The 72,089-nt window shown below is 36.5% G+C and overlaps 2 protein-coding genes across 3 annotated transcripts; one reads left to right on the forward strand and one right to left on the reverse strand.

Annotated features, from left to right (window-relative positions):
• Positions 1-2,891: 2,891 nt before the first annotated feature.
• Positions 2,892-22,613, reverse strand: LOC134848147 (suppressor of tumorigenicity 7 protein homolog). Its single transcript, XM_063865507.1, has 10 exons — positions 22,558-22,613; positions 22,410-22,489; positions 21,980-22,181; positions 20,806-21,064; positions 7,866-8,017; positions 7,293-7,499; positions 6,960-7,032; positions 5,456-5,709; positions 4,598-4,830; positions 2,892-3,520 (listed from the first exon to the last, which is right to left on the reverse strand). The coding sequence occupies exons 1-10, from the start codon at positions 22,595-22,597 to the stop codon at positions 3,428-3,430; spliced, it is 1,593 nt and encodes a 530-aa protein (XP_063721577.1). The 5' UTR covers positions 22,598-22,613; the 3' UTR covers positions 2,892-3,427.
• An 11,521-nt stretch (positions 22,614-34,134) lies between these two features.
• Positions 34,135-41,348, forward strand: LOC134848081 (zinc finger CCHC domain-containing protein 8-like). 2 transcript variants are annotated; one of them, XM_063865422.1, is made up of 8 exons: positions 34,135-34,574; positions 36,636-37,349; positions 37,616-37,744; positions 38,227-38,409; positions 38,820-39,035; positions 39,623-40,123; positions 40,508-40,723; positions 41,124-41,348. In XM_063865422.1, exons 1-8 carry the CDS (start codon positions 34,157-34,159, stop codon positions 41,282-41,284), a joined length of 2,538 nt encoding a protein of 845 aa, XP_063721492.1. In that variant the 5' UTR covers positions 34,135-34,156; the 3' UTR covers positions 41,285-41,348. The 2 variants fall into 2 exon arrangements, with proteins under 2 accessions (XP_063721492.1, XP_063721493.1); XM_063865423.1 differs by having other exon boundaries at positions 40,550-40,723.
• Positions 41,349-72,089: the final 30,741 nt, after the last annotated feature.

Raw genomic sequence — 72,089 nt, forward strand, 5'->3', positions numbered from 1 at the left:
AAGTTTCAAAATAAAGCAAGTGCTTTCAGTCTTCAGTTGTGCATTAACAATTATATGGTTACTTCGAAGGCGTATTGCAAATATCTAGGTATTTTTGTGGATTCAAAACTGTCATTTTGTACGCACGTTGAAAAAGTAAAAGCGAAACTAGGAAGGCATAGTGGAGTTATTGCTCAAATGAGAAAATTTGTACCGATAGATGTGCTAATAAAATATTATTGTTACAACATCAAGCCCATTATACAATATGGATTACTTGTTTATGGGGGAACGAGCTTCTCGAATCTCAATCCAATTTTCCTTTTGCAGAAAAAAATAATTCGAATGATTTACAAGGTAAGGAAATTTGATAGTATTAGGGAAAGGTTTAGAGAACACAATATCTTAACAGTTCATAAGCTGTATGTGTACGATCTTCTCAAATTTTGCTTAAGATCAATAAACAAGTTGAATTCAACCGCATTTCTTAACGATTTTTTCACTCTGAAAACAAAATCGGCTTATTTTACCAGAAAATCTATAGGTATTCAATTTGAAGCTCCTTGCTGTAAGGCAAAAACGAAAAGACAATCGATATGGTTAAGAGGATGCAAACTGTTGAAGATATTTAGTGATAATAACTTGCTCCCGGAAAATGTTTTAAACTTAAAATAAGGGGAACTAAATAATTTGGCACATATGCTAAGAGATACGTTTATACATGAAAATTACGAACTTGTTAGATATATTTTTGCTTTATGATTATAAATATGACTGTGTTCAAGTGCGGGGTGAGGCGGCTCGAACTGTTTTCTTTCAGAAGACCAGGCGTTGTCTCCGGGCAACATAGTTTAATACTATTCAAGTCTGAGTATGGGTATACAGTTTCGGGTTGTTTTGCTTTGCACCTAAAGGACATAGTCATATTTCAAGAAATTGTGAAAAATGGTCAAAAAGAGGGCGTTACTCTGCCCAAATTTCAAGAGAATTTAAGGGCTTTTTTTCGCGAGGTGGATGAGGCGTTAAATAGCTTCTAAAAAACTTATAATTTTTTCTTTTTGCTAATTGGTTTCATAAATATTATATTTATCACTTTTTCATAACTAATTGATGTGCTTTGTTGTGTAATCTATGAGGTACGCTCCTAGTGGGTTTGAAGAAAACTCTTTGCGTATCCTCACTTAACAATCTTGGGTAAACTGTTGATTCATTTATTATGTGATAAAAAATATACTTTTTGTTTAATGTAATAGTGTATCTGATTGTTAAGTGAAATAAATTCTTCTTCTTCTTCTTCTTCAGTTTTTTTGTAATTTTTTCTGCTTAAAGAGTTTCTATTAAGGTATTTTTGGCTTTGAAGCCGCTTGGTTAATTTTCTTTCGAGGCTAGTTTTACATTATCTTGTTTTGACATGTTTTAGTCAAAACTAGTCTTATTAATTTTGATTGAATTTTTCATAATTTTCGAATTTTTGACGATTTTTTTGTTCTGTATCGCAGGTTGTACGAAGCTCAGCTTGGCATCTGTGTCTCAGTTTAAGTTAATAGCGTCAAAAAAGTTGCAACAACAAAGTGTGCAAAATTCCATGATTTTTCAAAACATGACAACACATACATCCAAAAATGTTTGTAAACTCCTACGTTCGAGATGAAAAAAGAAATTCAGCTTGAAGCTTTGGAATTTTGTTCACGGTTTATGTTTTCAACGCTTTAGATGCAACTAACTTAATTTGAGAAAGTAAGGTAAGCCAATTTTTGGATATTTGTCATTTTCTAACTCTTGTCATGTTTTGGCATATTGTATTCTCAGTTATCAGGCTTTTGAATATGCATTTAACACAGAGTCGAATGAGAAAAGTTCACAAAATACCTCGAAACATAAAACTTGGTACTTTGAAGTCTCACTTTCCTCTATCTGCACGATGCCGATCTGAAAATGAACTAACACCAGTCACCAACTGAGCAGCTACAGATGGTAATAAATTATCATTATTATGCAGCAAAAGAGCCACCAAATTCAAGTAAAACTATAACTAAGTGCGAATTGAACAGCAGAACTGTTGATAACGAGTCTAAAGTCTTTTTATCTATGCCACCGTCGCATGAAAAAAGGCTAACATAAGCCAACAATAAAGATGAGAACAGATGCTATTAAAATGCCAATGCTATAGATCGTGATAAAGACAGAAATTCCATTAAAGGAACATTTCTATTTACAAGTCAGGTTGAGAAAAAAGTAGATTAATTCTATCACAATAGCGCTTGTGTAAACAAACATAGCCAACATACAGCTAAGGAACGCAAGTAAACAGAGAAATGACACCAAATGCAACCAACTTTTTTTAAAATCAAACTACGAATTTCAAAAAAAATGGATGCCCTTGAAGCCATTTGAATTTCTGGAACAATTTATAATGGGCTTTTCAAATAAATTTAACCCAATTTGAGAAAACTGGATCCATGGGTAAAGTTTTATTTCGCTGGGAAATCTGATAATTTAATTTCGTTTTCGAAAGTAAAATTCGCTCACGTTTTTTGTGACCTTAACATTTTTCCTGTCCTTTTAACGAAGGAAATGAAAAAAAAAACTTTCAAAAATCTCAAGTCAAACAGAAAAAAAATTGAGCGTAAAATTTTAAGACTTTTTCCTGAAAAAAAATCACCAAGACCTATATAATAGTACTCACTACCATCATTTCTTTTAAAATGGATCTCTAAAAGCTAATTAACTCTTAGCATTTCTTCTAAAATGTGCGTCTTTGGTTGAAATTAAAAGTGTTGATCTTGTTACACAATCCAATCCAATCCACCTCGTGTAAAATTCGATTTAAGCATAAAAATTGTTGTGCGTTTCAACGTTGACGTCGCCCAGATGATATTCCAATTCTTATGTTGAAAACTACTGAAAAGACGGCAAACTAAACGGCTCAAATTCAGTTACAATAACATCACACCAGCTAACTTATCATCCACAATATCAGCAACAACTTTTCACTAACGACAAAATTGAAACTAGCACAGCTCAGCAGAGTAATAAAGGGAGGAGCAGGCCAGCACAACAGTCACATTGCATCTATTTTCACTATTATTATTAGTTATATCATTACCAAATATTATAACAAATTCAACTATTTGTATATTAAATCTGCAGTGGATTTTGATGGAATTTTGAGATAGAACAGTTTTATCAGCAGTTTTCAAATTGAATATTAGAGACAAAGAACTGAGTCTTTGCAGTTTCAAACTTTTTAAACCCTCTTCAATGAACAGTTGGGATTGCAAAATATAGATTCCATTCCGTTGCCACTTTGGTTTCCCATTTTAGGTGTCTGACATTGAGAGTAAATTGTGTTGTAGTTTTGAATTGTGTCTTGTGGTCTGTCGGTGTTGTGTAATAAGGAGAGAGAGAGATGGGGAAAGGGGGAGATTGAGATAATGAAATGATGAAGTCAGACCATTTTGAATTGCAGAAGAGAGGTGGGGAAGAATGGCTCCAACTTCATTGCCATGTAAGAGAAAGGAGAAGCGATTGCTGAGAAGAACTAAAACACAGCAGCTTCTTTCAACACAATGCAAACCATATTAGTTAATCGTCTTGTCAAAAAAAGTCCGATCTATTCCAAAACAGAAAAACTGGAATATAGAAGCAACGCTGAACTTCAAAGTTTTCACCTTCAAAACAAACAACCTAATACTACGGGAGTCGAAACTAGGCAAAATTTATTAAGTAAAATTTATAATTTATCGACAAAAAAATCGGATGTCGTAAATAGCATGCACGCGAGTCTAGTGGCGTTCAGGGGCAGTGATGTCACCTTATTATCTATTCAACCACCAGCGGATTTAGGGGTGCGGTCCCCCTCCCCTCAAGGAGTCGACTCCCTGCGACACCATGGGTCCCCCCATAGCACTATTTTGAGATATTCATTTTTGGCTGACTGACCCTAAAATTTTCTAAAGGCGCCTAATTTTAAGGGAGGGGGGGGGGTCAAAGCGCGCACCAAAAAACGCGATTTTGTGGTCAAAATTTCCCAAAAACTGCCTGCAAACGCCTTTTATCAAAATTTGCCTGTGACGCAGAAATTTTGGTCAAAATGGGGTCTTTATAGTGATTTGGGAGAGCTCAGAAAATCAATTTTGTCGATCTAAAAAAAAAGGTCGACAAAACTTTTTGAAAAGATTTTTGAAAATCCCCTCTCCTCGAAAAAATCCTAGATCCGCCCCTGTTTTAACGTTTCACAAGTTCCAAAAACACTTCTATATCATTGTCTGTCCTATAATTTAGAAACGAAAATATTTGGATAATTTTTCAGGGTAGGATCTAGGAGTTTCTCGAACATTAGAGTCGGCTTCGTAAATCAACAGAAATACGGTGCCAATTCGGTTGTACTTGATCAGTTAACTTGCAAGCGCTAGAATCTAAATTTTCTGATACAAAAGACTGAGTTTCTGCAGAGTGCAAAATAAAGGCTTGAGATGAATAGCACTGGATTAATATATATGACTCCTCAAAGTAGCATCGGCTACGGAGAAATGGCTGACATCCCCCTCCCCCTCCCCCACAAGGAGTCCTGCATTGCGTAGGACCGGGGTTAAAAAGTATACGATGTATGACTCACTACTGATGCTGCGGCGCCCATGTTCTGTGGGTACTGGTGGGTTAGGAATGCGAGTGCAGCTGTAATGGTGCACAGAGCAGCCGTGAACACGATGAAGAAGGGCAGCTCCTTCTTCGGGTACACTGACAGAGGGTGAAAGTGGGGCAACAGCTCCCTGTCTGCCGTCTCTGTGCACGAGGGGTACGGGTAGAACAGATGGCCCTTCTCCAGTGGGTAGGGGATCATACGAAACGCTAACCAAACAAGCATGTCATATTCTACTGTCATCGTTACGTAATTGTTTTTTCTTGATAATCGTTACGGAATTATTTTTGCATTTGTAGCAAAAAAAATTGTTAGGTTCTGAAGAAAGGGGCCATCAAACTCACTTGCCCAGTTCTCTCTGTGCTTCGTATTCAACTATTTAAAGAAGATCTACCTTCTACTGCAAGCTGATGGATACTACTCAATGTTTTTATCCTCAAATTTTGGGGTCCATGATTCAGATCTGAATAGTGAGCATATCTAGTTTTGGGGTGTTCCATGTCAATTTTAACTATCCTATTGCTTACACAACTATCCTTTAAACGTGATTTTTCTGAAAATTCAACTACCATAATTACATCAACAGTAGTGACTCTAACTTGTCTACCACGTGATGTATAATGAGTTACGAAAAGATACATAGTCCCATTGCACAAAAAAAATCATGGACAGAATACATGCACGTTTAATTGCAAAGGCACTAACTTCCCTCTCCCCTTGTCCCTCCCACAAGCAGTAAAAAGATTAGATGTGATTTCATAAGTGACTTTAGCGCAAAAAACAAGGATAGCTCAGATGTATAGAAGTTATATTAAACAAAGTAGTGTTACTCACTTCCCTCCCACGTGCAGTGCAGTAGATTGAGTGCGCCCTCCACTCTCTTCCAGTGTCTGAGGTGGAAGAAGGCGTAAGCTATGGCCTCGGAGTCCCCCCTCTTCAGAATGTGTTCGGGGGGCAGGATGAGGGGCTTCGTCTCCAGAAGATACTTGGGCACGTGGGGGTTGAACTCCACTGCTCTGTGAATGGCGTCTACTGCCTGCAGCTCGCTCTGGTTCAGACCACGCTTCGAAGCTACTTCAGGAGAAAACCTGCAAAACACATCGCAATCTACTCAATATAACATAAAACATGAATAAGTACTAACAAACAGTAGATACTAGTTCTATTCAAGACTGGGCGACAATTCGTAACCGGCGACTATTCATAAAAACTCATTGTTAAGTAGCGAACATTGGCAAGCTCTACGTAGCGTACAACCGGCACGAGTGGTATTGAGTGCATTAGCCGTGTTTGCCGCTTAACCTACTGCTGCCAAATGTCGTCTGTTAAGAATTGCCGCCTCACGACTCATTAAAGTAATAGAATCTTTTGTTCGCAAATACAAACACTGACAGTTGGAAAAGAGTAATGAACGCAACGAAACTGAAAAAAAACTGACTCGTTTTTTGAAAAACCTTCAAATTTTGAATTTCGAAGAAAAAAATAGATGGCGTTAAAGCTCTTTGAATTTGTAGAACAATTTATGATGGACACTTTTTTGTTATAACAAACCCAATTTGAGAAAACTGGACCAATAAGCAAAACGTATATTTCGCTGGGAAATCTGATAATTAATTTCCAATTTCGAAATTAAAAGTCGATCACGTTTTTCGTGACCTTAAAACTTATGCTGTTCGATAGTGGAGTTTGCTTTCCTTTTAACAAAGAAAATGAACGGAACTTTTAAAAAACCACAAGTCGAACTGCGAAAAATCAAAATTGAACAAATTTTAAGACTTTTTCCTAAAAGAAAACAAATCAGCAAGACCTATACAAGAGTAGTTACTACGTTCATTACTCTAAAAAGATACTTTGGAATTTAATCACATTCAATTGTTCTTCCAAAACTTGTTGAGCTGCGGCAATAAAGACAGAAGTTCCGCATAACTTGAAAATTTTGTTGCAATAAATAAATCTACACACAAAAAGCTTTTAAAAACAAACAATTTCCCTGTTCTTCAATTAGAAATAACCAAAAACAAATAATTGCATATAGTTCTTAAACAGGGGCACAACAGCGGTTCGCCGTGATGAGCTGTACAGCTCTTGTTTTGGTCCTTTCCCCCGTGGATAAATGATCTTAATTATAGAAATAGCTAGCTTGTTCTAGTTTTGAAATTAACCATAAAGAAACTACCAAGAATCCACCCCAATATATAAAACCGTTCATCACGAGCCAATTAAGTACCTATTAACAAATTTCCCTCCCCTCGATAGGGGAGTATATGATAAATGAGATGTAAAATATTTCTGGGATCAGATCACATAAAATAGACACAGAATGTTCTTTTCTACTCACTTGTCTGCGACCTGTCTAGATTTAAGTAATGCTGACGTATAACAGATTGTGGCTGACTTCGGCAACGAGATGTCTAAAACAACCAAATTTTTCTTAACTTTGCAGCTTAGTCATAATTCCTTATCCAGAAAAATTGAGTGAAAATTTCGTGAGTCAAACCGCACAGCGAGTCAGACTTGTTTGTAAAGGAATATTCATGTTCACGGCAGTTTCAAAAACTTTTGAGCTGCTTGAAAAATTGTTAATTTTATCAGTCCGACAAAATAAAATGCTCCAAATATTCTGAATAAAAACATCAACTCCTGATAATTAAACAAACGCATTTAAATTTACCGTCGTATTTTGTGAGTATACTAAGACAGTCGCCGTAGTTATTGAGCTCTAGTAGACAGTCTATGTAGTTCTCGTGTATGTTCAGGATACTCGTGTGTTCCTTCATCAGATCCTTGAACACTTTGGCCGCTTCCTTCGTCTTGCCTAGTTTTCTAGCACACATGCCCAGCCGTCTCTTAATGTACACCAACACATTCAAGTCTCTTCCTAAAAATTACACAAAAACTTAACTCGGATCTTATTGTCATTTCCTCCCCTGTGGTACCTTGTAAAGAATTACCCCCCCCCCCCCTATCAAGAAAGAATTAAACTGTTCAGCCTTTACGATTTTTGTACCATGTAACGAATTGGCCCCCTATTGAATTGGTCCAACTCTATCAAAAAAATTATATTGTTCATCAATCATCATAATAACCAAACCAATTTTTCAAAGGAATGTGACGTTGATCTGAAAACACGAATCAGACTAAGATTCTACTAGGTCCAATTAATAACAAAAAACTATTTCAGCACCAGTTCCATTGTGAATTCATATTCTTCATACTTCTGTTTAAAATTGAAATCTGCACTAACTGTTGATTGCTTCGTACTCGGGTGTGTGCGCGTATATACTAGATTTCTTGAAGTTCTGTTCTGCATTGATGTGTGCTTCTTTGAATAACTTCTCCGCATCCAGAATAGTACACGCTTCCTCTTCCGCTAGTAAAATCTGTGCTGTAACGCAGCTGAAATACAAATGATCAAAATAAACAAGGCTGAGTGTATATCAAAATTGTTCATATCAAATGTGTGTACAAAGATCAAACTAACCAATTTGATCTAATTTTCCTTCAAGCGGATTTTTGTCTATTTTTTCTCATTTCTCTACGTAAATTTCACAAATTGGCTAAATAAATGCTTTTTAAGTGTCAATGAAGGTAATGAAAGCATTTTTATATGTCGCGTTCTTTTTTTTGCTCGAAAAAATGTTCAGAAGTTTTTTTTTCACGCAAAAAATGATCTTTTGCGGTTTGACTACAGGATTGGCTATCACAATGGGCTTTGAATTCAATACAATTGACATAGGAAGACAAATTACGCCCACTTACAAAAAGCCGAAATAGTACGAGGAAAATCTGAACGAGTTTTAACTTAGAAAGTGGAGCTCTCAGTGCAATAAAAAGATTACTTATTGATCCAGTTTTCTTAGATGATATTTGTTCTTGAAATTCAAAAAAATTTTTGACTGAAATTGTTTCTTGTTGAACCTCGAAAGTTAACGTTTGTTTTTTCAAAAAATAATTCAGTATTTTTCTTTTTTTTTGCGTTCATTTTCATTTTTCCTACTGTTAGTTGGCTATGTTTTAAATGTCGTTTAATATATTTTCATGCAACAATTCACATTGATACGACACTCAATCAGGCAGTAAAATTGATCCAATTTTGTAATTGCACTGTTGAGATCAAGTGTTTTTAATCGAGAACGATACTTTTTCCCGTAAACAATTTTTCATACAAATCTGTGAGACATTGATTTTGCTTCATTATTGAACTTAAGTTCTTCCAGGCTCCTTACTATTTTGCTCTTCGGTTGCTTTTTCACCATATGGTTTGAAAGTTATGGTTCATTAAAAACGCAAAATCAATTTTTTAAAAGATTTTTTTTTCGCTTAAATAAGCTCTATCATACTTATTCGAAAGGTTGCCTTTGTACCCTGAGTTCGAATCTCGACGGGATTTTTTTTTTCAATTGCATTAAATTGAAAAAAAAAATTCGGGAAAACTGAATTGTCAGGCTTTCGTTTCTTTGCTCATATTTTTTTGGCTTATTTCTTCCATTACGAATTTTTCCAGCATAAATTAGTTACGGGTTGATGATTTACTTTGGTAATTTGTAAATTTGCTTGCACTAACTAAGTAAATTTTCGTTTTTTCGCTTAAAAGCTTTATTCGGCATAAATAGTTTCGGCTTATGTTTCTCGGATCTTAAAAACGATTTTGTGTCGTTTAAAAGCAAAAATTTGATTATTATTTTAGGCAAAAAAATACAAGAGGGTTGTGGTGTAAAAGTTTCAAGTTTGCAATTTTGATAAAATGACAATTATTTCTGATGTCACTCTGGTACGCAACTCAGCCTTGCTGTATAATTGATTCACTTTTGTAAATACACTCATAAGAACAAGTGTCGTGTAATCGGGAACGGGACTTATTTTTATATAAAGTAAACAGCTTTTCTTAAAAACCTCCAAGAAAATGAACTTGCCTTTTTATTGAACCCTTGTTGAAACAAGCGTTAGCTTTCAAGATTCAACAAAAAATAAATTCAGTCTAAAAACTTTTTGAATTTCAAGAATAAATATCATCTGAGAAAACTGGATCAATAAGTAATTTTTTATTGCACTGAGAGCTCCACTTTCGAAGTCAAAACTCGTTCAGATTTTTCCGTGCTATTTCCGCTTTTGTAATGGGGCGTAATTTGTCTTCCTATATCAATTGTATTGAACTCAAAACGAAATCATATCGCTGAAAGCCCATTGTGAGTAAGAAACCGCAAAAGATCAATTTTGGTAGTCAAACCGCAAAAGATCAATTTTGGCGTGAAAAAAAATTCTGAAGATTTCTCATTAAAAATGCCTTCACTACGTTCATTGACACTTAAAAAGCAATTATTTATCCAATTTGAGAAATTTCCGCGGAGAAATGACAAAAAATAGACAAAAACCCGCTTGAAGGAAAATCAGATCAAATTGATTAGTTTGATCTGTCTTATATAATATCCTTCTTTCTCAGTAATTTCGACCTCAATCTGTGATAAAAACTTTAAGTTTTCCTTTTTCATTATTTTTTCTCCATTTACAATGAGCAGATCTAAAGATCTACAGTGCTGATTTAAATTAACCGGACAAAACTCGTTAAACTTGAAATTTAAAACGCATTTTTCTCAAATTGGGTTGAATTTAAGAGAAAACGTATGAAGACAAAATTTGCTTAAAATTTTAGCAGAATTAATATGATGTAATTTGTTTTGCAAATTTGGGGTCCAAAGTTTTACCCCAAAACTGGTTGATTTTGGCTTTTCTAAGTTTACCATATGGTTTGGAAGTTATGGTTCATTAAAAACGCAAAATCAATTTTTTAAAAGATTTTTTTTTCGCTTAAATAAGCTCTATCATACTTATTAGAAAGGTTGCCTTTGTACCCTGAGTTCGAATCTCGACGGGATTTTTTTTTCAATTGCATTAAATTGAAAAAAAAAATTCGGGAAAACTGAATTGTCAGGCTTTCGTTTCTTTGCTCATATTTTTTTGGCTTATTTCTTCCATTAAGAATTTTTCCAGCATAAATTAGTTACGGGTTGATGATTTACTTTGGTAATTTGTAAATTTGCTTGCACTAACTAAGTAAATTTTCGTTTTTTCGCTTAAAAGCTTTATTCGGCATAAATAGTTTCGGCTTATGTTTCTCGGATCTTAAAAACGATTTTGTGTCGTTTAAAAGCAAAAATTTGATTATTATTTTAGGCAAAAAAATACAAGAGGGTTGTGGTGTAAAAGTTTCAAGTTTGCAATTTTGATAAAATGACAATTATTTCTGATGTCACTCTGGTACGCAACTCAGCCTTGCTGTATAATTGATTCACTTTTGTAAATACACTCATAAGAACAAGTGTCGTGTAATCGGGAACGGGACTTATTTTTATATAAAGTAAACAGCTTTTCTTAAAAACCTCCAAGAAAATGAACTTGCCTTTTTATTGAACCCTTGTTGAAACAAGCGTTAGCTTTCAAGATTCAACAAAAAATAAATTCAGTCTAAAAACTTTTTGAATTTCAAGAATAAATATCATCTGAGAAAACTGGATCAATAAGTAATTTTTTATTGCACTGAGAGCTCCACTTTCGAAGTCAAAACTCGTTCAGATTTTTCCGTGCTATTTCCGCTTTTGTAATGGGGCGTAATTTGTCTTCCTATATCAATTGTATTGAACTCAAAACGAAATCATATCGCTGAAAGCCCATTGTGAGTAAGAAACCGCAAAAGATCAATTTTGGTAGTCAAACCGCAAAAGATCAATTTTGGCGTGAAAAAAAATTCTGAAGATTTCTCATTAAAAATGCCTTCACTACGTTCATTGACACTTAAAAAGCAATTATTTATCCAATTTGAGAAATTTCCGCGGAGAAATGACAAAAAATAGACAAAAACCCGCTTGAAGGAAAATCAGATCAAATTGATTAGTTTGATCTGTCTTATATAATATCCTTCTTTCTCAGTAATTTCGACCTCAATCTGTGATAAAAACTTTAAGTTTTCCTTTTTCATTATTTTTTCTCCATTTACAATGAGCAGATCTAAAGATCTACAGTGCTGATTTAAATTAACCGGACAAAACTCGTTAAACTTGAAATTTAAAACGCATTTTTCTCAAATTGGGTTGAATTTAAGAGAAAACGTATGAAGACAAAATTCGCTTAAAATTTTAGCAGAATTAATATGATGTAATTTGTTTTGCAAATTTGGGGTCCAAAGTTTTACCCCAAAACTGGTTGATTTTGGCTTTTCTAAGTTTACCATATGGTTTGGAAGTTATGGTTCATTAAAAACGCAAAATCAATTTTTTAAAAGATTTTTTTTTCGCTTAAATAAGCTCTATCATACTTATTAGAAAGGTTGCCTTTGTACCCTGAGTTCGAATCTCGACGGGATTTTTTTTTTCAATTGCATTAAATTGAAAAAAAAAATTCGGGAAAACTGAATTGTCAGGCTTTCGTTTCTTTGCTCATATTTTTTTGGCTTATTTCTTCCATTACGAATTTTTCCAGCATAAATTAGTTACGGGTTGATGATTTACTTTGGTAATTTGTAAATTTGCTTGCACTAACTAAGTAAATTTTCGTTTTTTCGCTTAAAAGCTTTATTCGGCATAAATAGTTTCGGCTTATGTTTCTCGGATCTTAAAAACGATTTTGTGTCGTTTAAAAGCAAAAATTTGATTATTATTTTAGGCAAAAAAATACAAGAGGGTTGTGGTGTAAAAGTTTCAAGTTTGCAATTTTGATAAAATGACAATTATTTCTGATGTCACTCTGGTACGCAACTCAGCCTTGCTGTATAATTGATTCACTTTTGTAAATACACTCATAAGAACAAGTGTCGTGTAATCGGGAACGGGACTTATTTTTATATAAAGTAAACAGCTTTTCTTAAAAACCTCCAAGAAAATGAACTTGCCTTTTTATTGAACCCTTGTTGAAACAAGCGTTAGCTTTCAAGATTCAACAAAAAATAAATTCAGTCTAAAAACTTTTTGAATTTCAAGAATAAATATCATCTGAGAAAACTGGATCAATAAGTAATTTTTTATTGCACTGAGAGCTCCACTTTCGAAGTCAAAACTCGTTCAGATTTTTCCGTGCTATTTCCGCTTTTGTAATGGGGCGTAATTTGTCTTCCTATATCAATTGTATTGAACTCAAAACGAAATCATATCGCTGAAAGCCCATTGTGAGTAAGAAACCGCAAAAGATCAATTTTGGTAGTCAAACCGCAAAAGATCAATTTTGGCGTGAAAAAAAATTCTGAAGATTTCTCATTAAAAATGCCTTCACTACGTTCATTGACACTTAAAAAGCAATTATTTATCCAATTTGAGAAATTTCCGCGGAGAAATGACAAAAAATAGACAAAAACCCGCTTGAAGGAAAATCAGATCAAATTGATTAGTTTGATCTGTCTTATATAATATCCTTCTTTCTCAGTAATTTCGACCTCAATCTGTGATAAAAACTTTAAGTTTTCCTTTTTCATTATTTTTTCTCCATTTACAATGAGCAGATCTAAAGATCTACAGTGCTGATTTAAATTAACCGGACAAAACTCGTTAAACTTGAAATTTAAAACGCATTTTTCTCAAATTGGGTTGAATTTAAGAGAAAACGTATGAAGACAAAATTTGCTTAAAATTTTAGCAGAATTAATATGATGTAATTTGTTTTGCAAATTTGGGGTCCAAAGTTTTACCCCAAAACTGGTTGATTTTGGCTTTTCTAAGTTTACCATATGGTTTGGAAGTTATGGTTCATTAAAAACGCAAAATCAATTTTTTAAAAGATTTTTTTTTCGCTTAAATAAGCTCTATCATACTTATTAGAAAGGTTGCCTTTGTACCCTGAGTTCGAATCTCGACGGGATTTTTTTTTTCAATTGCATTAAATTGAAAAAAAAAATTCGGGAAAACTGAATTGTCAGGCTTTCGTTTCTTTGCTCATATTTTTTTGGCTTATTTCTTCCATTACGAATTTTTCCAGCATAAATTAGTTACGGGTTGATGATTTACTTTGGTAATTTGTAAATTTGCTTGCACTAACTAAGTAATTTTCGTTTTTTCGCTTAAAAGCTTTATTCGGCATAAATAGTTTCGGCTTATGTTTCTCGGATCTTAAAAACGATTTTGTGTCGTTTAAAAGCAAAAATTTGATTATTATTTTAGGCAAAAAAATACAAGAGGGTTGTGGTGTAAAAGTTTCAAGTTTGCACTTTTGATAAAATGACAATTATTTCTGATGTCACTCTGGTACGCAACTCAGCCTTGCTGTATAATTGATTCACTTTTGTAAATACACTCATAAGAACAAGTGTCGTGTAATCGGGAACGGGACTTATTTTTATATAAAGTAAACAGCTTTTCTTAAAAACCTCCAAGAAAATGAACTTGCCTTTTTATTGAACCCTTGTTGAAACAAGCGTTAGCTTTCAAGATTCAACAAAAAATAAATTCAGTCTAAAAACTTTTTGAATTTCAAGAATAAATATCATCTGAAAAAACTGGATCAATAAGTAATTTTTTATTGCACTGAGAGCTCCACTTTCGAAGTTAAAACTCGTTCAGATTTTTCCGTGCTATTTCCGCTTTTGTAATGGGGCGTAATTTGTCTTCCTATATCAATTGTATTGAACTCAAAACGAAATCATATCGCTGAAAGCCCATTGTGAGTAAGAAACCGCAAAAGATCAATTTTGGTAGTCAAACCGCAAAAGATCAATTTTGGCGTGAAAAAAAATTCTGAAGATTTCTCATTAAAAATGCCTTCACTACGTTCATTGACACTTAAAAAGCAATTATTTATCCAATTTGAGAAATTTCCGCGGAGAAATGACAAAAAATAGACAAAAACCCGCTTGAAGGAAAATCAGATCAAATTGATTAGTTTGATCTGTCTTATATAATATCCTTCTTTCTCAGTAATTTCGACCTCAATCTGTGATAAAAACTTTAAGTTTTCCTTTTTCATTATTTTTTCTCCATTTACAATGAGCAGATCTAAAGATCTACAGTGCTGATTTAAATTAACCGGACAAAACTCGTTAAACTTGAAATTTAAAACGCATTTTTCTCAAATTGGGTTGAATTTAAGAGAAAACGTATGAAGACAAAATTTGCTTAAAATTTTAGCAGAATTAATATGATGTAATTTGTTTTGCAAATTTGGGGTCCAAAGTTTTACCCCAAAACTGGTTCATTTTGGCTTTTCTAAGTTTACCATATGGTTTGGAATTTATGGTTCATTAAAAACGCAAAATCAATTTTTTAAAAGATTTTTTTTTCGCTTAAATAAGCTCTATCATACTTATTCGAAAGGTTGGCTTTGTACCCTGAGTTCGAATCTCTACGGGATTTTTTTTTCAATTGCATTAAATTGAGAAAAAAAATTCGGGAAAACTGAATTGTCAGGCTTTCGTTTATTTGCTCATATTTTTTTGGCTTATTTCTTCCATTACGAATTTTTCCAGCATAAATTAGTTACGGGTTGATGATTTACTTTGGTAATTTGTAAATTTGCTTGCACTAACTAAGTAAATTTTCGTTTTTTCGCTTAAAAGCTTTATTCGGCATAAATAGTTTCGGCTTATGTTTCTCGGATCTTAAAAACGATTTTGTGTCGTTTAAAAGCAAAAATTTGATTATTATTTTAGGCAAAAAAATACAAGAGGGTTGTGGTGTAAAAGTTTCAAGTTTGCAATTTTGATAGAATGACAATTATTTCTGATGTCACTTTGATACGCAACTCAGCCTTGCTGTATAATTGATTCACTTTTGTAAATACACTCATAAGAACAAGTGTCGTGTAATAGGGAACGGGACTTATTTTTATATAAAGTAAACAGCTTTTCTTAAAAACCTCCAAGAAAATGAACTTGCCTTTTTATTGAACCTTTGTTGAAACAAGCGTTAACTTTGAAGGTTCAACAAAAAATAATTTCAGTATAAAAACTTTTTGAATTTCAAGAATAAATATCATCTGAGAAAACTGGATCAATAAGTAATTTTTTATTGCATTGAGAGCTCCACTTTCGAAGTTAAAACTCGTTGAGATTTTTCCGTGCTATTTCCGCTTTTGTAAAGGGGGGGTAATTTGTCTTCCTATATCAATTGTATTGAACTCAAAACGAAATCATATCGCTGAAAGCCCATTGTGAGTAAGAAACCGCAAAAGATCAATTTTGGTAGTCAAACCGCAAAAGATCAATTTTGGCGTGAAAAAAAATTCTGAAGATTTCTCATTAAAAAGGCCTTCACTATGTTCATTGACACTTAAAAAGCAATTATCTATCAAATTTGAGAAATTTCCGCGGAGAAATGACAAAAAATAGACAAAAACCCGCTTGAAGGAAAATTAGATCAAATTGATTAGTTTAATCTGTCTTATATAATAACCTTCTTTCTCAGTAATTTCGACCTCAATCTGTGATAAAAACTTTTAGTTTTCCTTTTTCATTATTTTTTCTCCATTTACAATGAGCAGATCTAAAGATCTACAGTGCTGATTTAAATTAACCGGACAAAACGCGTTAAACTTGAAATTAAAAACGCATTTTTCTCAAATTGAGTTGAGTTTAAGAGAAAACGTATGAAGACAAAATTTGCTTAAAATTTTAGCAGAATTAATATGATGTAATTTGTTTTGCAAATTTGGGGTCCAAAATTTTACCCCAAAACTGGTTCATTTTGGCTTTTCTTAGTTTATAAAAAATTACGCCAAAAATACCCAGTCGATCACACCCATAACTATATCAAAGTGAGCCCCTTACGTAGCCCAACAAACTTTAAGAAGGGTATATTCTTCAAAACATTTTATAAGTTAATTTATTTTGTTTGATAGACAAAAAAGATCGTTTTTACTATATAAAATACCAACTATTTATTCAAAAACAATTTTAAACGGTTTCAATTTGTTTTGGAGAATATACCCTTCTTAAAGTTTGTTGGGCTACGCAAAGGGCTCACTTTGATATAACTATGGCTGTGATCGACTGGTTATTTTTGATTAACTAAGAAAAGCCAAAATGACCCATTTTTGGGGTAAAATTTTGGACCCGAAACTCGCAAAACAAATTACACCATATTAATTCTGCTAAAATTTTAAGCAAATTTTGTCTTCATAGGTTTTCTCCTAAACTCAACCCAATTTGAGAAAAATGCGTTTTATATTTCAAATTTTTTTTTCATATCATGTTTTAAATTGCAAATTTAACGCGTTTTGTCCGGTTAATTTAAATCAGCACTGTAGTATAACACAACGATACTTTAACAGTGCGTTTTTGTTTTTGTAAAATGGTAGCCGAAATTCTATAACAATTTTTCCACAACATCTCCAATTTCCCCGACTTCATGAAATTTTCTTCAAAATAAGAATAGTAAATGTTCGATCACTAAAAACAATATTGTCATACATTTTGCGAACTAACCCAGTTTACGAAAATTGGTTCCACACTGGTATACTTTTTCTGCAACTTAAAATTAAAAAGTAAAACAGAAACTAAGAAAATGTTGGCAACTAAAAAAACTGCATCATACTTTACATTTATGCAAAAAAATTCAAGGTATTTGAAAAGAAGGCACAATCACGCAACTCTAATCAACTTCTGATTCATAAAAGTCCATCTGACACCACTTATGATTCATAACCGTCCATTTGACAAACTCACTGGCGAAGCTCTTATTTGAATCAATTTTTCTTCTAATTTTTGCAATCAGATATAATCATGATTTCAAACAACTTGATTATGACCAGTGTAGAATCAATTTGAGACAAGATTAAACTCATTGCTTTTTTGTAAATAAGCACGCACAATAAAAAGAAAATATGTATTTCAAAAAATCAATAAAATCATCTAAAAAAATTTCGCATTTCTGAGAACTAAAACGTTACAAAATAACATGAGCGGAATTATCAATTTAAGTACACCACTTACGATACAACACAAACATAGCATGAGAAATTAGAAATAAAAATTGAGACGAAAGCTGCAAAGTCGATTTTTTTTTTGAAAATGTCAAGAAATGCTAGATCTACCAACTGTTTCATATCTTTGTCTCAAATAAAATGCAGCAACATATCCGACTATAGCAGAAACCCATTGAGCCAAAAAAAAAACATTTAAAAGACTCTTATGCATAGGAAACTTGTTTCGCTCATCCAACGATGAAATATGATGCCACTAAGCCCCGATTAGGTATAAAACGAAAAAAAAATTTTCAAGTCGAGCATACAAAAAACAACGAAATTATAACGAACCAGAGCTGGTTAAATTGATTCCATTATTTTTTTTAAAAAAAAGAAAAAAAAACGGGTATTTGAAATGCAAACATGCTCAAAATATGTCAGTTGGTTGACGAAATTGCCGATTTGAGAAAATGATTAAGTGATTTTGTTCGACAATTGCGAGCACAATCTTTGCATAAGCAATATTTCGGCGCACATTAATAGACAGCATAAAAAATTTCAAAGTATAACAAAGTCCGCAAAAAATGTTGTCACTCAATTACCACTACAAATGGTGCTTTAGAAAAAGCATTCAGGAACTTAGAAAAAAGCTGGTCCTTCAAAAAGATTCCGTGCTATGGGACCTAAGCAGACAAAAAAACAGACGGACAATAGTCCGAAAAGTAGAAAAATTTGTTTGAAAAAAAAACAGGCCCCGGTCGAATCACAAGCCTTTATAGCCGCGAGCCGGTGTGTTATCTCTTTGACAGATGTGCCGGATTATTGATCGATTTTGAATATATTATGAAGCAAAATGAAACACCTGCGAAATTTTGCGAAAATTTTGCCGTGTTGTAGCAACTAAGCTGACAAAAAATAGGCAGACACGCAATAGGCTGACGAGTTAATGCAACTCACAGTTTAAAAAAAGACAAGTTCTTAGCCGGTTTCAAACCACTGATATTTGTTGTCCCAGAAACAGACCACAAGATAAATTAAAATTGAAAAAGAAAGCCTGAACAACGGGATTTGTTTCAAAATCTAGAACAACATTAATCGCTAAGCATGGCCGGTACTGAAAACCCGCTAAGTGAAAAAAGCTCAAATCATTAAGAGAATAGGTAAAAATTTGAAGCCATAGCCAACAATTTGTTGAAAAAGGCCAATAAATTCAAAGACACTGAAAAAAACTTTTACAACATATATTAGTTTTGCTTTTTATAAGGATATTGCAAGCAAGTGCTAGAACTTTTAAACATTAAAGCTTTGTTCACAGAATTCCTTTTAACTTTTTTTATCAGAAAAAAAACGAAAAGCTGACTCTTTTTTTTCATCAAATTTACGAACATGCTTGGGCCGACAAAAAAATTAGTTACCGGGCTAACGTTTGTATGCTTATTTTTTATCGACAAAATTTTCACAGCATAAATTTTTCTTCTGATTTGAGCAAATTTTGCTTATATGAAAGCCATTTTGATTTGATTCTGTAATAACGCGGGTAATAGAGTTCCAAAAAAATTTGTTCAAATTGAGAAACTTTGCTCGCTCAGATTTAAACTGTGTGCATGATATGATGACGCTCGCTAGTCGCAAACGTAGTAACACTTAAGACAGGTAACCGCGACTAAGCAATGTTCTTTGTGGAGCGGAGAGAAAGCAGAAAGACCACAACGATACCTAACAGCAGGCTGAAATTTGGCGTCGAGAAAGTGTGAGACGAGATCTTTGATGGAAACGGCGTTTCACTAAGCACCAGCGAAAGGCAGAGACATACTGGAGATCGGCGCGGTTCCTGGTATTTGAAAGTGTGGCAAACGAGCTAGTGTAGTTAACCTTCTCAGAAAGTTTATGAAACAACATCTGAGAGCAATTCTCGGTGAAAGCGATAGCACCAGTACTGTCAAGGAAAGTGGTTAGCGACGCCGTTTTTTTAGCCAGAGGAATCAAGAAAAACTGGAACTTGATGATCCGTGGAGAGATACATGTCGAGCCGTTTGTTCTTAATGGGAAGCAAAAGCAGACCAAGCATCATCGGTATCTGGAGAACCAAGCACGGCAGAGCGCATGAGCAACTGAGGTAGGTAGATAACTCAGAGAGCAAATAACTTTAGTAGCAGAAGCAAGTGCGCAAATCCCCGAAGAAAAATTACGGGCTTACTTGTCCAGCTTATTAAAAGGTTTGTTGGTAGTTGCGACTGAAAAAGAGGAATTCCCGAAGTGACCTCCAACAATTAGAACCTTTGGTGACTAATATGCCGTTCTGGCATACTGTTTTCACAAAATAATTTGAATGCCAAAGTTCAAAATGGTACAACTACACACGCAGCTGCTTTGATGAAGCTGAGGAAAATCGGAGGGTGCCCAGAGCTCGCACTTTCTGTGTCTGTTTTTAAGGACGAGAAGCTACATGGGTGCTCATAATAGCGAGAACTCTGAGTAACTTGTCCAAGTACACGCAGTTGAGCATGACACCTGCTAGTTCAGAACACCAGGAAGTGGATAAAATAAAGGAAAAAAGCAGCTAGCCTGGACAGACTTTTTCTTGCCAAAAAGCAGACTCGCGACAGAACAAAAATCCATTTTTAAAGTAACAAAGGCCGGTTCATAAATGTGGAGAAAAAGTCTGTCCTGATTTGATAAGGCTTGCTACTCGCAAACGTAGTGTTACTGAAGACAATTTTGGAATTAGAAAGTCTAGGAAAGAAAACTCAAGAAACTTTTTATAAGAAATGCGGCTTTTTGAATCAAGAAATTGAAATATTTAGATAACATAACTACTACTGACAATGTTTGAGCCTTTATGTTTTTTAAATAATTCAATTTCAAACATTGTCAGTAGTAGAAGGAAAACTGTCAAAAAATTTACCAAAATTGAGAAAAATGGATCAATATGTGAATTTTTTATTCCGCTAAGAATTCAAATCAAAATCCACTTTTGATTTAGAAATCGTTCACGTTTTCTCGGGCCATTTAAACTTAATCGAAAAGTAATTCGCGTTCCTTCTAGTAAGTGAAACTGAGCTGACTTCAAAAGAAATCGAAACACAAACCGCAAAAAAATAGACTTTCCTGAAAAACCGAAAAAATCAACTCGACCTATATAAAATTTTTCATAACTATCATTGAGACTTAATACAATAAAAAGACAATAGACGGTATTATCAGGAAGGACGGCATTCCAGCGATAAATTTCGAATGCTAGGTTGCCGGATAAAAAGCAGAGAAAATGGTATACAAGGGACAAACAATGTCCTAAATCTTCTGCTTACTCTGGCTGTTGCATGAGAGCGTCTTGGGCAGTTTTGATCCTCACATCCTGACTAACTTCACGCCACGCACTGTACATTAACTTATCTCCAGGTCTGCCATTACTCGATACATCGCTGTCACATGTGAAATATGTCTGATGGTCTTGCGCTGATAGATTCATGTCGTAGTACGTCAGGGGATCTCTTCCTGTGACCCACGTGTATCGATTGTACTCAGCTCCACGAAGTAAGTTCAGAGGGTTCCGCCACACTTTACACTCTGAAAGACAATTTTGTCAACTGGGAACTCAACCTAGCAAGCAATGTCGTTAAGATTTATATAATATATGGCAGATGAAACAGCGCATAATCAAAATACGCAGAGAATTAAGTTTCGAAGATTGAGTTTAACCATGTAAAAACAGAGCCAATCGAAGATTGGAGAAGAATATGAACGCAAGTAAACATAAAGACAGGCGAAGTTGCACTTCGCATACACAAGCAAAAATATGACCGATAACGCTACTGGGAAAAACTGAATGAGTAAAGCTTTAAGTCTAAAAAATTTCTTAGGTGACGCACGTCAGTTATGAGTCTACAAGATTGTTAAGTGACACAAGCCAAGTATGTCGCATTAGCAGTAACAGTCAATTTGAAAAGAAAAGAAATTTACCAACTAACAATCTTCAATTTATAGAGCAGTCTATGGAGCAGTAATAACAAGAAAAAATTAAATGTAATAAAAATAACATGAATTTTTTTTTAATTTGAGAGTTTTAGTGAAAATCATCCTCCCACACGCCATATTAAGTACAAAGTGATAAATTTCGCTCCCAGTAACAAATGAATAATGGCAAACAAGCTTTCTTCAACCAATTTGGAACGATTTTTATGATGGATCAAATATCAGCTTACTGAATCAACAGGTAAAAATTTTATTCCACTGAAATCTAAAAACTAAATTCCACTTTCGAAACTAGAAATCGTTCACGTTTTTTTGCGCATTTCCACGTTCGTATTTGGAGAGTGTTATTTTCGTGACTTTCAGCAGATGAATTTCAATTGAACTCAAAAAGTGCATTATACCTAAGAGCATCAATATTTTATGACTTTTACCTAAAAAAATCAGCAAGACCTATATAAGAGTCTTCACTACGTTCATTACTTTAAACACTTCCGAAACAATCTGGTTTACCTTGTAAAGCGGGAGCAGGTATTGCATTATTATTCCCTCCCCCTCCACCAAAACTGCTACCCTCTGCTTCTGATCCCGATCCTCCAGCCGCAGATTGGTCGTCTGGGACAACATCGCCGCCTAGCCACGGTGCCACATGAGTAAGCGACATCTGTTCGATGAATGAAGTCCCATATCGTTTGAAATACCACCACTCGAAAATCTGCCAGAAATTCATTAACATTCTCATTAACTTAGCTTGATATTTTCAGAAACAAAAAAAAAACTTTAATTTCATTTTACTTTAACACAATGCAATTTAGTGATACCTTAAACACTTTAAGGTAAGCAAACGTGCTCTAAGGATCCGCAGAAAATTATGCGCTACAAACAACTATCACATGTACATTTGCTCTTGCAAAAGAAATTACTTGAAAGATGGAATACTAACCAGAATGAGACCCGAAATCAATGATGAAGTTCCCGTGAGAGCGACATAGAATTTCGGGGTCAAAGTGTTTAAGAACATAGCTGAAAACAAATGTTTTTTCAACCTTTGCAAGTAATATCAAATAAAGCAAATTTGTATCAATACTCACCGAAGTTATGGCTGTCATAACTCTCGTCAATCGACGCCATATAAATCTACAACAAATTAAATGCCAGAACAACAATGTTAACAGCCAGTATAATCCTCAAGAAAACAGAAGCCTAATAAAATTAAATGAGAAGACTGCTCGTTAACGTGACCTGCCCACAAAACCTCGATTTCCCGTTTACGTCGGAAATCAATTTATCACTCTTTTTGTTACGTAAAATCCTTGATAGGAAATCCGAACAAACCAAAAAAGCACTACTGTTTGACCAAAAAATTGCTCAAGCTCAGCAAAAAATGGCAATGGGTTGGCATTACCTATTCAATGATAAATGTGTTCGAAACATTCTATGCCAGGGCCTTTCCAAATGTTATCGACGAAAAATTAAATGCAATTGGACAAAAAAGGTAAATTATAATAGGGGCCCTTCCGTTTTTTTTCTTTTTTTTTCCGTTTAGGTACAGTCGTGAACAAGCTGGATAGGGCACATACCAGCATTATATAAACACATCAATCAACAATAATGCAGAAATTAAGACAAGTCAGCATTTAATGCGTTGTCATTAAAGGTATTTACTTCAACCGTCCTCCCTCTATAATAGCACTAATTGAGTGGACTTTATTCATACTTCTAGGGAAAACAGAAAACAACAAGACTTCAAGGACACTTTGCCAAAAATTGTTTCAGTAGCAAAAACTCTTCAAAGTGAAAATTTGAATTTCTCCGATGCAGGAGCAGTTTTTGCCAAAACTCTGAAGTATTACAAAGAAAACGATTTCAAACAGTATTTGTCAATGGATGGTCATTGTCCATATGCCAATGCCAGTCTTCGAAACTGACAAAGAAAAACCTGAGAGCAGATGTTGAAGTCTTTTTAATTGAAAAAGACTTCAACACTTGTCATCTTCTTTTATTATTTTCACTTCCATATCTAGAAAATTCCAAGGATTTTGACTGGAATACGTGATGAAGGGACTCCTGACTGTGAATTCGGTTACTATGATACATTTGACTTTCTGATTAGCCTAGAAAAAATAAAAAGCAAATGAGAGACTGCCAATAATAATAATAATAATGAAGGATTTAGGATAAGTTCCAGGGGAATTGCTTCCCTGTCACTTTCAGTTTATTGAGTCTCATAGAAATTCAGTTTTGCAGTATTGATGCAGTTTGTGCAGTCGCAGCATAATCTCCAGGTGCAGGGGAGGTTTTCGTTGAATTTCGCAGTGAAGTAGCGCCAGTAGATAGTTGACAACTCTTCTTTGCATTGCGTTGATTTGATGACATCTTGGTTGAGATGTCTATTAAATATATTTGAAAGTGAACATGCTCGTTGCCAAAAATCAGATTCGCATTTTTTCAGTCGGAAGCATTTGCTGGTATAAAAGGGTATTGCGTGTGATCTTGTTATGCCTGTATCAATAATCTGTACATACTTCTCCCAATCAATGTCAGTTTTCGAGTTGATAATCCTAGCAAAAAGTAAAACTACATGCATTTCATGATATAAGGACAGTGGTAGTAAGTGAAGTCTTTGAAGACGCGATTTATATGAAAGGTTGCTTGTGCCTAAAATCCAGATACTTGCTCGATGTTGAACCTTCTCAATGAGCGCCAGTTCAGACTTAGATGGTTTCCAAAGAGACGATGCATAGCTGATTATTGGCACTACATATCCTCTGTATGCATTCTTCTTAGTGCTTATGGTCGAGCTATTGGCTAGGTTTCTTTTTAAAGAGAAGAAAGCTTTTAGCGATTTAGCGGATCTAGTTTTAGCGTGTTCCGTCCAAGATAGGTTGTTTGTGACTATAAGTCCGAGATCTTTCATAAGATTCGTTCCTGGTATATGAAGGATTGAAACTGCCGGCTATCACACCAGAAACCAGAGGCCAAAGAGACAGTAACTTATAATGAGGATTTTGCTTCAAGTTTTTAAAAATTCAGAAACTAGAGAAAAGATAAAAAGAAGTAACTATTTTGAACCAACGTATTTGCTACCAACTTCAAACTTGGTTGAACGTTTCTTCAGCTTGGCAAGTTTGCCTAAAATGACCATCAAAAAAATTTGCTTCCAATGAACCTGGAAATTGAGCCAATCGGTCATATTTGGAGGTTTGACCCTGGAAAACGTTTGGTCTTGATTTCGGGGTGAAATGCAATTTTTCAAAAATTCGAATTGAGCATGTCATGCTCAAGTTTCTCGCGACAACTGAAAAGACAAAAAAATAAGATGAGAAGATTCGAACTACAATCGCGGCAAAGCAGTACAAAAAAGGAGCGTGAAATTGCTATTCGCAATTTCACTGTGTAAATCGAAAGAGAGTAGAGCTGTCTCATTCCTAGAGAAAGAATAAGTCTTGACGAGAACAGACAAAGAATGTGACATTCGACCAGAATGGACAAAATGCAAATTCAAACTGATGGCCGCTGACCTTGAGAATTGGCAGTTTTAGTAGATTAGCGACGTTATTTGAACGATTAGGCAAACTGTGAAGGTCAGGATATTCTGGTAATTTGAGTTTTTAAAATTTTGAATGAAGACGTCAAATTTCCGAGAAACGACAAAATTGCCATTTTTGGAAGTAAACCAAAAAAGAAACACCACAACAACGATAGTTGCGCGAGAAACAACGACGAGAAATAGAAAATACGACAGAGTATTAGCAGAGACCGCTCCGAGTTGTATTGATTGTGTCGCTACAATCGTTACAAAGCCATTCTCACCAAGGGTGAAGGGTGGTGGAACCGTGAATTCAGCCTTCCGGAGAGGAAATAAAAGTGTAATTTCCCCGGATTCAGGAATCCGGAGGGGTCTTGAGACCTGAACTCAAACTATTTCAAACTAAATTTTAGCTTCCTGGTCATGCCCTGGATTGAATTTAATTACATCTGGATTCATTTTCAGATGATGAGAAGCTAGGAGTTGAGGCAAAGGGTTGATCCATTATCAATGTAGATGATGATTTTTATCTACTGAACAAAAATAAAAGTAATATGATAAGTAGTAGTAGCCCTGTTTTTAGGAGTAACCTCGTGGTCTGGGGATACTGAGACCCAGCCATGAGCTCACTAACTTTGCATGTAAGTAAGTTAATTTGAGCGTTCTGGTCGAAGCCGGAGAACAGTATTGTTTTTGTCGACCCGATGTTGAAAAGACCACCAAAAGATTTGGCTTTGGTAGAGACGGTAAAAAGCATGTAGAGCTTTGTTTAGACGCGGGCCAGTCGTTTCACAACCTTGCTTTATTTTCCGTCGATATGTACTTCCGGGCAATTTTTACAAGTCAATTCCGTCAAGATTTTAAATTTTGAGGCTTACATAGGCTTTTTCGCAAAATATATCAAGATTTCAAAATTTTGTTAAACAGAAACGAAATTTTATACAAAATTTTTAAAAACGTTAATTTTTTTTACGTTTCAAACTAGCTCATTTTAAGATAATTTGGTCTTATTTTTATCTGCTAAAATTATTTATAGGGGTTTTATATGTTGTGCTTTTTTCAGGAAGAATGAGTAACATTCCATCTACCAGTAGTTCTATTGTTGAAATTGGAACATCTGGTGGCACTAATGACCGATACGAACTCCGGGTAAATAAAAGGTCCAAACTGCCAATTCAGAAGATGTTTCTAGAGGATAACAAGAATGGACAGAAAACGGCTGTAAGCAAATGTTTAAAATATGATGTTCCCATAAATTGCACAAATGGTGGCACGATTGGGTTAAAAGTGTATGATGTGTCATGTACTGGAAGTAAAAGGTGACCAGATGTGCAGATGAAACGTCGCTTACTTTTGCCAAATAGACCAAAACATCTAAATGACCAAAACATCTAAGACCAAAACATCTCAAGGACTAGCAGCAGCTGCTGCAAAGTTGGTTTATGAGGACAAAATTCCTGTTTATATTGTCGCCAGTTCTGCTGTACTACGCGAAATGTTCAAAATATTCTATGACATAACGTTATCCCGGCATCCGATTGGCAACACAATGGTCACCGATCATCATCTAGCATTGCAAAACTCAAAATCAAAAGTTTCTAATAGAGATAAAGCGCAGTTGTTATGCATATCATTTGATAAATGGACATCAGCTGACTGGTCTAAGTTTGTCAGAGTTTATCTGTATTGTGGTGATAAATTATGTCAAGGTATAATTCGATACAAAGGCGTCTGTGGAGTGGAAGATATTTGCACCTTAATGAGAAATCATCTGAAATTATTTGATTTAATGCTCAGCGATATCTCCCTTTCAATTACACCGACGCGGTTCCGACGTGCAAAGTGCAGCCGAAATTTTTAATTGGATTAGGTTTCCTTGTCTAGCGCAAGTTGTAATATTGTGTTAAAAGTTTTCTTGTGACTATGAGTCAGATGAAGAAGATTTTGAGGATTTTGACAGTGAAGAAGATGATGTAATAGAAATGAGTTCTGGCTTCTTCAAAAATTGTATTGAACTGGCACTACTATGCTGAAAAATTAAGCTTACTTCCAGAATTTCACAAAAAAGCAGAACAATCTCCTCTGAAAACTGTAGTTGATAGTTCAACAAGATGAAATCCTGTGCATGATATTTTGAATTGATTTATTGAATTGAAGCAGCACTTACTATTCATGTTTACAGAAGAACTTGAAAATTTTGAGTGGAACAAAATTAAAGAGATCTGTGATACCTTGAAGTCGTTTAAAAAGCATCAGTGAAACTTCAGGCGGCTAATGCGGGCATTAACGAAGCAGTATCAGAAATTAAATTTCTTACATATCTGACCCGAACTCAACCGACTGTCAAGGATGCCATAAGACAAGTGCTTGAGAAATGGCTGGACAACAATTATGTTGTCAATGCAAAAAAAAACTCATGCGGTTTTTTTTGATCATGTTAAAGAACGTTTGATCAGTGAACCTCAGGGAGACTACCGTTTGTATGTTGCGGCAGAAGATCTTTCAGACAAGGAAATCGAAATTAGAATGGAATATGACCATTTTGACCTGAAGAAAAATCTGAAAAGTTTTCGGCCGACAAGTTGCAATTCTGAAAAGTTATTTTCGTTCAACCGAATTTCGAAGATTTTTGTCAATGTCGCATGGTTCCTGCTATTCACGCTTGGAATGTTTTTCTGAAGAAGAATCAACACCATCTGACACCGAGGTCATCGTTCATCACTCTTTGAAACAAGTGATTATATGTGCATTTTTGCAGTTCCTTGTTAAGCCTCTTTGGCAATTGCGCTACTATATATCGGCTGCAGTTTGTGCGTTTTTTTTCCTAATGAATTTACGTCTGGATGATGTTCACCGAAAAGAGCGTAAAAAATACAATTAGAGTGAAAAAATCAGGATGCAGTTTCTATGGTCAAGATTGAAGTCGAGATTTTGCCGTGGAGTCAAGAGTCAAGGTCAAGATTCAAAGTCAAAGTCAAGATTGGGTAGTCAAGATCAAGATTCAAAAAAGTCGAGATCTTGACAATCCTGGTTTCAGCCTTACGTACCTTAGCTAAACCGTACAAACGGGCGGATTGCCCCATATTAACCTCATCTTAGAAAATAATTGATCACTTATCTGGACTCTTTTATTCATGGCAAGTAATTCTTTGTTAAGTTTCTTATCAATTTTCAGTATAACCTCATCAGTGGTTGCCTATTTTTTCAAACACTGAGCAGACTGCAACAATGTTTCTAGCTTTGTTTCATACGTTTATTTCCTCATTATGCAAAAACAAACCCCCTTATCAAAAGACACAGCAACCCATTATTTTTGAAACTTTTCTCGTTTTTTCAACAGCTTTGTCTCTTCAACGTCTTTTACATAGATTATTTTGGGCATTAGAAGTACAGTGTTGTCCGATCATCGTGAAAAAACTGGACAAATTGTTTGGGCCATTAGAGGTACATTGTTTTCCGATCATTGAAAAATCTACAAATTTTATTTTTGGCGTTTGAGGCAATGTGTTGATGGATTATAGAAAAAAAATTTCACAATTGTTAGAACCATCAGAGGTACATTGTTGTCCGATCGTGGTAAAACTACACAATTTGCTTAAGGCATTAAAGGCACGGTGTTTTTCCAGCATAGTGAGAAGATTAAACAGTTTGTTTGGGCCATTAGAGGTGCAGTGATGTCCGATCATTGTGAAAAAGGCTTATTAGTTTTAATCGGAAACCGTGTAAAGAAGTCAGTGTAGCTTCTCGCTCTGTAATAGGAACAAAATCTGAATGTAAGAGTTTCCTCGAGTTTCAGCAGAATGAGCTTATCAAAAGTTTGAGGAAAAAAAATTGGTAGAACCTCCATCAAAAATGTTTAAGCCTGCTATACTAAACGAGTTCAAGAAAAGCTTTCATTTCTAAATAGGGCAACGTCTACAATTATGGAAAATTTAGAACGCTGTGAAATGATTCTCAAAGAACAACAAATCCTAACCTATTCGGTAAAGACAAATCACATCCCCAGTTCCGGTAGATATTTTCCTTACCCCTGAAATTGGGAGGCCTTAACATTAAGCTGCCATCCGACCATGAAAACTATTAAGATTGGTCTAAGAAACTGTACTGGAAGCTCAACTTCTTGTTACAGCAAGAAAAAATTGTACGAAAATGAAAAAATTAAAAACTAATCGAACAATTTGAAAAAAAGCCTTATGTGAACCTGATAAAGACGCAACGGACCCGGCCTCTGATAAAAGAGCTTCTAACTGGCTCAATACTTTACCAAAAAGCAGATACAACTTTAATCTTAACAAATCACAATTCAGCGATGGTATTTACTTAAGATGTGGGAGTCGACAAAAACCCCAATCACATATGAACGTGGTGAAAAATTTAATTTAACCCTTGCCCTTCACTGTGCAAAGGGCGGTTACACACACATAAAACGCAATGAAATTAGAGACACACTCGCGAGCCTCATGAGAGAGGTTTGCGATGAAGTCAAGGTTGAGCCGAAACTTCAGCCGTTGCAAGGCGGAAGCTTTGTCAACAGTTCAACTACAACTGAAGATGAGGCACGACCTGACATCAAAGCAAACAAACTCTGGGTTCACAATTTAGCCGCGCTTTCTACTACGTGAAAATTTTCAAGCCTCATGCCATACTTTCTCGAAAACTCAAAGAAGCGTATAAATATCTCAAAACGCTTAGAAAATCCAAACGTCAGCAAATAATTTTAACCGTAGAGATAGAAGGAACTTAAAATCTAAACTACGAATGTCTTCGCACACTTTTCCATTTTCAGGTTTAAAAGTCTAAGAACTTTATAGATGATCATCGATCATAAAAGTATCCTAAGACAAGGACTATACAAAATAACAAAAATTCAACTAATCAGAAGTTTGCTTATTTGAAATTTGCGCCAAATTTACCTTATAATTATATCATCAGACTTAAATGAGACATTGACACCTTCTTTTAAATTTATCTTTTAAATAAATTAAAATTAAAATTAATTTTTTGATTTGTCTTTTTTTTTAATTTCAAAAGTTGTCAATTTTTTATTTCGAAATTTATTTGTTTTTATATTAGCCGACAAATCGTTTTTGGAACTACAGTTTAGGGATCAGTTCCCTGCTCCTAAATTCATTGCGTGTGATTAATCTCGGTCTCTCTTTCCAGATGGAAAATGCTTCTAATGTGAGTAGCTTGATGTTAGTGTTAGCTTGGCCCATAACATCCCATGACATTCCCGCTCGCGTGCCCTCATTTTCACACATGTTCTGCACCATATTTGTAAATCTCAGACTTTCATTGCCTCGGTACTGCAGCAATATCATGAGTGGTCTGCCTGTATTATCAATACTCCCTTAATGTAGGTGCTTCCCAGAGCTCTTGTAGAGCATGCAGCGATTAGTCGAGAAATTGAGCGGAAAAAGACAAGGAAGCTACCCAGAATCGATAAATTACACAAGAACTGAAATAAACTTCGCGCTCTGCAGGAGCTCTATTCTATAGATAAAAGGGTGCCAACCTCTGCGCAAAGTTCAATATGTCAACAATCCTATTAACGCTTTTGTAAAGGCAGGGCGGCTAAGATAAAATAACTTTACAATTTTAATGCTGATATATGACTTCAATGATACAATGATAGCTTGCTGATATAAAAGCATTTTTAAAAAGCTGTTTTGGCCCCAACTAGTTTGTGCACTGACATTAACTAAACTGATGGGCCCCTTTTGTAATTCATTTTATTTTTAATGGACGATGCGGTTGTATCACTCTGGGCCAGGTTGTTTGTTCACATGAATTTGAAGAATTGTTTTAAGCATAGCGAACTAAGTGCATCATTATTCTGATTAAAAGCCACGTTAGTTTCTAAACTAACGCAGCTTACTTAGTTTTTGTAACTTAACATGGTCTGCAGAAATAGGATTATAACGAAATTTTTTACCGTTATGTTTAACTAACGTTTGACCGTGTTTTTCATCCGTAACGATGCTTGTAACATTCGCCCGGAAGTACATACCGACGGAAAAATTAGCTACTTTCTGAAACGAATGGCTAGCTTCTAAACACAGCTTCATATGCTTTTAACCGTCTCAACCAAGCCGGTTCAATGTGTGGTTCACTAACATCGGTTCGATAAAAAAAATTGCTATAAGTTAAAGGCTATCGCCCAATGCGCGCAAATTAAATTAAAAACATGAAAAAGTAGTGAGTTCATGCCTGGGTCTCAGTACCCCTATACCACCAGGTCACTACTGAAAACGGGGCTACTCTTTATTTTTTATATTACTATTGATTTTTTCAGTTGATGAAAAGCATCATCTCTATCGGATATGGATTAAACCTTTCCCTAAACTCCTAGCTTTCAATTATCTGAAAATGAACTTGATGGTAGTTTAATTCTATTCAGGACATTTCGGGAAGATAAAAGGTTGCTAAAGTATAGTTTCCATTCTTTCTCCGATACCCTTCCGGGTTCCTGAATCCGGACAAAGAGATGTCTTCTTCGTGACCAAGAAGGGTAGCAAAGTCCTCCCAATAGTTCTCCTGCTTCTCGGGAATCGCGAAAAAATTTCTACCGTTCGTTGTATTTGTCAAACGTCTTGTTCTGATTAGCGAAAATCGTCCGTCTGATATTCGCGGGTTTTCAGTTGTCTCGAACAATAAAATTGTTACGTGTCATCCACGACTACGAAAATTTAAAAATAATTCCATCAAACCAAATTGACCCCTTCGAATACGTTCAATTGAACGATTAACTCTGTTAATTGTTATAAACAGTAAATCTTCCCACTGAACTGCTCCAATAAAAATTCGTTGAATACATGCATTTCAGGTCATTCTGGTCGAATGTCAACAGTTTTGTAGCCTGGTCTGCAGACATAACACCGTAACGTAGTTACCTGTTCCTAATATTTACTTCGAACTTGTTTCTTCACTCAAATAAATTTTTTGGCTATTACTACCCTCAACGACAATTTAATTCCAAATTCGCAGTTTTTTCGCAGAGCACGAATAGTCGAAAGTAAGGAAAGGTTACTGTTGTACCCATTGCTGTTTTGTTTTTAGTTATAACCACGTGGTCTGTGGATAGTGGGACCCAGACATATGGTTATCTTACATGTTAGCAAAAGCTAAGTAAGCTGCGTTCGGCTGGAAGCCTAAAATTTGCTATTCTTTTGACAGCCCTTGAGTTTTTTCTCTTAATTTTTAAGTAATCAGAAGGTCAAAAGTATAGTAGTAACCGATTATCATAGTCACTTTCTAGATATGGAAGTAATAATGATAAAAGAAGATGACAAGTGTTGATGTCCTCACAATTAAAATCGATACGGTTGAAATCGGCCCTTGAGTTGACATGAACCAACTGTCTAGGTTTCCACTTTTCGTCGCTGTGTAATTTTTTGCTAGCTGTGTAATTTTTGGGGCGTATGTTACAACTGCAGTCACGCCAACTGAGTGTACGACTGTATACAAAAATCAGAACTGTTCATCGAAGCGTGCGCTTCGGGTTTCTGAAACCGATGAAGATGGTTTGGCGCTGTAATCTTTGGACAGTTGAACTTTTTGGCACCAACGAACGGGACTGATTTTTTATATTTTGCTCGTTCTTTACTCTCTAATGTATAATCTCACTTGCATACATGTTTTAAGAAGCATGAGATTTTCAAATTGAAATGCAGAATATGACAAGCGAAGAAACCGATCCCACTGCAACTCAACTTCCAATTTCACTTGAAGATGGTGAGCCTACTAAGAACTCAAAGATCAACGGCGAGGCAACTAGCAACTATGGAGATGAAAAAAAGTCCATTGTTGAGTCCACCTCGTCCTTAGATGGCGATATTCCAGCCACTAACGACGATGAAATGTCGGACTTTCTTTCAGCGCAAAGGTCAATGACTGGCATTGTTTCTCCCATCAAACCGAAATTCTCGACTAAGCCAGCAACATTGGAATCAAGTTATCTCTCAAACACAAACAATAATGGAGGGGTCTCTCATAATGATTCGGAAATCGAAAACGCAAAAGGGTTCTATACAAATTGGAGCACTGTTCTTTGAAAAAATTATTACAGTTCGTTATATTTGTCAAACGTCTTGTTCTGATTAGCGAAAATCGTCTGTCTGATATTCGCGGGTTTTCAGTTGTCTCGAACAATAAAATTGTTACGTGTCATCCACGACTACGAAAATTTAAAAATAATTCCATCAAACCAAATTGACCCCTTCGAATACGTTCAATTGAACGATTAACTCTGTTAATTGTTATAAACAGTAAATCTTCCCACTGAACTGCTCCAATAAAAATTCGTTGAATACATGCATTTCAGGTCATTCTGGTCGAATGTCAACAGTTTTGTAGCCTGGTCTGCAGACATAGGACCGTAACGTAGTTACCTGTTCCTAATATTTACTTCGAATTTGTTTCTTCACTCAATTAAATTTTTTGGCTATTACTACCCTCAACGACAATTTAATTCCAAATTCGCAGTTTTATCGCAGAGCACGAATAGTCGAAAGTAAGGAAAGGTTACTGTTGTACCCATTGCTGTTTTGTTTTTAGTTATAACCACGTGGTCTGTGGATAGTGGGACCCAGACATGGTTATCTTACATGTTAGCAAAAGCTAAGTAAGCTGCGTTCGGCTGGAAGCCTAAAATTTGCTATTCATTTGACAGCCCTTGAGTTTTTTCTCTTAATTTTTAAGTAATCAGAAGGTCAAAAGTATCGTAGTAACCGAGTATCATAGTCATTTTCTAGATATGGAAGTAATAATGATAAAAGAAGATGACAAGTGTTGATGTCCTCACAATTAAAATCGATACGGTTGAAATCGGCCCTTGAGTTGACATGAACCAACTGTCTAGGTTTCCACTTTTCGTCGCTGTGTAATTTTTTGCTAGCTGTGTAATTTTTGGGCGTATGTTACAACTGCAGTCACGCCAACTGAGGGTACGACTGTATACAAAAATCAGAACTGTTTATCGAAGCGTGCGCTTCGGGTATCTGAAACCGATGAAGATGGTTTGGCGCTGTAATCTTTGAACAGTTGAACTTTTTGGTACCAACGAACGGGACTGATTTTTTTTATTTTGCTTGTTTTTTACTCTATAATATATAATCTCACTTGCATACATGTTTTAAGAAGCATGAGTTTTTCAAATTGAAATGCAGAATATGACAAGCGAAGAAACCGATTCCACTGCAACTCAACTTCCAATTTCACTTGAAGATGGTGAGCCTACTAAGAACTCAAATATCAACGGCGAGGCAACTAGCAACTTTGGAGATGAAAAAACGTCCATTGTTGAGTCCACCTCATCGTTAGATGGCGATATTCCAGCCACTAACGACGATGAAATGTCTGACTTTCTTTCAGCGCAAAGGTCAATGACTGGCATTGTTTCTCCCATCAAACCGAAATTCTCGACTAAGCCAGCAACATTGGAATCAAGTTATCTCTCAAACACAAACGATAATGGAGGTGTCTCTCATAATGATTCGGAAATCGAAAACGCAAAAGGGTTCTATGGCAACTTAGACATGTCATTTGAAGACGACTGCATGGGCGAATCAAATTACAACGGTTAGTTTTTCTTATGAAGATAGGCTCGTTTTCAATATAGCGCCTCAGGCGAACAAACTAGTACCCCAAATTGTGGTTTATGTATTTAGAGAGATTTCAGTTTGCTGGGGGGCAGTTATAGGAAGAACCTCCATCATTCTCAGTTCAAAGCGCTACAATCTAGAGGTTTAAACTGATGAATCAGATTGCACCGTTTTCAGCTGTGATCAAGACTAAATAGAGAAGATGAAATATTCCTGGTATTCAGATGAATTCGCTAGAAAGATTTCTTATACAAAAGTTCAGAAAGTTTTTATCTAAAACAGCTGACAAATTCATGATCTATCTAAGGGAATTTTTTGCTAAGGCAGCCCATTTTGAGTGGCATAAATAATATCTCGCATAATTGAAAGCTTAAATATCCTTGCTCATTAGATATGGTTTGAACTTTTGTGAATTAACTGGTAGTTCTGGTCATTTAAAACTTTTTGTGCAGGCGTGTTTGCCAGCATGAACGTTTTGCACAGATAATCTCTTTGTTTTTTGTAGTTTGTTTTGTTCATTCTATTTTTTTTCGAGGAAAATTTTATATTGTTTCAGCTTCTGCGATGAAGCCAAGTACCCTAATCGCATTTTCTACTCTTTTTCACGATAGTTCGAAAAAAAATCGCTTTATTTTGTTTTTCATCTCATACTAGTAGCTGAAATTTTGATGTCTCAAGATGTTAACTTTAGTGTTTTTCATGTTTAACGATGTTCTCCAGAATTTTTAGTAGATTTAAAAATTTGTATTTTGTGTTGCTGTCGTCCGCATACCATTTCTGTGTCACGTTATCTTCCTGTACTAGCTTTAGTGAGGTTAGAGTTGTCAGCCCTTTATATGGCCATTGCTGCTGGATCTCTGTGGGTCTTTTTTGGAGAGTGTAATTTTCTCGTTCACAAAGAGTTTTTTTTGGATGAGAAGAGAATTCTTTCTAGCTGCTGGTAAGGGTGGACAACTATACTCGATGTATATCACGGCCAATTATCGGTTAAGAGAGTTGAAAGCATTTCAGTGTCTCTCAGTGGAACGGCATCGGTTTCCGTTTTGTGGTATTGTTTTCTGAGCTTGTGGATAGCATATTCGATCCCACATTTCTGTTCTTAGCAAAATTAGAAATCGATCCCAGCATCTTGAATTTCATTTTTAAACTTTTTTTCGTGTGATATCCTCTGATTAATTTCATGCTTGTGTTCTGCTGTTGTGGAGTTTATGGAGCCATTGCCATGTGATCGAGTGTTGAGTGAAGTTCGAGTAAGGAGAGTGTTTGGGTTTCTGTAGCTAAAGAACTCTAGCAGATGCAGCGAGAGCAACTTAAGTGTCATAATAATCACCCCTGAGCCGCTGCATTTAACTTGGTTGTAGCCTGAACATGCGTTGTACCAAACTTCGCCCCGCGCAGCTGCTGCTATAAATTACACATTTGGTTTGGGCCATTAGAAGTACAGTGTTGTCCGATCATTAATGTTAGCGGGAAAATTTATAAAGAAGTCATTTCCTCAGAAAGAGAAGTGGATGCGATGCCATCACTGCACATTTGGGTGTTAGGCTGAGATTGAAGTTGAGACAATGAAAATTTTGAGATTCAGTTTGGGTGAGGCAATGAGAGTTTATGGGTTTACAAATCATTGTATACAAGTAAACTAAAGCACATGATTATGAAAATAACTGCTGCGGTTCAATGCAGTGTTTTTCGGGGTCATTACGAGGCCAAACTCAGCACTGAATTTGCGCACAATTTTAAATCTGTATGATATTAAATCCGGCGACAAACGTGTGGTTGTACTTTGGTCGGTTTTGTGCTGCTACCGTTTCATTCATATAAGTTTTAGAGTATTTCGAAGTTCAACCTTGATCTCAATTTTCATGCTTCAGAAACTTTCAGTAGCCTTGATTATAGGGAACCTTTATTGAAAATGAAAATAAATCAAATGTTTGAAGCTGCAGTTTTTTTAAAATTTAATTTTCTACTAATATTTTTTGTTCTTTTCACTGTCTGCCTATGTTGTTTGTCTTCACACTGAACTGATGTTTTCTCGCAGAATACGAAAATTGTGACCTGGAAAGAGAAATTGAGATTCTTCGAGAGCACAACCAACATCTAGAATCACAGAACAAACTTCTTCAACAGTTTTTGTCGCTAGATAATCATCTACCAGATGAAATGAATACACCCGTTGCGCTGGTGGTGATTCCAGACAACCCGCGAGCCAGATACTACAAAGATGTCATTGAAGAGTTTCTTTTGAACTTACCGCCCATTACAGAAAGTAAATTGAGGCGGGAGAAAAAAGCGGATGAGTATAGGCCGATGTACCAACATGCTTCATTTAATTTGTACTCACTTTTGAACCAAAAAGATTTATCAGGAGCGAATAACAAAGTGAAAATGATCTACAATTCGTTTCTCGCTTCTGGAGAATACTTAGTTGACTCATTCGGGCAGCCGCTGGTTAATTTTGAGCCGGCGTTGACAGATGGATGGATCATTCCATCATTTGCACAGAAGTGGAATATGACAATAGGTGATCCAGATAAACCGTCAGAGACCAAGAAGTTCCAGATGTCATGCTTTAACTGTGGTGGACCTCATAACTTGAGAGAATGCACTGAGAAAAGAGATCTAGTTAGGATTAGTCAGAACAGACAAGCGTTGATCGAGAGGTTCGGAGCTGCGCCAGGACTGGCTGCCAAGTCCACCAGATACCATCTGGAAGTGTCGGAAGTGGATAAGAGGTTCACTAAGTTCACACCAGGTGAGTATCGTCACAAAATAAGTTAAAAGACAAATTTAAATGAAATTAACCAATTAAATTTACCCAGACGATCTAGTTGAACGCTCAATATAACGTTATGTCTCAGTATCCCAGTAATAAATGCAAGCTTTGTACCTGTTTGCAAGAATTCATATTTTAGAGCAAAATCGAGATTCAATTAGTTTTGCCCTACTCGTAATCATATGAGTTTTGAACTGTTAATTTTGCCACATGGCCTATGTAAAAATTATAGCCTTTTCGTTTAGGTCGAATCAGTCAGGAACTGAGGGAGGCTCTTGGACTGCAGAGGAAAACTCTGCCCCTGTTCGTGTACAAGATGAGACAGCTGGGATACCCGCCCGGATGGCTGATAGAAGCTGAAGTGCAGAGCTCAGGTAAGGTCTATTAGTGAGCTCGGTCACTCCTGGACAGGCTGTGATCACTCATTTTGCGTGGAAAACAAAACGAAAACGCCCGAACACAAAATTTCTCCCCATTTTTATTGGACGGGAAAAAATGAAATTAAGTTTGAAGTCTTTAAGATAGTCTAGTGAAATCCGAATTTTTATCTTATAAATACATTTACTCCAATGTTTTACGACTAAATTGGCTCGAAGTTTTCGAGCATCATCTTTCAGTCATCGAATCTGTGTCATTAAAAGGCTTTCAGAATAAAATGGCTTTTCGTTGCCAGCCCGCTAGATATTAAATTCGAATTGACTTTCTTAGACCACCTGATAATATTGACCCCTCCTCCGGTAATTAGAAGCTGGATAAGCAAGGATATTAGACCACACTGTTGTTTGATCAAACTTGCTTCAAGAGTCATTGAGGATTGGCTTGCTAGGTTGTTACTATTTATATTGTTCAATCGTAGGTCTGGATCTGATCCAAGGAGAGCGTGATAGCCAGTTGGTGGAAGATGGAGAGGTGGTTTGTATGGAAGATGCAGATAGCAAGGCGAAGCAGGACGCCGCCAATGCAGAAAAAGAGAACAAGGTCACCTACAACATCGACAAACTGGTCACATACCCTGGATTCAACTCCAAAATTCCAGAAGGTAGTCAATATTAAAACCAGGTATAAGAAATCACTAGCGAATAGTATTGTAAGTTTCATCGAAGGGTATGAGGTGCAGGTTGATCAATTCAACTTTGGTAGTGTTGAAAACTGCAGTTTGAACAAATTCAGATGGTGTTGAGTTCAGATCGAAAAGAGATGCAACAGGATAAAAGAGCATTGACGGAAACCAGAAGATTGTGCAACACTTAATGGTGTTGATGGTATTTTCTGAATAATACATTGAGTCAGAAATTGAAATAATCTATTGTGATTATGTATCGTGTGTAACAAAAAAAATATTGAAAGAAATATGAGCATGATGTGGAATGATGTTAAAATATTTATAACTTAGAATAATTGATAAATGAAAATCAATTATAACTTTAAGTAAGTGTTTGTTCATCTTAGGAGTGAGAGACGAGTGCAATAAGATGCGGCCTCCGATGCCCCCAATGCAGAAACATCAGCAGTTGGTGGCCTGGAACAGATTCCTGGCCAAGGACGCCCCCGTGAACACAAATGAGGAAGAGAAGAGTGGTGGGAGGGGCAAGAGACACGGGTACAATCAAGGGGAAGACATGGGAGGGGATGATTCATTTGGAGCTAAACGAATGCGACTGGACAGTAAGTTTTAATCCCCGGGTTTTATCGTGAACATGAAAAATTTCAGCAACGCGTTTTGGTTAAATTGGTGTCAAATTTGCAAGTTTGTTTTAAACAGGGCTGCAAAAAAGTTAAATCTGATGATAGGTTCATTTATCAGATTGTTTTATGTGGAAGTTGAAGTCATGGTTTAATTCCATAGGTCATAAAGTGCGATGTTTCTCATTTAATTCCGGGAGAACAAATGAATGATGTGCCAAACATCGACAGCAAAAGTGTGCTCTATGTCATGTTAAGATGGCTACTCAAAGTCTTAACTAATTGTTCTGATGATAAACAGCTTCTGGTGAAGTGCTTGTATCTGCTTAGTGGAGTAATTGTGAAGTGGCTGTCTGCGCCTCTCAATCGAACGGTGGGATGTTCGAGTCCCACCATGATGCTCGTTGCTTGAGAGTGATGCAACATTACCAAGCCCATAAAATAACCAAAATGGGCATATAATTTTGAAGCAGGGGCGCAACAACGGTTGTTCGGGAAATGGTGGACAGCTCGTATGTTGGTCCTGTTCCTTATGGATAAATCGTCTTAGCTTAACTTCTTTATTTCAGTGAGCAACACTGACCCGGCAGACATGGATATCTGTGAGGACGAACCAGTGATGCCCATCATCCAGCCAAATGAGGACCCTCCCTTCCGAGGATTCATTCCCCCTCCACCCGACTCACCTCTACCCGAAGACACCCCCCTGCTGAACCCCATGCCCCCTCCTGTTAGCATATCCCACTGGCTGACTGACTCTCTTAGACTTTTTATTCTGGATGAGGATGTGTCGATAGTCACAAAGAGAAGAAAAGATACAGCAGAGAACGGGAATTTTTTTGAACCGGATGAGGATGGGGAAGTTGTAGAAATAAATACTGAAAAAGCAGAAGTTAATTCGGACATTGACGATGGAATGTCATGTGCAAGTACAGTCGAAGATACTGTTAGGACATTGAGGCAGAAAACTGTACCGAATACAACGAGTTCATCTGGCACCGAAAACGAAACTAATCCAGAATGCGCGATTGAAGAAAACGATGCTGGGAACGAAGTCAATGAGTCACCAGGTATGTATCTACAAATTACTTTTGAAATTTTTCGATACGCATGACAAAAAATTTTTCATATAATCAGCAAGAACTTAGAACCATAGCCTCACAAATGGACCCAACCCCCTTTGGTACTGTTTTACGATATCCATTTTGGTAACCCCACCAAAGGGGTCAATTAACGCCAATGTATACTATTTTGAAGGGATCAAAAAACGCTAATATTTGATCATTACGTGCTAAAAGCCCCTTTAAACAGCTCTTTGGACCATTTTTGTAGCACTCGTTTTAATTTTGGCGCAACAGCAATTATGCGTAAAGAGCGGTCAGATCTTATTTTAGTTCTTTTTTTACTATCCTTCATTAATGATTTGTCGTTCCTTATATGCATTCTATTTGAAGCAAAAGAAGACGCTGCAAATACATCTTCGAGTGGCATTGTAGAAAAGCCAAAGGTGTTCAAATTGGGCCCTGAGACTACAGATGCAATCAGACAGTACCAGCAGTGTGTGCCACCCACAGAGCCCCACATGTTCCTCTTTCCGGACAAGAATGACCCGGAGGTGCTGGAGGAACTGTACATGAACCCACCGCCGGAGTCAGATGAAATCCAATTGGGTAAGCAGATGCAGTCTTTTGATTTCTTCTATATTCCACAAAAAATTATTAACTATCCTCTTTTTCTATTAAAATGAAGCTAAGACCTTTCGGTCAAGGACATTTATTCTGTTTATGATTTCACAAGAAAAACAACGAACCATTTTAATTCAATTTTTTTAAACGAAAAGCACAATTGATTTTTTAATGGACTAGTTGTAAGTATAAGCATTTAATAATTACTGCTTTACAGTTGATAGCCGAATGAGGCATAAGAGACAACTGGTCAGATTAAAAATATAGTTTAACTGAGGACTTTCTAAAGCAAAGGTTATTAAATTTTTCCTGAGCCAATTATACTGCTTAGAAAAAAAATTAAAGCCAATCCTGACAGCTACTATTTTTTAAATTTGTTTCCTAGGCGACGAGAAGGCGAGGTACAAGAGTGCGAAGGGGTTGCCCGAATATTGGAAGTTCAGTGGAGGCATTGAGCCCTACGAAGCGAAAGAGGAGGTGCCTATTTTGGGACTTTACAACAGAATATTGAAGACTTTGAAAGAACATAATACATCTTGTAGATGATGATTTTATTGTTATGAATTATTTCTTGTTTTTTTCTTCAGTAGTTGATTTTTCCAAAGTTCAATCAATTTTAAAAACTTGTCAGCAGCGATAGTTGTAAGCCATTGAAGGCAAAAAAAATCCTCCAGATAACACGAGTTGTTATGTTAATGAGGAAAATAAAAGCCGATCAAAAATTTTATTGAAAAATATAGATATTGCATCTATTGAGAAGAAAAAGATTGAGTCTCTTCACATGATCCGTTATGGCCGACTGAAATACTGATTCCGGAGTCTTCCAAATATCCTCGGGAAAAGAAAAATACTTGAGATTCCTCTGAAAATCAGTAACATTTGAAATAGTGTATGGATTCACATTCTAGATTTTTTGCCACATTGGGAAAAAAAACTTCTCGGGGTTTATCTCTTCACTTGGAGTAAATTCTCATTTATACGCCATCAAATAAAAAACCTAACTAATGAACGCGAACTGGTGAACAAATCAAGGAGGTTTTAGTGAGGCAATAAATTTTTGAGTTTTTTTGAGACGATGCGGAGCGTTGTGTGATAGCACGGGGTGTAACTTTTTTCCAACCTAAGTCACAAATAAAAGTACTACTGTTGCCAATGTGGAAGTTCTACTTTTTACGTGCAACAGGAGGTAGTGCTTTGAAACAGTCGATGCTTTGATAAACTTCAACAGTCGATGCTTTTTTAGTTCATCAAAAAAAACTTTTAAAAAAAGTTTGTTTCTTGAAACAGTTGAAAACCAAAATTCGATTTCAGAACTTTCCAAGTCAATATAATTCGCGAGGTTTGTGAAATGCAAATTTTCTACAGCATTTCGCCGTATACTTTCCAATTTCTTGCATACAAATTCATTCTGGTTGCATTTAGCTTATTGCATTCATGCACAACCTGTGAAATTTGTTTTTTGTAAAGCTTAACGCTTCATGAACAAAGGTGTTAACAATTGGTTTGATCACCATGCCAAGTTTCCTTGCCCCATAAAAATGTTAAATTAGTTTTTGAAAATTGAAGTTCGAAAGTGGGAGGATCAGCAAATGGCCATATTCATTTGGTAAAAGGACTCTTGAGTGAAGGGTTGATATGCGAAATATTATTGTCAAAAATTTGTTTTGATTTTAATCAAATTGCTAAAATGTTTTTGAACAATCAATTGGTTCGGGTAACTTTTTTTGTTTTGGAAATTATTCTTGAAATTTGACCCTTGCGATCAACGAGAGTGTTGCAATCGGGTACTAGATTTTCTCATGTAAATAACTTAGTTCATAAAATGGGAATTTTTGAATGATTGTCAATTTACCTGGCATGTTTAATGCAAAGTAAGTCCTACAATTACAGCTTGAAAGGGTTGATTAATTGTATGTGATAAATTCAAGAGTTTGTAATGTGATTTTTTGCCGCAAATTTGGGATGATTTACTAGTTATCGGCTGAAATACCGGCCTACTTTCTTTTTTTCTAGCAGTTTCTTGTCTTTTTTGAAATCAATGCACTTTCGGAAATCTTGTTTAGAAAGCTTGAAATCAACTTTGCCGGCTTTTTTGAAAAACTACAAAAACTGAAATTTTCATTTTTGTAAATTATATTACAACCTCTTTTGACTTTTAACTTTTTGATCTTACAAGTATTTTTGTTCAATTTTTTGTTCTGTAATTTCAAAATCAATTGCAATGAAGTTGATTTAAATATTGTGTTTATGTGCAATTTTTTTGGTGTAAGTTTTTTACCAGTGCTCTCGTACACCAACTTTTTTTTCACCAGTCAAAAAGATTTCAAGCCTATTTTTCTTGCAATGATAAGCGTTTTCGGCAATCAGCGGGATTTAAAAGACTTATTTGCTATCCAATCAGAAACCATTTTTTCCAATTTTTTGATCAGTTTCTTGATTGTTGTTTTGATTTTTTTTTGTTTTGTGTGTTTTTTGTATTTTAAATAGATCACTTTGGTCAACTTTGAGCAGTTTAAAAAATGTGTCTTTTTTGCCTTTCTCATCTTAGGTTTCCGTTGGTGAAGAAAAAATGTAATCAATGTCCTTTTTCTCGGCCCAGGTCTTGTAATTAGTTTTGTCTGAGTTTTTTCATAAGTTTTTAGCAATTTTAATTCTAAATTCTCAATAAGTTTGAATTTGGTAAACATTGGTTTAAATTGATCAAAAACAAGTATGCATTGAGATTTTAAATTGGCACAAAACCTTTCAAGCAAAAACTCGAAACAGAATGCTTGTAGATTTTCTGACTTAATGAAGCCTCATGTTCCGACTATCGTTTTTCTACTAATATTGTCCAGATAGTTTCCTCAGCACTACTCTTTTTTTGTAGTGCTCAGCCCTGCTCAGTTAATTTAAACTTGAAAGAAAATGTATCTGAAGTTTCGAATAATGCATGTTCTGAGAAAAATAAATGCTGCATTTTTTTCGGGTAGTTTTTCGCTTTAAAAGCGGTTGGCATTTTTGTTGTTTTTTGCTTCAAGAATTCTTCAAGAATCCCTTTCTTTTTTAACCAACTCAGCTTTGCCTCGGTGCTTATAAAACAACAAAAACTGAAAAGGTCATTTTTTTGGTAAAAAAAAACTATTTTTTCTTCTTTTTTTTCTTGATCTTACAGGTAATTTAGGCCAATTTTTTCTGTGCTGTAATTGCCAAATCAATTGCAATGGAGAGAATTGAAATGTTGAGTTTATGCGCAATTTTATTGGTGTAAATTTTTTTAACAATGCTCTTGTAAACTGATTTTTTTTCACAACTCAAAAAGGTTTTAAGCCTACTTTTCTTGCTATGATAAGCATCTTTTGCAATCAGCGGGGATTTACAAAGGCTCATTTGCTATCAGATCAAAAACCAGTTTTTCAAAACTTTTGGTGAGTTTTGCTCATAATTTGAAAATGTTATCGTTTGAAATGTCAATTTTTCATCTATGTTTTCTACTGCCATTTTTTTCAGTATTTCAAATAGATTTTTTTATCTTGTTCAATTTGAACATTATAAAGAATGTGTATTTTTTTGCTTTTCTCATCTTACGTATCCATTACTGGAGAAAAATTGTAATCAATGTCCTTTTTCTCGGGCCAGGGCTTGCAATTGGTTTTTTTTCCTACGTTCCTAGTAATTCTGATTCTAAATTCTCAATATGTTTGAATTTGGTAAACATTGGTCAAATTGATCAAAAACAATTTTGTATTGAGATTTTAAATCGGCGCAAAATCTTTCAAACAAAAAATCTAAAAATTACTCGTAAATTTCTGATTTTTTGAAGTTCCATGTTCCTACTACTTTTTTCTACTTATGTTGTCGAGATACTTTCCTCAGCACTACTTTTTCTTGATAGCTCAGCTATTTTAAACTTGAAAAATGCTCTATCTGAAGTTTCGAATAATGCGCGTTTTGAGATTTTGTATAATTTATGCTGCATTTTTTTTCGTGTAGATGTTTTTTCGCCTTGAAAGCGGTCTACAATTTTTGTTGTTTTTTGCCTCAATTTCCGTCGGTCAAAGAACAAAACTCTATATTTTTTTGATCATGTGCTTCGAAGAGGTCACAAAGCTTGAAATTTCAAAAATCATTTTTGTGTTAAAGCTTTCCATGATTTTTTTTCGGGCTCAACGGGTGACTTTCCAATATTTTTTGACAATTTATCCTTTGATAAACTTCGACGTGATGATGGCAATGATTTTAGGCGACAATTTTAATTGAAATGAGTTTTCTTCGAGACAAAGGTATGGGTTTTTGGGCGAAATTTTATTAGCTCCTTTTTCGAATGGTGGCCTTCGGCTAGCTGACAATCATGACAATCAATATTTGTATTGTATCCAAGTGAGTCAAAACTCAGCTTTGCTTCGGTGAGTAAAAATGTTACGTATGCTTCGAACACTGAAATTTAGAAGTAGCAAGTAACTAACAAAATTGGCATTCCAAAATAAAATTGCATCGAAGTTGATAATTCTATAGTTTTCCTGACAAATTCATGAACTTGTTATATCTTGCATTCAACTAAACAATAGCTCTCCCGCTAATTAGTTTCCATGTCGTGCCTTCAGTTTTCAAATATCAACAAGTTTTCAAACTTTTGCTTTCACTCGGGTAAGTGTCGAATTCCGACAGTTTCGAGCAAGAATTTGGGCGTCATTGTATAACCTCTGTTTAATCATCGTTGTTACTTTTCCACTCCCTCTTCCACTTTCCAAATTTTGTTTTAACTCAAGAGTAGTTTTATTTGATAGCACCATGATACTTTTCCTCCAACCTAGATCTTAAATAATAGTGCTTATCGAGATTTTTGAAATTCATCATTTTCACAACATTTGGCCTTATACTTTCCAATTTATTGCATAATAATTCATTAAGGTTGCCTTTAGCGAATTATATTCCAAAGTACTATATGCAAATTTTGAGTTTGTGTGAATTTTATTTCTTACCCTTTTAAAGCTACTTTTTGGCGTTTGTTCGCTGCGGCATTGGGGTTGATGTGAACGCAAATGATGTAATACTGTGTTATACCAAGCCTATGGAAAAAATGCCCGATTAAAACAAGGTAGAAAAAGATATTTTGTTTTCTGAATCGAAATTGAGCGAAAAAAAAATAGCAAGTTTATACATCAGAAGCCCTAACTTTGACAGTCAATAGAGCACTTTTGCAAAAAAAAACAATCCTCGAGTATCTGATGTTCATATTCGTGATGAAAATTTGCACTGTTTTTTGAAAAATTTTCGAGCCAAAACAATAAATGGGAGATTTCTATTTGTTTTTCAAAGTGTGTTTAGTTGAGAAGAATAATGACCATATGTTTGTTCAAGAAGTTTTTTCGTGTTAACTTTCAAATACCAACAAGAGCTCAGACAAATTCTCTAATGTTCCTCATATAAGCAACCTTTGAAAAATAATAGCGCGCAAAGCCACCCGAAGTGCTCAATTTTACTCAAACTGGATTTCAGGAGTGCATTTATTTCGCTTAATAGAGAAACTATGCTGAATCGCGTTTTTTCGAACACCCCGGAGTTGTACAACTAAACTCATTACGCCGACAGTAAACCGAGTTAATTGTTATATGAATTTCCATCAATATGGCGGTAGAGGGAAGACAACAAGGTGACCCCGACGATTCACCGCTGTTTGCTGAAAGATTGCAAATGCATTGAATCGGAAATGATTGTTTGGTTTTTAGATGATAAAAATGAAGTCGTCGACTATAATAAGGCTCCGATATTTTAAACCTGTACTGAATTCGGAAAAAAATATAAGGCTTACCCCTAAACACAGAAAAATGTGATCTATGTTTTTTAGGACATAGTGCAAAAACGCAGTACAATACGCAGTCTTTGGCTACCCTGTAGTTGAAACTTGTCGGAAAGAATTGCTAAATGAAAAATAGCTGAGCTGGATAGTCTTTTGGAGGTTGTTGATAAACTGGATGCATATTACAGTTTTTACCTACTAAAAAATTGCTTAAACTTGCCAAACTCGTATATTTTTTTTGCGCACGAGTCCTTGTTTTTTGGAAAATGATTCTTTGAAACGATACAAAACAACTTTCAAAGTTATCTAGATTAGATAAAAAATTTAAAAAAAAACAGATAGCAAATTTTTGCAAGCAGTTCTCCCGGCAACCTAAGATGGTTTGGTGCTCCTTCCGCTTGCCTACTAGCGTTACTTAACCTCATCAGGAGGAGCGAAAGATACCTTAAAAAAAAATTTTGGTTTGGAGCAAGAGGCGGATGGAACTTATATTGACGGGAAAAAAACTTTGTTTAGGTTCAAAAAAATTGGATCAGCTCCCAAAAAATGGAATCCAAAAAATTTGCACGGAGCCTACTTTTGCTAACGAAATTTATCAAACAATTTTGAATCTAAAGGCTACTGATGTAAAAAGGTTGCTCACCATGATTAGTTCCAGACAAAATGTTCGAATGACATACCGTGTAAAAGATCAGATTAAAATTGATAAAGTATCAACTTAGAATTGCAATTGAAATCCGCTTATGTTCAAATTCTTATGAAAACAGATGCGTTTATGGAAAAGATCAGACCGAAGCTGGAGACACGGCCTATATGGTCTGAAAAAATTAGGGAGATGCTAAAGGCATTCTTTTTTGAATGCCGGTATCAAGCATAGCTTCGCCTCCGCTCACACTCTTTCTGTGTTAGAGCCACGACGCGTCCACATGACAGATCAGAAGCGACCAGACGGTTTGACGCTCCTCTCTTGGGCCGTTGGTAGGCAGCTCCTGTGGGATTTAACGATAGTTGACTCCTTATCCCCTGGTCAAACAAGCTCAAGCTCAGTTTGTAGCGCTAGAACGGCGGAGACCAAGGCCAAAAGCTGACAAATATTTTTCAGTCAATCGTATTTGAACTTCAGGGTGCCGCCGGCCCAAGTACTGAAATTTTGATTAACAATTTAGCTCAATAATTTGAGCACGTATACCGAGGAACCCTGGATAAGTAGTTTTCTTAAGCAAAGAATCTCCCTCGCAATACAGGTTTCGAGCGCTGCCTGTGTACTTGGCACTATTAATAATGAAACGACTTTCGAAGAAATTTCTTATTTAAAAAGCCAAGGGAAAAAAGCGCAACTTAATATAAGTATCTGGTAGATCCATATCCTCACATTTGGTCAAGCTTGTTGAGTTTTTTCATCTCCGGTTTCTGTGCAGGTGTTAGTTTTCTCAATCTGGTTGGCTTGATTCCCAATCATCTGATTCTCTTTAATTCTATCTTCATTATACTTTACTCATCCATATCTAGAAAACTTCTAGGATTTTGACTGGAACTTGTGATGAAAAGACTCTTGATTATGATCTTGGTTACTATGATACTTTCGAGCTTCGGATTGGTTCCATACTCTGTGAGTCGTTGTTTCAAATGTAAGCGTCTAATTCTTTTTTAATATTCCAACTCTTTGAAAAACAGGAAGAACCTTTCAATCGTGAGTGTTTTAATTTTTTTTCCACACCAAATCAAGTGCGGCAAACAATCATTGAAATGAACCGAGTGATATATCATTTTTACGCCTTTTCAGTCGTGATTCGAACAACACTATATTATTTTCAAAAATTGTCCCATCATTGAGAAAAAAAAAACAGTTTAAAATGATTGATTTTTTATTATGATTCGGGCGGATAAGGCAAGCGAGCAATTTTAAAATAGCTTTTTTATTACCTTACAATAGCTTAGTTTATGACTTGAAAAATTAGTTTTACTCGAACAAAAACTGCAAACTTGTTGGTTTTTTTAGTCATTTTTCTAAAAATTTTCCATTATGATCGGAACAAAATTTCTACTTTGTTTTTACAAAAATTTTCTATACATCTACAAGTTTCACTATTATTCTACAATTTTTCTACAACTATGGTGAAAAAAATGTTCTGAGCTACTTGCACAGTAACCGGAAATTACGGTCTTATAATTATTTCGAAGACGGAAGATGGATGAAGTAGACTTTATTGTCTGGAATATTCAGTGAGATTCTGTAGGCAATCAAATTTAATTGCCCCTATACAGCAAAGTTTTGTCTACACTCACATTTCTACTGTTTTAGAACCCTGACACCTCCACAGGTGTGCTCAGAAACGTTCAGACGGTGTGACACTCGTCCCATGGGTTGTTGGTAGGCAGCTCCTATGGGATGTAGTGGCATTTGAATCCGTAGCTCCTAGTAGAATAAGTGCAGGCTTAGTTTGTACACCCGAAATGGCAGCAGCCGAGGCGGTTGATTGCAAATTAACTAATATAGAGATATTATCAATGCTGATTATAATTTTCAACCAATAGCTTTTGAAGTTCAAAGTGCTGCCGGCCCTAGCACTGAGATTTTTCTAAGTAAGCTGTGACGTCCCTGTTTGAAGTCTTGCAATTGATAAAAGCCATTTTAGATTTAAAAAAGTATGAAATTTACTTTAACATTAAGCTGACGCTCAAACTTATATCTACTTAACTATGTAATCATTGATAACTAATTTTACGAACCAATAGAGAGATTTAACCGAGCTGTAAAAGAACTGATCACATTAGAGAGAGAATGAATTGTCCAATCACGCTCTGACTTGCTCCTATCGATGGTATAGAATCTAGAGGAAAAGGTGTGACCCAAGCATCCCTCAGTTCAAGATATGCCTAACCGCTCGAAATAAATAAGGCCACAGAAAACACTGAAAACGCTTGCAATAAAATTATCATTACAGCACGAGAACAGCCTACCGCTATGCAAAAATCAGACAGCAAAGACTCTATATGACAAGGTGACAGCGCGGAAGGCTCTTTTCCTGGATTTACAACAGTTCGACGGAAATTGAAGGCTACAACACATGAGCAGACCCTAACAACAGACATTTGCGGAAGTTGAGCTGAGGAACACAACCTGTTGTACACAGCAAGGATCAGATGCGGGTGGCAGAGCATCAATCGTTAATCAGCTGAGACAGACAGGGGAGAAAGAAGACAACAATTACTTCGCGTCAACCCCACGTTCGACGAGTTTTTTCGACTCGGAGAAGCAATTATTCAGATTGTGACCTACAGCATAACTGATTCAGGTTGAAGTTGTGTAGTTTGCCATGAGAGCTATTGTACCAGCAGAAAAAGAAGTAAAGGATAGGTATCGAACAACAAAACAGTACAAAATGTTATAACTCCCAGATATAACGCAGCAAATCAATAAAATAAAATCTCCAATTGAGCCGAGACGAATCAATCCGGTGAAAAAATACTCTTCTTTTCTTCCAAAATGTCAAACATTAGTTTTCAAAATACAGTAGTCCTTTGTTTGCACTTAATAAACTATCGGGCAAATTCCGACTGTTGATTGACTTTAGGCGTATAAATCACTCAATCAAAACTGATGACAACAACAGCAACCAGCAGTTTTTCAAATTCAAACGTGAACAATGCATCGAACCACTTCACCAGGAGTATTTCGTTCACAAAGTTAAATTGCACTAAAGCTTATCACTGGGTGCAAATTGCAGATTCTGTCCAACTTTCTGTCCAATTTTGGCATTCAACTTCGGAACACGAATTTATGCCTACAAAAGTCTAGCTCATGGCTTAAGTAAATCTATGGGTTTGATTCAATTATATGCCATTACCTTATGCCATACCTAGCAGCTGATTTGTGTACTCAAATCATTGATAACCTAGATATTGCTGTGAATAACTTCGAAGACTCAATCCTCGAAATTTTTTCTTTGCATACGGAAGTCCGGACTTAAATCGTGACCAGATAAATAAGAAATTGGATCTCAAAGAATAACATTTCTGAGCAATAGTGTTACACCAGCTCGAGTGTCGCCTGAACAAGAATAAATTTCTATAGCAAAAAGGCAGCAAACTGTTAAGCAAGTGATAAGATTTCATCCAGCGCAGGCAAAGAAATGATAGAAATTTATCGTCTACTGAGAATTGAGATCAAAATACATATAAAATTTGAGCACTATAGAAGCTTTGAAGTGTTAAAGCATGACCTAATGCAAGCAACGAACATAAAATTTCATTTGCCAAAAGCAAGGTTACAATACGTAATACTTTAAAACGCAAGCTACCATGGAACAGATTTTGTGCTACTGACAAAATATTTGAATTGAAAACGTATGCACCAATTTTTTTTGGTTCAAGACTCCTAAACACAACACAACTGAATTTCTCCATCTACCATACAGAAATTTTAGCGCTCTACTTTGCCCATGATCACTTCCCTCATTTCACCTGGGGATCTTCAAAACCAGATATAATTCTCACTGATAATTGAAACTTAACGCAAAGTTGCAAATATCAGTGAGAACATAAAACTTCGTTTCCCAAAAGCAGAGTTACAATACGTAATACTTTAAAACGCAAGCTACCATGGAACAAAGTTTGTGCTAGTGATTGAAAACTATGTCAAGACTGACAAAAAGTGTGAAATGAAAACGTATGCACCAGTTTCTTTTGGTTCAAGACTCTTAAACACAATACAACTGAATTTCTCCATCTACCATGCAGAAATTTCAGCGCTCTACTTTGCCCATGATCCCTTCTCTCATTTCACCTGGGGATCTTCAAAACCAGTAAAAAATCACACTGATGATTGAAACTTAACCTTGAACTTAATGAGACTTATTTCCGCGAGTGGAACGTTCAAGAAGATAGCGACATGAAAGTCCCACACATTTTTATCAGAATCACAAGACCAATTCTTGCAGCTTTTAAATATCGGGATCTTTTTAACTTATTTCAAAGCCTAATTATAAGTCATGAATTTCTGATTTTGAAAAAAGAACAAAAAAACGATAACGATATAGATGTAAAAAATTGGAAAAAAAAGAAAAATGTGCAAACCTCGCATACGAGAACGGTCCAAGAAGAAACACGCCACGCAATATGATTGGCTGGTCACCAAGACAAAATAATTTAAAGAAAACTCTATGAGGATATGAGACAAAAAAAACATGAACTATACTGCTGGCCAAAACACTTGTGGACAGAATTTATGTGTCGAATTCATAACTCTCCAACTGGTGGACATAAAGGAATTACCGGAACAGCAGAAAAAATCAGGAAACGGTTCTACTTTCCTGTTTTTAGCGACTTTTTAGCGAACACTTTAAAGAACTGTTTGACGTGGTCGCAACTCAAAATAGCAACCGCAAAGAATCAATTTCTACCGCTTTATTCATTTTCATCATTGCATTTTAGGCCAAGAGAAATCACTGAACTCAAAGTATTCTCGAAACACCTATTTGGAGCACCTTTGGCAAATTCTAGAGCAGATATCGTTGCACGAGAGCTCACACATTACTTTTTCACACATAGCTCTATTCCAAAAAAGATAACAGCAGTTAACTCTGCTCGAAATCAAAAACAACCACGCGAAGCTGAAACATCCACAGTCAATTGGCACAATTAAACGATCACATAGTGCTCTTAAAAAGAGACTGAGATGGAACAGTGACCAGCAATGATCATATTGTCACAAATATGTCCCATTGACATCATTTATTCTTAACACATCATACTTTTCATCGATCGGATATTGTCCAAGCTAATTTTTGTACGGAAGAAAACCGACAAAACTTGTTGATCTTCGCTTTTCGACAACAAAGAAACAATAACAGCAAAATCAGACTTTGTTATAATAATGCAAGATGCGAAACTGGGAAAATTCAAAAGAAAAAGAATTTACCCTCCTCAAAATGACCATAATCATTTGCGCTGCTAATCAAGCTTTTTTCATTCTGATTAATACCAGATTCTCTCTTAAACACTCAAGCAGATTTTGCATGCAACCCGATGCAAGTTTAGATACCATTGTGCTGAGTTGAAAAGTTTTCACATATTTTAACTACTTCATTCGAAACTTTGGAACGGACTATACGCAGTGTGTTCATCAAATTCGGCTTCAATTCAACTGCAGCATCAACCAGAAAACGTTGAATTGATTGATCCGACAAATACCGTCATTGATACTTCTCTAGAAAATTATTGAAGTGAGCCTGTATTGTTCGACTTCAACTTGCCAAAGCTGCTCTAAGACATTCAGCCGCAGGCAAATGATGCAGAAAGGACACAAAGCAGAAAGGACACAAAGCGCACCTGCAGCAGTTCGACTATCAAACCAGAGATCTAATCTAGGACGTCTGAGTTCACCCAATACCGTTGCGAGAAAAGAAGCTTCAAGAAAGCAGCCTTCATAAGTTACACATACGGGTACCAATCACCTTTAGTCCGAAGCCAACACCCGTAGAAAAAGCGAAAACACGGAAAAAAGTAGACAAACAACAACAAAAATATATCAAGCGAAAAAAAGAAAGACTTTATTTAGTCAAGTGTACGACGCGCGAATCAGACAAAAAATTAATACCGCAAAAGAAAGCGCAGACGCAAGTGTTTTGAACAGCAACCCGAGCTCGGAAGCATCAACCGTTTTCTTTGGATCAGGAAATATCATAAAATTTCTAGGTTCCATTGCCTACTGTGCCTTGAGTGACTTTCAAATGAGCATGGGAGTAGAGGGACAGATCAGCGACGCCTACCCAAGGCTACGAACAACTCTTCAAGCCATAGAAGCAACACAAGTCGAAGCATCGTTGTCAAGGCGTATACAACAACAAAAGAAATCAATCTTCAACTTAATCACGAAAAATCAATTTTCTCAAAAACCATCCTACTACAATTTATCGTACATTCTTAGTTGCATAAAGCAGCAGCTAATCAAATAAGTATATCACAAATAGTGCTGGCAAAAAAAATGTGGACTTGATAAACAGAGAGAACAATAGGTTTAAAACAAGATAAACGACGTTTTTTGTGAAACAAAACCCAAGTTTTCGCATATGTCTAAGAAGAGCGCCCAGAAAGACGTGATAGCTTTTTCCGGCACCACCTACTTGTACAAAAACAAAAAATATCACATGACGAAATATACAGAAAACTTGGTGATGATGAAAACAATTATGACAAAGAGGAATCCAGGCAGTTTCCTACCTACAAAAAACTAGAAGTGGAATTCAGAAAATGATGATTACCAGAAACTGAAATCTTTAACTAATTGTCCGAACTAACAGTGCCGAACGTCTGCACAGGGGTTGAAGGCACTATATTTGCTAACATCAAAAAATATATACTCAGAAACACCGAAAAAAAAATGAACTAATTTTGATCAAAGGTAACTTTTTAACCAAAACTAAAATGAAGAAAGCAGCGACGTGGGGGTATCGGCCCTTCTGCATCGACTGAACCCATTCTTGACACTGAAGTTGGGAAAAATTGAATTCACCCGGGGGACCTAAATCTATAAATCGCGAACTAACTTCGTTTGATAAAGTGTGATTTTGAAAGAAGAACAAAAAAACGATAACGATATAGATGTAAATAATTGGATACAAAACAAAAATGTGCAAACCTCGCATACGAGAACGGTCCAAGAAGAAACACGCCACGCAATATGATCGGCTGGTTACCAAGACAAAATAATTTGAAGAAAACTCTATGAGGATATGAGACAAAAAAACATAAACTAGACTGCTTGCCAAAACACCTGTGGACAGAAGTTATGTGTCGAATTCATAACTCTCCAACTGGTGGACATAAAGAAATTACTGGAACAGCAGAAAAAATTAGGAAACGATTCTACTTTCCTGTTTTTAGCGAACACTTTAAAGAACTGTTTGACGTGCTCGCAACTCAAAATAGCAACCGCAAAGAATCAATTTCTACCGCTTTATTCATTTTCATCATTGCATTGTAGGCCAAGAGAAATCACTGAACTCAAAGTATTCTCAAAAAACCTATTTGGAGCACCTTTGGCAAATGCTAGAGCAGATATCGTTGCACGAGAGCTCACCCATAACTTTTTCACGCATAGCCTCATACCAAAAAAGATAACAGCAGTTAACTCTGCTCATATCAAAAACAACCACGCGAAGCTGAAACATCCACAGTCAAGTGGCACAGTTGAACGATCACATAATGCTCTTAAAAAGAGACTGAGATGGAACAGTGACCAGCAATGGTCATATTGTCACAAATATGTCCCATTGGCATCATTTATTTTTATTACTTCATACGTTTCATCAATCGGATGTTGTCTAAGCTAAATTTTGCACGGAAAAAAACCGACAAAACTTGTTGATCTTCGCTTTCGACAACAAAGAAACAGTAACAGCAAAATCAGACTTTGTTATAATAATGCAAGATGCGATACTGGAAAAATTCAAAAAAAAAATTAATTTACCCTCCTCAAAATGACCATAAGCATTTGCGCTGCTAATCAAGCTTTATTCATTCTGATTAATACCGGATTCTCTCTTAAACACTCAAGCAGATTTTGCATGCAACTCGATGCAAGTTCAGATACCATTGTGCAGAGTTGAAAAGTTTTCACATATTTTAACTACTTCATACTTCATTTGGAACGGACTATACGCAGTGTGTTCATCAAATTCGGCTTCAATTCAACTGCAGCATCAACCAGAAAACGTTGAATTGATTGATCCGACAAAAACCGTCATTGATACTTCTCTAGAAAATTATTGAAGTGAGCCTGGATTGTTCGACGTCAACTTGCCAAAGCTGCTCTAAGACATTCAGCCGCAGGCAAATGATGCAGAAAGGACACAAAGCAGAAAGGACACAAAGCGCACCTGCAGCAGTTCGGCTATCAATTCCGATATGCTGGTATCGAACAGTACTTGCACCAGTTGCAGCTGCTCCCGCACCAATCATCAAGCCGTTACCAGTATCAGTAGCACCAACTGACCCTCCGCTGGACCCATTTGAAGAGCCACCAGATCCAACTCAACCAGGATGGAAAGAAAGCATCTTTCACCATGAAAAAACCAATAACCTAGTGGAAGAAGCACCAGAGAACAATGATGGTGAAGGATACAATTTGGATCAATACCTCCTAGAAGAACCAACGCAAACTAAATGAAAAGCAGCAGCTGAAACCAAAGATCTAATCTAGGACGTCTGAGTTCACCCAATACCGTTGCGAGAAAAGAAGCTTCAAGAAAGCAGCCTTCATAAAATACACAGACGCAAATGGTACCAATCACATTTAGTCCAAAGCCAACACCCGTAAAAAAAAGCGAAAACACGGAAAAAAGTATACAAACAACAACAAAAACATATCAAGCGAAAAAAAAGAAAGACTTTATTTAGTCAAGTGTCCGACGCGCGAATCAGACAAAAAAATTAATACCGCAAAAAAAAGCGCAGGCCCAAGTGTTTTGAACAACAACCCGAGCTCGGAAGCATCAACCGTTTTCTTTGGATCAGGAAATATCATAAAATTTCCAGGTTCCATTGCCTACTGTGCCTTGAGTGACTTTCAAATGAGCATGGGAGTAGAGCGACAGATCAGCGACGCCTACCCAAGGCTACGAACAACTCTTCAAGCCATTGAAGCAACACAAGTCGAAGCATCGTTGTCAAGGCGTATTCAACAACAAAAGAAATCAATCTTCAACTGAATCACGAAAAATAAATTTCTCAAAAACCATCCTACTACAATTTATCGTACATTCTTAGTTGCATAAAGCAGCAGCTAATCAAATAAGTATATCACAAATAGTGCTGGCAAAAAAAATTTGGACTTGATAAACAGAGAGAACAATAGGTTTAAAACAAGATAAACGACGTTCTTTGTAAAACAAAACCCAAGTTTTCGCATATGTCCAAGAAGAGCGCCCAGAAAGACGTGATAGCTTTTTCCGGCACCACCTATTCGTACAAAAAACAAAAAATATCACATGACGAAATATACAGAAAACTTGGTGACGATGAAAACAATTATGACAAAGAGGAATCTACGCAGTTTCCTTACCTACAAAAAACTAGAAGTGGAATTCAGAAAATGATGATTGCCAGAAACCGAAATCTTTAACTAATTGTCCGAACTAACAGTGCCGAACGTCTGCACAGGGGTTGAAGGCACTATATTTGCTAAGATCAAAAAATATATTCTCAAAAACACCGAAAAAAAACCTGAACTAATTTTGATCAAAGGTAACTTTTTAACCAAAACTAAAATGAAGAAAGCAGCCACGTGGGGGTATCGGCCCTTCTGCATCGACTAAACCCATTCTTGACACTGAAGTTGGGAAAAAATTGAATGCACCCGGGGGACCTAAATCTATAAATCGCGAATTTCATTTGTTAAAGTCTGCCAGTTCTCATGGGAAGGGAAACCACCACATAACCACCAAGTATCTATACTGCTCTGGGAAGCTATTTTGATCAAACGGAATCACTAACGACATGATTACAACTGATGAGAACAGATGAAACAAGCAAAAGAAAATTACTTCGACTAAATTACACAATTCACGTACAGTTTTGGTTCTTAGCTTCTTGAAAAAATCGGTCTGAGCTCACTACAACGTAGCGATGCGTAAGATAAAAGAATATATGTTTTTGATGCTCAGAAATTATGAAAATCATAGAAATGAAGTGAAGATGTGAATTTCATTGTCCTCGGAATGTTCTCGATTTATCGTTAGCCATATAGCTTTCTACCACACATTCGAGCAATCACAAACGAACAATAAATTGCAGCAGTACCACAGAAAACCCCATTTTTTACAAATAGTCTCCAGTTCAAAGTTTTCTTTCAGGAAGTAATTTACAATTGAGTCAAGAAAGACATTTAGGACAAATTTTACAGGACACTAGAAAGCGTACATCGCGTTTTAAAGCGTACATAACAATTGAGAAATACTTGCTGCAAAGCGGTAAAAATTGCTTTCCAATTAAATAAAAATGCATACAATTTCAAAAAAACCAGTCGATGTGAACCTGTTGGAAACAATTTTGCAATATATGAAGCTACTGCGTCGATTGGATTGCCTTACTTGAGAATGAGATTTGAACTCACAGCATCAATTTAGATATACGATCTGCATTTATCGAAAGAAAGTTTTAAATGCCAAAATATCAGACAAAAAGTAACGACAGATACGTCCAGACAAAAGCAGCATAGGTAATTGAGCTAGCTATTGAAACCGACAGTTTTTGGGGTGCAAGTTTAGTTATAGAAAATAACTGTTCTTTTTTCATAAACTATCATTAAAACTTAAATTCATAATCAATCATTTCCCCCATACCTCGATTCAAGGTGGCTCAACGATAATTTCCCTTTTCAACCATTGTAATGGAATATCAATTTCTCAAATATGCATTTTTTTGAACTTGCCTTATTAATGTTTTTTTGAATAGCCGTTAATCTTAGTATTGCATAGATATTCTAGGATGAAAAGCGGTAATAGTTTCTAAAATGATTGTAAAATTTTTACATGAAACATTGTAATTTTCTGCAGTCGTAAAATATAACCAATCGGGTAGATTTCTTCTTGGTTGGATATGTGACGTCCCTGCCTGACCTCATGCATTTGATCTCGGCCGTTTTGAGACAAATGAAAACGAATTTCATCTCGACATAAAACTGAAGCTCAAACTTAGGCTTACTTAACTATGTAAACAGCTTGAAACAAACTTGGACGAGAAGAACAAAGAGCGACAAAACAGAAGTTCTACGCAGTGTCCGGTCTTTCCTCTGATCCCAATACCTTGAACAGGGGAAAGAAGTTGCAAATTTTGTTGGAACAGCAACCTCTAGCCAGTGAGAAGATCATCCTTTGGCACGATGTGCTGAACAACAGCATACCATCCCATCAATCCAACAACTATACGCCCTACCCACTTGATTCTGGCGTATCTACATTCAAAGTGACAATAAATAGGTTCCATTATATTCTGCATGAGAACGAGCACTCCTGATATCTTTGAGGATCTGCGGAAGGCAGAGATAATCGCCATGAGGGCAACCAGTAACCTTATCTCTGGAATCTTGCTATCCTCAGAGAGTACCTCAAGCTGCACCAGTCAGTCCAGTGAGCTGGAATTGAAGTCACTACCAGTGGTGCTGTCCCATCGAAACGACATGCCTGGTATCTTCTCCAAGATACTCCAAAAAAAAATCAGAAAGACAGGATAAACGTTTGAAATCTTGGGTGACAGGTCTGTCAGATTACTAGATGAATTGATTTGCCGTAGTGTGCGAGAAATTTCAACTTTGAACCAAAACATCCGGTACAAGAAAATTTCAATGAAATTGATTTTCTGACTGATTTTGATAGTTTTTGTCTGAGCTCAGATTGAATTGAAAAAAATAGTAAGACTATGCGAGATTGAAGCAGCAGCAAAGAAATATGCTAAGAATGTGAAGCAGACGCCCTCTGACAACAGAAATTAAAAGGCGGATAAAATTTGAATGAAAACGGTCTCCGGTCAGTTCCTTTTGATATGAGTTTTCGTGTAGTGTAGGAATAAAAAAACGAAAGAGTAAAATTTGGAAAATGAAAAGTTCCAGAAATAAAAATCTACCCCTAATTGGCAAAACTACCAGTGCTCAAAGTCTTCACAAGGGTTAAAGGCACTATATTTGCTAACATCGATAAAGTTATCCTCGATAATTTCAAAAAACGTGTACTAGTTTTTATCAGTGACAACATTGAAACAAGAACGAAACTAAAGAAAACAGCGCCGTGGGGGTATCGGCCCTTTTGCGTCGACTGAACCCGTTCTTGCCGCTTAATTGGAAAAAAGTTCGAACGTACGTGGGGGGACCGAACTCTAAAAATCACGAATTTTGTAAGAGGGAAGGAAAACCATATAGCCACCCAGTGTCTAGTGTCTATACTGCTCTGGGAAGCTATTTTGATCAAACGGAATCACTAACGACATGATTACAACTGATGAGAACAGATGAAACAAGCAAAAGAAAATTACTTCGACTAAATTACACAATTCACGTACAGTTTTGGTTCTTAGCTTCTTGAAAAAATCGGTCTGAGCTCACTACAACGTAGCGATGCGTAAGATAAAAGAATATATGTTTTTGATGCTCAGAAATTATGAAAATCATAGAAATGAAGTGAAGATGTGAATTTCATTGTCCTCGGAATGTTCTCGATTTATCGTTAGCCATATAGCTTTCTACCACACATTCGAGCAATCACAAACGAACAATAAATTGCAGCAGTACCACAGAAAACCCCATTTTTTACAAATAGTCTCCAGTTCAGAGTTTTCTTTCAGGAAGTAATTTACAATTGAGTCAAGAAAGACATTTAGGACAAATTTTACAGGACACTAGAAAGCGTACATCGCGTTTTAAAGCGTACATAACAATTGAGAAATACTTGCTGCAAAGCGGTAAAAATTGCTTTCCAATTAAATAAAAATGCATACAATTTCAAAAAAACCAGTCGATGTGAACCTGTTGGAAACAATTTTGCAATATATGAAGCTACTGCGTCGATTGGATTGCCTTACTTGAGAATGAGATTTGAACTCACAGCATCAATTTAGATATACGATCTGCATTTATCGAAAGAAAGTTTTAAATGCCAAAATATCAGACAAAAAGTAACGACAGATACGTCCAGACAAAAGCAGCATAGGTAATTGAGCTAGCTATTGAAACCGACAGTTTTTGGGGTGCAAGTTTAGTTATAGAAAATAACTGTTCTTTTTTCATAAACTATCATTAAAACTTAAATTCATAATCAATCATTTCCCCCATACCTCGATTCAAGGTGGCTCAACGATAATTTCCCTTTTCAACCATTGTAATGGAATATCAATTTCTCAAATATGCATTTTTTTGAACTTGCCTTATTAATGTTTTTTTGAATAGCCGTTAATCTTAGTATTGCATAGATATTCTAGGATGAAAAGCGGTAATAGTTTCTAAAATGATTGTAAAATTTTTACATGAAACATTGTAATTTTCTGCAGTCGTAAAATATAACCAATCGGGTAGATTTCTTCTTGGTTGGATATGTGACGTCCCTGCCTGACCTCATGCATTTGATCTCGGCCGTTTTGAGACAAATGAAAACGAATTTCATCTCGACATAAAACTGAAGCTCAAACTTAGGCTTACTTAACTATGTAAACAGCTTGAAACAAACTTGGACGAGAAGAACAAAGAGCGACAAAACAGAAGTTCTACGCAGTGTCCGGTCTTTCCTCTGATCCCAATACCTTGAACAGGGGGAAGAAGTTGCAAATTTTGTTGGAACAGCAACCTCTAGCCAGTGAGAAGATCATCCTTTGGCACGATGTGCTGAACAACAGCATACCATCCCATCAAACCAACAACTATACGCCCTACCCACTTGATTCTGGCGTATCTACATTCAAAGTGACAATAAATAGGTTCCATTATATTCTGCATGAGAACGAGCACTCCTGATATCTTTGAGGATCTGCGGAAGGCAGAGATAATCGCCATGAGGGCAACCAGTAACCTTATCTCTGGAATCTTGCTATCCTCAGAGAGTACCTCAAGCTGCACCAGTCAGTCCAGTGAGCTGGAATTGAAGTCACTACCAGTGGTGCTGTCCCATCGAAACGACATGCCTGGTATCTTCTCCAAGATACTCCAAAAAAAATCAGAAAGACAGGATAAACGTTTGAAATCTTGGGTGACAGGTCTGTCAGATTACTAGATGAATTGATTTGCCGTAGTGTGCGAGAAATTTCAACTTTGAACCAAAACATCCGGTACAAGAAAATTTCAATGAAATTGATTTTCTGACTGATTTTGATAGTTTTTGTCTGAGCTCAGATTGAATTGAAAAAAATAGTAAGACTATGCGAGATTGAAGCAGCAGCAAAGAAATATGCTAAGAATGTGAAGCAGACGCCCTCTGACAACAGAAATTAAAAGGCGGATAATATTTGAATGAAAACGGTCTCCGGTCAGTTCCTTTTGATATGAGTTTTCGTGTAGTGTAGGAATAAAAAAACGAAAGAGTAAAATTTGGAAAATGAAAAGTTCCAGAAATAAAAATCTACCCCTAATTGGCAAAACTACCAGTGCTCAAAGTCTTCACAAGGGTTAAAGGCACTATATTTGCTAACATCGATAAAGTTATCCTCGATAATTTCAAAAAACGTGTACTAGTTTTTATCAGTGACAACATTGAAACAAGAACGAAACTAAAGAAAACAGCGCCGTGGGGGTATCGGCCCTTTTGCGTCGACTGAACCCGTTCTTGCCGCATAATTGGAAAAAAGTTCGAACGTACGTGGGGGGACCGAACTCTAAAAATCACGAATTTTGTAAGAGGGAAGGAAAACCATATAGCCACCCAGTGTCTAGTGTCTATACTGCGCTGGGAAGCTGATTTGATCAAACGGAAAATCTCATGACATGATTACAACTGATGAGAACGGACGAAACGAGCAAGAGAAATTTAGTTCGTCTAAGTTACACAATTCTTGGACCAGATATGTACAGTTTTAATCCTTAGCATCTTGATAAATGTGGTCTGAGCTCACTATAACGTAACAACGCTGTAAAAGGAAGAATATATGTTTTTGATGATGAAAATGATGATAAATTGATAAATTATGAAAATTATGGCTGAAATGGAGTGCCTTTGTCAACTTCAATGGTCATCAGAAAGTTCTCGACTTATCTGTTGTCAAATGGCTTTCTATCAGACATTTGAGCATTCAGAATCAAACAAACAGCCGCAGCAGCACCACAGAAGACCATTTGTTACGAATTATCTACCAAACAAAAAATTTTATGAGCAAACACGATAAAATATTGTCAAAAATGTGGATCCCAAACTCATCAAAATCCGAAGCTCAAAAAATTATTTCAGGAAGTAGGGAACGATTGAGTCAAGAAAGACGCTTAAGAAATTAATACAGGACACTAGAAAACGTACAGCGCGTTCTAAAGCGTATATAATAATTCAGAAATATTTGCTGCAAAGTGGTAAAAATTGCTTTTCAAGTAAAAAAAACGCATACAATTCCAACAAAATCAATCAATATTGTTTTCTTGGAAAAAATTTTACAATAAGGGATGCTACTGCATCGATTGGATCGCCTGAATTGAGAACGAGAATTGAAATCGCAGCAGCAATTTAGAAATACGATCTGCTTCGATGGAAAATTTTTAAAGCAAACATGAACAGAAGAAAGGCGAGTAAAGGCCAAGTAAATGCGCGGAAGTCGTGAGCGTTGACTGTGGAACTCGAGGAGAAGGCGAACGTCAATTAAGTGGTAAGACTAGGTTGAGGTTGTTTTTTTCTTTGGTGAGTGCCAGATGAGTTTAATTGATCGTGGCCTGCAAAAAAGAATGGACCGCAATATTGCTATCACCACCACTCCTTAGATTGATCCTGAAAAAAAACTCACATGGAAACTTGTGTATGCTGATCTATAACGTTTTAATAAAATTATTAGCAGTTTCATGACACTTAAGTTTCTGATAAAATGTCTCGATGACAAAATTTAACCAGATTTTCTAAAGTTTTGCACAGCTTTCAATTAAGACTCTGGAGGTAACCTAGCTAATGCAAGAAGAGGTATAGATGAGAAGTGGGGGTCTTCCGTATCTTCTATTTAAACCTGCATGCAAGGTGTAATGTCAAAAACTTGATCAGCCGACACAAGAACAAGCTCAAAATTTTTTCAGAAAGACTATAAAAACTTGGTTGACAGGTCTGTCAGATTATTAGGTGAAATGATTTGCCGTAGTTTGAGCGAGAAGTTTCATTTTTGGACCAAAACATCCTCTACGAGACAAGTTCAATTAAATTGATTTCCTAGCTGATTTTGAGAGTTTTTGTCTGAGCTGAGATTAAATAGAATACCCGAGAAAAACTATGCGAGATTGAAGCAGCAGCAACGAAATATTTTACGATTGTGAAACAGACACCCTCTGACAAAAGAGTTTAAAAAGCCGGAAAATATTTGAAGGAAAATGGTCTTCTGGTAGTTCCTTTTGATAAGATTTTTTGTGTAATGAAAAAGCAGACATATGAGAGAAAACTAAATGACTTGCTGCAGGTTGAAATATTCAGTGGGAGGAAGAATCCGACTAGCAGTGTTGCCAGAAAAATCAAAAAAGACATAACCAAGTAAAAATTACTTGCCATGAAAAAGAAGACGAGATACAAGGTTGAGATCAATGGTGCGCAACCAGCTAGGCTGCATAGGTTAGAAAAAATGCCCAAACAAGGCACACCAATTCGTCCCGTCCTCTTTTTACCTGGTAGCTCAAATGACTATCTAAATACAACGGTGGAAAAAGGCTCTGATGAATTTGAGGCGGCTGACTTAGTAACGATTACTCAAATGCCTTGCGAGATCTTGGAGAAAACTCAATTGGATTCCGATGAAAGTATAATTAATTTCCCTTGATGTAAAGATCTTGTACACTAATATGTCCCCAAATAAGCTGTTGAAATAGCCATGAGGAGGTTTTAAGAGCTAAGCAATCCTCAGGAACTATCTCGCAAAACTATGAAAAAGCTACTAAACTTGGCTGTGAGTAAGGCACACTTTAAATGCAGTGATTCTCGGTATAAACAAAAGTACAGCCTAGCAACGGGTGCCTCTCTAGGAGTAACACTGGCCAATATGTGCCTTAAAGAATACGAGCCAGCATTACAACAAGACGTAACAAAATTAATGTTGCTAAAGTAGGTCAACAACAAAGTCCGAAAAAGGCGATGTATCGAACTAAAGGGGTAGAAAACGAAGCCTGCCTAATTGAGTCCATTTAGGGTGTTGTAACATATTGGAATCAAAAGCGCAGGTCTCGCTGAAATACTCTGGTGCTGCAGGACGCTCAAAAATCAGCGGGAAACAGACCGGAATTAGAATTATGTTGAAATGTTTCTAAGATATGTGGATGACATAGTTAAAACTGTGAGGGGCGATCCTGGGGTAGTCTTCGAGGCTGCTAATTAGTTGCATACAAACTTGCTGTTCATTATAGAAGAACTTGATAGTAACGGTAATTTGGCCTTTTTGGGTTCAAATGTCAAAGTGAACTCAGGAAAAACGGTCACACGTGGGTGGTTCCAAAATTTCACAGATACCGGTACCATTCTTAAATTTAGAGGCTTCGCGCAGTTGCAGTACAAAGGAAACTTTATTGATGGGACGGTCCAACAAGATTTCAGATGTACCTCAAAATGGGTAATTTTTGGCAGAAAATTGGAGGACATTTAGGAGCAATGGATTTAAAATCAATATCAGGAAAAAGGGGGGAACTGGTTAGTGTTTGAAACTTTAAACAAGATCATTGAGAGAAAGAAATTAGAAGGTTACAACATCAAAACAGAGAAATGATAAATGAATGAAAGACTCACCTCTCTTTTTTGCAATGCAATATCGAGGTAATCCATCGCAACTGATACCTGAACAGACGCGGCAGAAATCCAGAGCATAATTATTTTTCACAAGAAAGTAAAAAACATGCTTGCCATCCCTCAGAACTTCCTTTGCAAGTAAACTTAAGTCCAAAGTGGTGTACTAGCTTACATGTTATGGATGTTACTCCCCAACATTCTCTGATCTGCTTCGATCTATTAAAAAGAATCTAGAGGAATAAGTTTGACCCAAGCATCCCCCTCAGTGCTAAATATGCCTAACCGCTCGAAATATATAAAACTACGAAAAGGCAGAAAACACTAATAGCTGTTAGTGCTATTTAATAACATAACAGCTCGAGAATAGACGACTTATCAGACAGGAAAGACTCTATATGATAATTGCTCTGTCAGAACTTGAGCACGTGTATCGAGGAACGCAGGCCAGGTGGTTTTCTTAAGCAGAGAATCTCCCTCGCAATGCAGGTTGAGAACGCTGCCCGTGACGAAAATTCTTAAAAAAACATTTGCCCTGAAGTTTATACCGACGGAAAATAAAGTTAGGTCCTAAAACGGCTGGCTAGCGCCTAAATACAGGTTCACATGCTTTTGACCGTCTCTATCAAAGCCAGTTCGATGTGTGGTCAATTAACCTCGAGTCGACAAAGTCGTTACTATTTAAAACTATCGGCCAGATCGCGCAAATTAACTTAGTTTCTTGCAAAAACAGTGAGCTCATGGCTGGGTCTCAGTATTTTGAGACCACGTGGTCACTCCTAAAAACAAGACTACTAATTAATTATCATACTAATTTTTTTTTAGTAGATAAAAATCATCCTATCCATCGGAGATGGATCAACCCTTTCCCTCAACTCCTAGCTTTTCCTTGTCTGGAAACGAATTTGATGTTATTCAATTTACTTTAGGACATACCAAGAAGCTAAAACTTGTTGAAACTGATAGTGAGCTTTTTCACAAGACCCTTCCCAATTCTTGAATCCGATCAAAGAACTGTCTTGTTGTCGACCGGGAAAGGTGGTAAAATCCTCCCAATACCCCTCTGAATTATCGATAATTTTTTCAAAACGATTGTAGCCGCCCAATCGTACAATTCGGAATGCTCTTCCACTAATATCTTCGATTGTAAATTTCTATCATCTGTCTGTTTTTCTCAGCGAAAACTGTCGCTCTTGATCCGACTAGCGAGAATCATTGTTCTGATTGTCGCGCTTCTGCGTTCACAAAAATATAAATTGTCTTGTGTCTCTACATACGAATTTTTAAAATTTCACACGTTAGTTGAAACTGACTTCCCCCATATTGTTCAGTTTGTCGAATAAGACTGTTAATTCTCCGAATTAGTTAATTTACTCCGGATGAAACTGCTTATGAAAAACTACTTCCTGACAAAATTACCTGTCATAATTATTTATGAAACTTTTTTTATTAAAACCGTAGAGTATCATCGGTAGAAATTTAGGGGGTTTAAAAATTTTAACCGACTACTACTTTACTACTTTACTTTGTCAACTTGTTAGTGATTCGTACTCTTCGCTATAATCACTCGACTCGGACGACAATTTTATGGCAATTTAAAAAAAATCAAAATTCGATGACGGAAAACGGAAAATCTGCAAAAAAAAGTTTACGGATTGAAAAAAGCAGCTCGTTGTAAGGGGTGAAGTCCCAATTGTACCAAGCTTCATTTGTACCAAAAGGAAAATCGGGCCCATTTGTACCACAATGATTCTTCTCGATTTCTGATTCGTCGAAATATGAGCCAACGAACTATTACATAAATTAGTCAACAAATTCTTAAATTAAACAACCATTTATTTCATTATTACGATAAGAAGAAGAAGAAGAAGAAGAAGAAGAAGAAATATTTAATTCTCCTAAATAAAGTAAGGCTGAAATAAAAACAAAAATATGAAATCAAGATCGACAGTTTGAACAGGTGCACTTCAAGAACCATGAACAAGAGTTCAGTTGATCAAAAGTTGACATTGTTCTCTCTAAAAGAAGTTCATTGACTCTTATTTGTCTAGGACAAAAATGTGGCATTGAATATGCGATCCACACGCTAAGAGATCAATACAGCAAAAACTCCGCCGATGCTGTTTTATTGATAGATGCCAAAAACGCTTTCAACTCAATTAATCCAAAGCTGGCATTGAAAAACATCGAAAAACCCAGGTATATCCACTAGCAATGGCCATGTACGGTCTAGCCGTAATACACCTCAAGAAACTTTTATCAGTAGACAACGTAATCCAGAAATGGTACGCAGACGACGCAAATGCAGTCGGTAATTTAAGCAATCTACGAACCGTCCTCGATAAAGTTGTATCTCTAGGTAAATTTTTTGGCTACCATGTTAAAGCATCCAATGCCAACTGATTGTCAAAAATGAAAAACTCGGTGAAGCTGAGGAAATCTTCAAAAATATGGGAATCACTATAAAAGCAGGCGCCCGAGTGCTTGGTTCAGTTATAGGAACAGAATCTGAATGTAAAAATTTCCTCGAATTTCAACAGAATGAGCAAATCAAAATTTTGAAAAAACTAACGAAAATCGCTAAAAACTCCCCCAAAACGTTTATGCCTGCTATACTAAAGGAGCTCAAGAAAAGCTTTCATTTCTTATCAAGACAACACCTAACACTATGGAACACTAAGAAATATGTGAAAAGATTATCAAAGAACATTAAATACCTAACCTAATCGATAAAGACACCTTGAACCCCCAGTTCCGTGAGATATCTTCCTTACCCCCTAAAATGGGTGGCCTTAACATCAAGCTGCCATCCGATCATGAAAGCTATCTAGAATGGTCTAAGGAAACATCACTAGTACTGGATTCTCAAGATCCTGTTACAGCAATAACAAAGCAAGAAAAAATATGTACGAAAATCAAAAAATTGAAAACTGATAGATCAAACCGAAAGAAAACAAACCTCATGAACTTCTTAGATGAAACAGATAAATAAGCAATCGAACTGGCCTCTGAAAAGGGAGCCTCTAACTGGCTCAACGTTTTACCATTGAACAGATATAATTTCAACCTGAATAAATGAGAATTCAGAGTGTGGTATTTACTTGAGATACGTTTGAGAACCGACCAAAACCCCACTCACATGTGCATGTGGTGCTAATTTTAACTTGACAATGCGTTACACTGTGCAAAGGGCGGTTACACACACATAAGACACTTTAAGAGTCGCCTACTTCAGTCACATATGATGTTAAAGAAAATCTATCATCTATCATCTGTCTGTTTTTCTCAGCGGAAACTGTCGTTCTTGTTCCGACTAGCGAGAATCGTTGTTCTGATTTTCGCGCTTCTGCGTTCACAAAAATTTAATTTGTCCTGTGACTCTACAAACGAATTTTTAAATTTTCACAGTTCAGTTGAAACTGACTTCCCCCATATGGTTCAGTTTGTCGAATAAGACCAAAGTTTTGTCCGAATTAGTTAATTTGCTCCGGATGAAACTGCTTATGAAAAACTACTTCATGACGAAACTACCTGTCATAATTATTTATGAATTTTTTTTTATAAAACCATAGAGTATCATCGGTAAAAATTTAGGGTTTAAAAAGTTTCAACCGGCTACTACTTAACTACTTTACTTAGTCAAGTTGTTACTGATTCGTATTTTTCGCTATATTCACTCGACTCGGACGACAATTTTACGGCATTTAAAAAAATCAAAATTCGATGAAAGAAGACGGAAAATCTGCAAAAAAAGTTTACGGATTCAAAAAAGCAGCTCGTTGTGGGGGTGAAGTACCAATTGTACCAAACTTCATTTCTACCAAAAGGAAAATCGGTCCCATTTGTACCAAAATGATTCAACTCGATTTCTGATTCGTCGAAAAGTGAGCCAACGAACTATTACATAAACTAACCAACAAATTTTTAAAATAACCAACCATTTATTTCATTATTACGATAAAAAGAAGAAGGAGAAGAAGAAGAAAAAGAAGAAGAAGAAGAAAAAATTAATTCTCCTGAATAAATTAAGGTAAAAATAAAAACAAAAATACGAAGTCAAGATTGACAGTTTGAACAGGTGCACTTCAAACTGCACCTGATTAAACTGCGAATATTTGAACCTGTTCAAATTGCGAATTTTTGAACCTGTTCAAACTGTGAATATGGCCGTTGCTATATTCACAATAGTGTTCGTGTAACACTCAGCCACTATCTGCATTTCCCTTTTCTCTCTTTCTATTACGTCGCCAAATCAAGCGACTTGATCTTTTCTCTGGAAATACTGCACTCTGACACATGATCGCCATCACAAGTGTGCTCTCCGCCTCCACACGTCAGGTCAAGACAACTACCGGGTTCCAACTTCTTTACTGATCCCAGCTTACTCATCGCCTCACCCGAATCTTCACTCTGAGGCAGGATCAGCTTGTGTATTACATTCAGAGTTCCCAAATCTTCATCCCTCGTCGGTGCCAGCCTCACTTGCTCCATGACCTCTTCAATCAAGCTTGCGTGGGGATGTGGGCACCAGGACGGTCTCAGCAACTTCCAAATCGTTCCTAAATTCGTAATCGGCATGCCATTCCCATTCCCCATTTTCAATTCTACTCTCTTGTTCGAGCGCGGTACGCTAATCACCTTTGGCATCCTCTCAAGTAACAGGTCTAGGCTCGGTTTTTCTCATTCCACTGAATCAATCTCGATTAACTTCTCTGTCCAAAACTTTAACAGCTCCGTCACTTTGTGATTCCTGTGAGCGCTCCCTGCCTCTGAATCCAAGAAAGGGTTATACGCTATCCCCATTATTCCAGATACATATTGGTATTCTCCCCGTTTGTTGGAATTCGAGTAATCTTCAGCCGAGGCCAAGTTACGATGCACGTCATGTCCCTCTTCGAATTTCTTGTTGTAGAAACTTCGTATTTCGTCAAGTTTGCCATGATTCTCTAGAGATTGCCTGGAGTCATCTTCCTTTTCGATCCCCGTACTCTGGTACAAGTTAGTATGACCGTAGAGACTCTCCTCTCCATAGTTTTGCTCCCCATGGCCTTCTGATGACACACTTGGACGGTACTGCTGGTCATCACCGACATTATCCACCTCAAGAAACAAGTGGCATCTTTTCTTCTCGCTAGACTCAAACCGGAATTATCTCTGGCGATATGCTGTACCAGCATCTGATAAACGTCTAGACTCTTGTTGCCCAGCTTCAACTTATCGTGTGAGGTCAATACTTCCAATTCTATTCCCACTAGGCTCCATGCGAACGTCAGCTGCCCCGCTGTTCTAACGAAAGGATTTGCAATCAATGGCAACGCGGCGAGGGTGTTCTCATCGCCTCTTCGAAGTAATACCGCAGCAAGTTCTGCCAAGTTCGTTTCAGCTGGCTTACCAATTCTAACATATTAATCTCGGCTTTTTTTGGGGAAGCCCAATTGCGACGCTTGCGGGACACCCCACGATTGAGCTTCCTCAGGCAGTCCTCCGGTTCCTTCATTGTCTCCAGAGTCATCCACCAAGGTCGAGCCGTACTCCACGTCGCATTCGTCTCAAGAGAATCACTGGCCACTTGTTTCCCAATAGCCTGATGCTCGCTCGAGATCCATTCTTTGCCAACTTCCACTTCCCACGTTTGTCCATTCGTCGAACTCCTTTTCGTGCTCGCCTTCTGAGGTCTGAAGTCTTCTTCCATTGCCAGACTCGTCGGGACCTCCATCTCTTTCACCACCTCGGCCAGCCTCTTTGGTTCGGAGCTACCCTTGTAGGCCGTTGTCTTCCACCGCGCTAGAACCATGGGATCCGTCTCCCTCAGATTCTTCTCAGAGACCGCATCCGCCGAGGGGCTATTCAACTCTTCTACCTCCCTTTTCCTCTTTCGAGACCTCACACCCTTGCTTGGGGGCGTCGTCACTACCATCACTGATTCGACCTCTTTGTCCCGGTCCAGCCCTTCCGACTCTTGCCTCCCCCTTCTCGAGCCTTAAGGATATTAATATCTTGAATCATATTACTAGTCTTAACCTTATCCTCACTTTCAACCTTAATTTTTTGTTTCAGAGTAGAGCTGTCTTTACATTCATCATCTTTGGTCTTCAGCTCCGTTTCCCTCAGCTTGATCATCTTGCTCAACAGCTCTTTTCTCGCCTTTTCGTCCAGTCCGGTGCCCATCATAACTGGTTCACCGAATTTCACCACCGTGTCCCATAACTATTCTTTGAAACTCTCCAGCGTAGCTTCGGTTTTCGCTTTCTGGTTAAACTCGCTCAAGAATTCTCGCCATTTATTGCCCTCGAAGGCATTCTTCTTACTTTCTATGGCACTCAAGAGGATCATTCCCATATTGGAGGTTACGCTGGTCAAGGGTAGTTCCAGGTTTTTTCGAGGGGATCCCAGGGGTGGCGTGGCCATGTTTGCCCAATCGTCCCCACTCAAGTCTTGCAGTAACTCATGTGTAGTGAAGTCGCTTTCAGCTCGAGCTTGGTCTGGTGTGTTTCCCACCTCCATCTCTTCTCCCGCATCACTGAGAGTTTCATCCATACTCTCTCCTTCCTCTGACTCAGCCTGCCCTCTCTCAAGTGCGTATTTGAACCTATCCTCAACGGGGTTGCTTCTTCTAACTCCAGGGGTGCCTACTGACAAAGGTGAGGGTGTTCCCGGGTCCGGCTTCTTATATTCGCTGAGGGCCACAAACAAGGGGCCCGCTGCATCCAGGTCTCTCTCTTCTTGTTTCATCTCTAGTTGCTTCAGTCCGTAGGCCGCCCGGTACTTCCTCGTGGCAAACTTCATCTCGTCTTTTAGAGCGATATGTCCCTCTTCCATTATCATTCTCCCATCTTCCCAAACCGGAAGCTTGTTCTCCAGATCCGCTTGATCGAGCTTTCTCAAGATATTCCGAACCCCGAACTTTGGAGGCATTGAACCTATCATCTTCTTTGCTTGCGTCGTCCATGAGTTTATCTTGGTCTTATACCTGTGGAAATAAACTGCTGCTGAGTATCCGATAAACAAGGGATCCCAACCATCGGTGAACTCCTTCTGCTGCTTCTCCACCGCGGCTCTTGCGTACAGGGAAGGGACCACCAGTGGGCTAATTCATCCCCAATTCATTTTCATGACCATCGGGAACTCGGGGACGGGGTTGGGCAAAATT

Source organism: Symsagittifera roscoffensis, chromosome 6 (assembly GCF_963678635.1).
Source record: "Symsagittifera roscoffensis chromosome 6, txSymRosc1.1, whole genome shotgun sequence".
NCBI lineage: Eukaryota > Metazoa > Xenacoelomorpha > Acoela > Convolutidae > Symsagittifera > Symsagittifera roscoffensis.

Coding starts and splice junctions, on each gene's coding strand:
- LOC134848147 (XM_063865507.1), bottom strand. CDS start 22,597: ATGGCGTCGATTGACGAGAGTTATGACAGCCATAACTTCG. Junction 22,490..22,557: donor TTATGACAGCCATAACTTCG/GTGAGTATTGAT, acceptor ATTTGTTTTCAG/CTATGTTCTTAAACACTTTG. Junction 4,831..5,455: donor GCACTGCACGTGGGAGGGAA/GTGAGTAACACT, acceptor TTGTTTGGTTAG/CGTTTCGTATGATCCCCTAC.
- LOC134848081 (XM_063865422.1), top strand. CDS start 34,157: ATGCAGAATATGACAAGCGAAGAAACCGATTCCACTGCAACTCAACTT. Junction 39,036..39,622: donor TAAACGAATGCGACTGGACA/GTAAGTTTTAAT, acceptor TCTTTATTTCAG/TGAGCAACACTGACCCGGCA. Junction 40,124..40,507: donor CGAAGTCAATGAGTCACCAG/GTATGTATCTAC, acceptor TTCTATTTGAAG/CAAAAGAAGACGCTGCAAAT.